General features: G+C 34.6%; 6 protein-coding genes across 6 annotated transcripts in view; 1 reads left to right on the top strand and 5 right to left on the bottom strand.

Annotated features, from left to right (window-relative positions):
- Positions 1-6,521, bottom strand: part of LOC113497035 — a 6,748-nt gene extending 227 nt beyond the window's left edge. Inside the window, exons 1-2 of the mRNA XM_026876471.1 lie at positions 6,311-6,521; positions 1-283 (exon numbers count right to left, since the gene is read on the bottom strand). The exon at positions 1-283 is cut by the window's left edge and continues 227 nt beyond it. Of these exons, the coding sequence (XP_026732272.1) occupies positions 1-283; positions 6,311-6,359 (332 nt within the window). The 5' untranslated portion in view covers positions 6,360-6,521. The remainder of the gene's footprint in view (positions 284-6,310) is intronic.
- A 15,200-nt stretch (positions 6,522-21,721) lies between these two features.
- LOC113496710 (glycine-rich protein DOT1-like) lies at positions 21,722-25,222 on the bottom strand. The gene is made up of 4 exons (XM_026876017.1): positions 24,925-25,222; positions 23,605-23,956; positions 22,731-23,130; positions 21,722-22,307 (listed from the first exon to the last, which is right to left on the bottom strand). The coding sequence occupies exons 1-4, from the start codon at positions 25,198-25,200 to the stop codon at positions 22,298-22,300; spliced, it is 1,038 nt and encodes a 345-aa protein (XP_026731818.1). The 5' UTR covers positions 25,201-25,222; the 3' UTR covers positions 21,722-22,297.
- Positions 25,223-27,724: 2,502 nt separating this feature from the next.
- Positions 27,725-31,993, bottom strand: LOC113496869. Its single transcript, XM_026876239.1, has 7 exons — positions 31,869-31,993; positions 31,449-31,697; positions 31,030-31,081; positions 30,863-30,913; positions 29,505-29,621; positions 29,026-29,079; positions 27,725-27,867 (listed from the first exon to the last, which is right to left on the bottom strand). The coding sequence occupies exons 2-6, from the start codon at positions 31,578-31,580 to the stop codon at positions 29,030-29,032; spliced, it is 402 nt and encodes a 133-aa protein (XP_026732040.1). The 5' UTR covers positions 31,581-31,697; positions 31,869-31,993; the 3' UTR covers positions 27,725-27,867; positions 29,026-29,029.
- A 1,565-nt stretch (positions 31,994-33,558) lies between these two features.
- Positions 33,559-34,226, bottom strand: LOC113496870. The gene is made up of 2 exons (XM_026876240.1): positions 33,870-34,226; positions 33,559-33,798 (listed from the first exon to the last, which is right to left on the bottom strand). Exons 1-2 carry the CDS (start codon positions 34,113-34,115, stop codon positions 33,721-33,723), a joined length of 324 nt encoding a protein of 107 aa, XP_026732041.1. The 5' UTR covers positions 34,116-34,226; the 3' UTR covers positions 33,559-33,720.
- A 3,002-nt stretch (positions 34,227-37,228) lies between these two features.
- LOC113496675 (keratin, type I cytoskeletal 9-like) lies at positions 37,229-48,280 on the bottom strand. The gene is made up of 4 exons (XM_026875964.1): positions 47,408-48,280; positions 44,857-45,046; positions 39,642-43,919; positions 37,229-37,509 (listed from the first exon to the last, which is right to left on the bottom strand). The coding sequence occupies exons 1-3, from the start codon at positions 47,821-47,823 to the stop codon at positions 43,752-43,754; spliced, it is 774 nt and encodes a 257-aa protein (XP_026731765.1). The 5' UTR covers positions 47,824-48,280; the 3' UTR covers positions 37,229-37,509; positions 39,642-43,751.
- A 12,579-nt stretch (positions 48,281-60,859) lies between these two features.
- LOC113496914 (seroin-like) lies at positions 60,860-65,341 on the top strand. Its single transcript, XM_026876305.1, has 7 exons — positions 60,860-60,920; positions 61,020-61,252; positions 61,700-61,739; positions 61,874-61,889; positions 61,978-62,257; positions 62,384-62,420; positions 64,579-65,341. The coding sequence occupies exons 2-7, from the start codon at positions 61,201-61,203 to the stop codon at positions 64,853-64,855; spliced, it is 702 nt and encodes a 233-aa protein (XP_026732106.1). The 5' UTR covers positions 60,860-60,920; positions 61,020-61,200; the 3' UTR covers positions 64,856-65,341.
- The last annotated feature ends 6,748 nt before the right edge of the window (positions 65,342-72,089 follow it).

The raw sequence follows: 72,089 nt of genomic DNA, 5'->3' as shown, positions 1-72,089 counted from the left end.
GAAGACGCTTTCTTTTTCTTCTCGAGGAGTTTTTTCTCGTATGGACGGCGGTCGATGTTGTCGTCGACTGGGGCGGGAATCTCGTCAGGTTGGGGCTGGTCAGCTTGTTCGGGGATGTCTGGTGAAGCTTCCACCTGCTTGCCGGCACTCCTGCCAGCGGGCAGTTCGTGGAAGGCCTCAGCTAACTCGAGGTTGATCTCTTCCAGCGGTGTGTCTCCAGTTCTGATGTAGACGGGCACGAAGCCAGGCACCGGCTGCAGGTGCTGCCATTTTGGGCGGGCTTCTGGAAAATAAGTATTGATTAATAGCAGAAAATGAGCCTTAAAGATCCTACAGTAAAAATCAATAATTGAAGTAATCAACAATTCAGACATAATTGTTAAACACTACGAGATTAATGTTTATAAATATCTCTCCTTCATTCACATTAAAGTTGAAAGATCAAAAGTCATTGTATTCATATCTATTGAGACCCAAATGTCTCATAAATCTAGCTGGAATGGCGCTACATTTCGCTTTTTTTTTTTAAGTTCTGGCACGAGCCGCTTTGTAGTGCTTCCTGGTAGTTAACAGAAATGATTGGATAATGGTAAAATAGCCGGCACATGCTGTCGAGAGCTGAGATTGCGAGTATTGCGACGCAGTGTGGACCCCTTACCGTCTTCAAATAACTGACTTCCTTTAGATGACTCTACCTAACCCGATGCAGAAACACGTGAGGGATAATAGCATCGTTTACGTACATATACGGTCAAGTATGGTCTATCATATTGCAGGTACAAGCCTAGTCGGGTAGACTAAGGTTCCATAACCGTATCTATATAAAATGAGAATTTTATTTGCGATGAAAACGTGTATTTATATTTTTCCATTCATTTTCGTATTTCCCTTTTCTCCTTAACCTTTATAGAGGCTCCTACTTATATTTTATTGTTTCCACCTACAAGTGATCCGTAATTTATCTAACTGTGCGACGGATTCCAGTTCTAGAGGCGAGAAATCTTAACGGTTTCTGTAATGATAGTCATGATACATATCTAGGTATTACAGTATCTATAATTTATTATTATTAGCCTCTCCTTCTGGGAAATACTAATCTAAGTTTGAGTTTATGATACTTGTAATTACATTACAGAAATTACCAATTACTGAAGCAATAAAATTCTAGAAATGGAAAGGAGGTTCGCGATGGTAACCTAAGCCTTATTAGTATTTTCGAACGTTAAACATCGTCGTTAAATCTACGGACAGGTAGTATTTTGTAAGGCTGTCTTAATTTGGTTTATAGTCGCAATAAAAACTATTTGAATACCGAAAGAATACAAATACCAAAGCTAACCGAGTTGCTGGTGTATAAAGAACGCTACCGATAACATATAATGTCTATTTCTATTGCATCAGTAGTCTACGACTCGTCGGCAGATCTCGCTGCACGGCCAAACCGCATGCATCCGTGCGACGTAAATTTGCTAATACCTAGATAATAGCTAGACCAACGGCAGTGTTTAGGTCGCTTTCCTTGTTACTGCGGACATTGAACTTTGATATTTAACGAAAATGGGACTACCAGGTTAATGAAAGCTCATCCAAATATTCTGTAGAGTTGATAATTGTTTGCAAATCCCGAATTATATATCCATATGAAAAATATTGCGAGTGAAAGGTCTAAAGATATCTTCATTAACAATCGTTATTCAGTACAATAAGTCTTCCAACTAATTGATGTAAGTTTCGTTTACGTCCTAGCTTTCTAAAACCACGACGACATTAACAATTTCATGTGGAAGATAAATAGTGCAAAATGTCACATTTTATAGCCTTTATGCAACGAGGTCATGACCGACGTCTCGATCGTCTGACGCAGTCAAACGATTCTCTAGATAACTACGTACGGTAGACCACACTACACCAGTAAAACTTTCATAGGAACCAGTAAGGTCTAAGCCATAAGGTTGATTTCGGCAATTTGATTTGAGCAGTCATTTGAGGTGCTCTGTACATTGGGATCACGTTTGTACAATCTGGCTGGGCTATGATATAGACAATTGCCGTCATTCTGTGCAATAGATATGTTTTCTGCCAGTTTATTGCGTAGGTACCAGTATAATGGTAGGTTGAGAGTTCGTTAACTCTGCTTTCTGCAATGGTTTGATAAGGTCTAGTGCATCTAGTCATATGTGGTTGGGGTGATTCCGGCCGTTTCCCGGTGCCTCATTTGTAAAGTCAGTTATTATGTGTTGGCAATTTTATTTTTGTTTCTTTACGACTGTAATGACAGCTGCGAGACAGTCTTAGCGTAATCTTCCAAGTGTGCCCGACAAAATATTGAAATTATATTAAGAATATTGTTTATAGGTATTTATTGTGATAAGAAAGGGATATTTAAATGGAGCTGAAAAGTGGCTGTCATGGCTACAGCCATGTCTATGTCCGCATGCACCAACTTTATATATATTATTATTATAACACTTTACTACGTTTGAACTTGGCGCATGATAATGAGGGCGGGCGATCACTCTTAAAATCAATATTATCGGCTCAGTTGCAAAGCGTGAAATTGCACAAAACGTTACAGAGCCGCGCAGCACATCTGCAAATATTTCTTCAAAAGTGTAGGGGAGGTATCTTCGAGTAGTAGCCATCAAAACTGTTTACGGATGAAGGTGACCCAGTCTTCTCAAACTCTACATTTAATTAATTGCCGAAATACGAAAATACCCAAGTGTTAAAGATAACATTATTTTTGTTATAGATTTAGTTCATTGACCCAGTTCCGATAAAAGGATTTTTTTTCGATCTGTGTTTCTTATTTTAAGTCCATACGATATAAAACTGAAGCGAACTTAGAATGATGAAATAAAAAATCTAATTGAGTCGTTTCACGGAAAAGTTCTCAAGTTGATCTTGCATGTCTTTTTCGAGATTTCTCATTTTCGCCTTTTTATGCCTGATAGATTTCGCTGATAGATTACATCAGATAACGAAATGCATAAGTTTATGCTAGATTATGTCTGTTCACTTTTTCTGACATTGCGTGTAGTCGGTAGGAAAAAGCACCATCCATGGAGTGGCAAAAAATTCTTATTATTAAATTAATATCAGCAAAATTAAAAGATTAATAAAAACATATGTATGTTTCCTGTCTAAATATGAACCTCTTAATATGGCATGTAGCTGCCGGCAAAATTAAGTGAATGGAGAGTAATTTTGCCTGCCTTACTGCCCACTTAAAGAGCGGCGCTCTATAACCGTTAAAAATTAAAATACCTTTTTGATTACCTACATATGAAATTCTCTAACAACTTCCAGTTTGTACGTTAGCGTTGCGCTGATGTGAATGTTTGGCGCCGGCTTTCTAACGGTCGCGAGCCATCCAACGCAAGGCTGCGTTTTTGCTTGTCAAAACGATAACTGTACCTGCTTCATTTGTCCAGTAGGTACACTTCACCTAAATCATTAGTACAGTTCCTATCAATTTTGGTCTCAATCCCAATGGCGATAAGGCTCACATTGGCATAGTGACGGGAGACACAAGTGAAGGTGTCTACTCAATAATAGTCTTTAATTTTACTGTATGCCCCCGATTTGTTGGTGAGAACTCGGTAAAATGATTTGAGCAAACATCTTCCGGAACCTACATTTCGAGAGCAAATACTTGGTTCTACCGACCTCTTTGTAGATAGACTCCATAGCATACCTACGTGTGTTTGTTTATATGTAATTTTCCTTATTATTGTCGAGACAAATACCAGTTCAATATTATCTGTTTTGTCCAATAAGTAGACCGAAAACAACAGCTAATACCTACGCAGTTGTCTTGAACTTAGGTATAAGTCATTAAACGGTCAATACATGCTCGCAATGCGCAGATTTTTTTTGCAAAGATAGGGAAAGAAGTAATGCGTAGATATATTATACAAAATAATATAGAATGTAATTAAAATGTATTCTTATTACACTTTCAATATATGGAGTCACGCACGTCACGCAAAATATGTAAAGGAAAATGTTTTGTTGTTTTCGAAACTTTTGGCGATAGACTATACTTATAATTATAGTTATTGAAAGACATATGATATATACATACAGCGATATTTAAGATTTTGCAAAAATAAATTTCAACGTTTTTTTTTAAATGACCATAGTACAAAACAACATTAAATTGAATTAAGACGTTATAAGTGAAATGCAAATAGACCTGCTACATGATCACGAAAGTGGGTCAATGAAGAGTCAAGACGCGAGTTTCTTATCTATATAAGTCTAAACAACTTTGAATAAATGGCGACAATCCTGAGATTTATAAATACACTTAATTAATGCTAATAAATTATCGGGTAACGTAGCTTGTACCAAATTGAACCACCTACCGAAATTGTCTATCACAAATGACTCTATAAAAATTGTTTCCAGACATATCTTTCGGTTCAACAAACGTATGAAAGTCTACTAAGGATGTGTCTTTTAGTTTTCTATATAGTGTTTCCTAGAAATAGTGTAAAAGCCATTTAAAAGCTTTTTAATCGCGATGAGTACTCGAGTCATTGTCCTGTCCAGTGGAGTGTAACCCAAGACGGCTCGGACCGGCCCAATCGTGTTTGTTTTTGCATTATTATAAAATTCCTGACAAGCACTCCGTGTTCCACACTATCGCAAAACACCCCATCCAATGCTTCTTAAGTTCAACTGTTAAAAGATCCTTTCGAACTTTCCCAAGCATGGAAACTGAAATATATCATTTTTTTCGTTCGTACCTGTCTGCGGTCGGCAAATTATGTTTTTTATTACTTTCATTTGCAGAAGTTCTGTATCAACATGTTTTTTAGCAGATGTAGGTAACTCGTTTCCCAGAAAAGGATGTACCCATGATGATATCATTTTACAAAGGTTTGATGGTTAATAAAAACAGGCGTGCAAAAAGTCGTGCCGTGTAATGACTAATATTGATCGTTAATAAGATAAGTCTAAAATTAAATATGTGTAAGATGATCGGTGAGACTATTCCTAAAAGCATGTTTATGTGAAGTTTAGAGTTATATCTAAGTAATTTCATTGTTTTCTAAACCCAAACCGTTTTCGTTTCTGATCCCTATCCATTCTACAGCCTTAGAAGCACATACCTAATAGGTAGGTGGGTTCGAGTGAATCGTTAAATATCTAAAATCGGTCAGATGCTGCATTTTATTGCATTCCGCCAAGCCCGGTCAAATACAAGCTTTTTTCTCGTCTTCGATAATTTTGCGGACGGGAATAGTAGTATACCAGGTCATTAACATGAATTTAGGCATTAAATAATCTTGTCATCATCAATTAACAAAATAATAGTCTAAACACGCAAACTATTTTAGCACAATTATTATAGCACCTCTATACGATGGGAATATTATAGAGTTCATTCTATGTAGCTTTTAACTTGCGGTTTCTTCATGAAAACATGGTCACCTGCATCCGGTGAGACAGGTACCCGACAGCGTTTTAATAAAACGAAGCTGATCGTATTTTAATTGGTTTCTTTACAATACTTATTTATATCTCCTCAATGGTTTATGAGTAAATTAACATACACGAAACAACATCGGGCATACAAACAAGACCGTAAAAAAAAAAACGTTAATCAAAAATATTCCGTAAAACCACAAATTAATTACCCATATTATGTTTTATGATTGTTTAATTAAATAGTATACATACTGCGTAGTGAACGATTAACATTCAATTATTTCAATTCGATTATGCACATAGAATTGATGTTACGGTACAAATTAATTAAGCCCAATTAAAACCTTTAAACAGGTGTTGGACGCCTCTCAAAACCTCTTTAAATTACGAACTTGTTAAGGCGTTGTTCGGTAATATATTCTAAATTCGTGATGAATATTGAATAGCGATGCTTCGATGAGTAAATTGAAAATGTATTGTATTAAAAATAAGCTTTGGGATCACGATCGCGGAAAGGATTGTCGTGTCACGATCTGGCCCACAGCCGACATCTCCGTGACTTAAAACTATGAACATCTTGATAATATCTCGTAATTAATGTCGACTTTTTGTTCTTAAGATTTATGGGAGTCGAACTTTTTGTATCGCGTTTCTGACTTCATTATGAAATGAACGATGCGAGTACCTTAGCAGTAGAGTATTACGATTTAAATTGAGATTTATGTTTTTTTATTGGTGCATGACAAAGTTACGTTATAAATATTTAATAGCCTATTATAATAAATTGATTTCATTCTCTTACAATGCAACGCTATAATTTAAATATTTTACAATTTTATTTATATTTCACTTAATATTTAATAAAACTTACCGATTACTACACAGAAAACAACACAGAGAACTATTAATGATTTGTACATTTTGCTTGTTTGTAGTTGAAAATTGTTATAAAAATAAAAGTTTCAAACTTCGCGGGTTACGTCTTGCGCAGTTGGCGGGCTGCGCGAGCGACGGCGGGCTAGCGAGTGATGCGCGCGCGCACTCATAACCGGATTAAAAGGACTTAGGTCCAGCACACATCGCCATCAACAAGTAGTGCAAGTATTGTGCACTACTTGACACTAGATAACTAACAATTACTACGTTTATTGTTCATGAGAAAGTTTGACTAGCGGACTTTCTCGTGTACTTCGAGAGTTAAGCTTAGGTTTCATGATATTTGTAGATGAGTGTGTTGACTTCAATAATATTTTTCCTAAATTTAAGACTTAAAATAAACAAAAATAGGAATATACGTGTCCCATACAAGGTGGGCACAGTTTTCCCATCTCTATGTCCCATTGCATTTTTTAATTCCTAGTGGGTTAACTATTTTATTTTACAGTTAACTTGAGCGCCGACGTTTTCTCACCGAACCGTATTTTTGCGTCGTCCCCTATACTGTAGTAAATCCTCCTGATTTGTACTCTCTGCCATCCAAGTTCGGCAGGTAACTCCAAACTTTTTAAACACTCAAACTTGATTTTAAACAAGAAGTATTTAAATCAAAAATATTATTATTATTAAACACTTATAGACTCAAAAACATATTGAAAACATTTGGCGTAAATAACTTATTATTATTTTTACTTCCTAAGTATCAGAGATTCGCTAACCAAATAATAAAGTAATTAATCTCCAATCTTCCCAAATACCTTTTGCTAACAGGCTATATAGCAAAAGACGTTCTCTTCTTCTTGTTTTCAATATTTCACAAAATCAAAAATCAAAATCAAAAAGTTTCTATTTCAAATATTTCGTATCTCAGGCACTTTTAAAACGTTATATTACTGACTCTAGTTGCACGGTTCCAAAGTGTCATTCTTATGGAGAAGAACCGGCAAGAAACTCCACAATTAAACGTATATACAGACAATAGTGGTATTTTAACTTTCTGTCAGTACCATTACCTATGTTAACTTTAAGATATAAGAGTCATTGTTTGTGTTTTTGTAAATAGAAAAATTGTGGCACTTGAAAATAATAAATTCATGATAGGTACATAAATAATATTTATCATCAGGTTTCGTTAAGACTATAAGCATACTTCGGACGGTAATTAAAATATTACTGTAAAGGTTGTCTATAAAAGATTGCCATCATTATATATTTCTGTCCTCATGTAATACACTATAAAGAATATTCTATTAACCTATCTTTATAAATTAATTACAATAAACTCAAAGTCTAGTATTCCTCAGTCAAACGACAAAGCGAGGTATAAAACCCGCGGTACTTTCAGTGGTGGCACTAAATCAGGCAGTACAAGTTTTTAGTGCCATATTATAAGTTTCAATAGGCTTTTACATTCACTAGACGGACCTGAAAGCAATGTGAAAGTCGGCTTTCGAACATAACTTACGAACATAGCTTTCTGCTTTTCCCACATAAAATATTAGCATTTAGTCTGTTATGGATATGTTGTGTTTTTTATGTTTCCGTACATAAAAGGTAAATACGGAACCCTATTTCTGAGGCACCGCTGTATCTCATAATCAGTGCTAGATAGTGATTTTTTTTACAGATGATTGTGTATTTCAGTGGCCGCTGTAACGGCAAATCTATACTAATCTATACCTCTTAATATATAAAGCTGAAGAGTTTGTTAGTTTGTTTGTTTGAAGGCGCTAATCTCAGGAACAACTGGTCCAAATTGAAAAAATATTTTTGTGTTGAATAGACCATTCATCGAGAAAGGTTTTAGGATATATACCGTCACGCTGCGACTAATAGGAGCGAAGATACAATGGAAAATGTAAAAAAAAACAGGGCGGGTATAAATCATAACTTATATCTTCTACCCACGGAGACGAACTCGTGGGCAACAGCTAGTAGTTAATATAAAAATTGAGCATGAACAACGACTTTAATTTCATTAACTTGATAGGAGACCAGTTCTTTTTGTAATTTTCTTTCCTAAGCTTACTTGTACAGAACTCTCGGTATAGCTGGTCCGCTATAGACGTGGTCGATTATTTTTCTTAAAAAGGAGAATTTCATAAATACGAACTGATTATAAAATAACAAGGAAGTAAACATTTGTATCTCCTTTTGAAGACAGTTGTTAAAGCACTTCAGGTTATGTCTCAATTTCTATTAAAGCTTTGAGTTCCATTTGAGCATTTATATTGCTGTAAAAGGATTGGAATTGTGCCCGGTTTTGTGTAGAAACAGCAAATATATTATATAACTGTATATTTGTATTTATTTCCTTTAGACAGAGTCAAGTCAAGAGTAAATTGTTATCTGGGCGTGTTGCGAAGCTTAAAGCCATTTGCTAAGTACACCACAGAATATCCCACATGTGAATAGCTAAGGAACTTTATATGAAGCTCCGAAATTGTAACCGAAACTATCGGACATCCTCAATAAAAAACTTGTCTTGTATCGGGAATCAAGAAAGGATTTTCTAATAATTTCGAATATAGAGCACACAAAGAGCTCATCTTTTGACATTCTCCTTCACACCTACGAGGAAAAAAAATGGTACAGTCTTAAATTTTATTTATTATCTGTAATCGTAACTGAAATTCATACATCCGAATCTGAAATTTCATAAAATACTTGGTTTTCACCCACGAAAAGTATTTCTTGGATATCTTTGGATTTAAACGAAACATATGTATGCCCTAATATTTAAATTGATTTGTTTGTAACACTTATTAATAAAACAGCTATTAATAGTAAATTCAATCCCGGCTAAACATATGAGATAACTTGTTGACCTAAGGAAGATTTTGTTGAATATTTTTGGTCAAATGGATAAATATTATTCGGGAATTATTTATTCACAATTAATTTTAAGAGATTACAGTAATAATCGCATAACTATCCATAATGCCTATATTAATGTCCTTAAAATTTTGGTTGATATGAAAATAAAGCAATCAAAATTTTTTGTTTGCTCATTCGCGATTCCAATAAAAAAGTATGTATTTATAAAATATGTTATTTATAGATAAGTAACACTCCAAAACTTTGAAATATTTCCTGGGCGTTTATACGCTTATACACTATATACGCACGAATGAGTTAGATCACAAGTACATTTATATTTAGGCCATACCATGTTTATTATATACTAAAGTCATGCAACGAAGAAGAAAGAAAGTCAAAATTCACTAACTTCGATTAATTGAAGGTGCGTGTTTAAAAACAGACAACAAACGTGTGTCGTAACTATAAACTTTCCCGTTGATAGAAATGGAAGACTAATGAAAAAGCTTTAGATAAATATCTTCTTTGGAAATGGTTCAACTTTTTTCTTTAGATGTTTTAGGCTGTACTTGCGGAAGGGTCGCGTAGCGAGGGATGTGTTGTTCTAGGGAGCTATAGAAAGGCTGCGTATGATAATGATCTAACGTCTGGTGACAGATAGAAAGGTATAGAGAAAAAGATACGTGAAATGAATGACGACCCCAAATAAAAATGGAGTCTACTGCCCTTAGTGGAATGATGTTGTAATATCTGGTTTAGTTTGGTCTGGTTAAGTCAGGTACCTCAAAATGATAGCACTTGACTTTATACATGGCATACTCTTTATGCAAATACCTGTGAATCTCTGAATTAAGTCCTATCGTGTGCATATCATTTCGGTCAACCTCTGCATTCATCCCTATTTCTGTCTTTTTACTGTTTTTTCTTGCAATGAGGCCATAAAATGCAATCATTAGAAAGAAATAGAGTATTTATTCTCTAAAGGAAACAACCACTATCTGCTTTCGAGGTAATAACCGGTAGCATAAAAGTTAACTTAGATAAAATAAAATAAACATTACTAGCACCTGCTTGTGGTTTTGCCCGCATTTTACAAAACTTTTTGTTTACTTGATAGTTCCAACTCAACTACTACTCAACGTAAAAAGTCGTGTCTTTTAATTAAATTACAGTGTCGAAAATGTTTTTACGTATAAATAAATAACGTTTTTATCCTTTTTATCTTTGGCGAAAAGTGAAAAGCTCAGTAAAATAAATAAGTAACTACGAGTATGTTTTCTATTACAACTATTTTCTGCTATCTAAATACTAGCTGTTCCCTGGCGCCATGATTCCTGATTCATTTGCTTTATGAACCTGAATTCTAAGATATTATCTGAGAGGAAAGAAAGCTTGTTTAGCTGTTTCCATAGAAATCGCGTGAGAATAGTAATTTATTTAAATGTTTCTATTTATTCTGGTTCTACGCTAAGGTTTACAGATTTACTGCGCTAAGTAAACACGCACGATGCTGATAATTATGCATTTTGCCTATTGTCTATTGATGGCCAAGAATTTGCACGGAATTGTTTCCTAATTGTTCAACACAAGAACGCATTAATTATTACTTTCCGGATTTTTTAATACGTCTTATTTGGACAGGCAGGAAAGAAACAAACTCACGAAAAGTAATCATAACAAAACGCTTACCTAAAGTTTTAACATACTGAAACTTTGGCTCTGAGAAATAATTACTTAATAATGCGTAAGATATTTAGTTCGATGTTAATCTAGTAACTTGGTCTCAAGTTACATGACAAGACATCACACAAATGTAGCTCCTAAATAACCTCAAAAATATAGGCTTTAATCGAGCTTTCGCTCAAAACGGCTATCCAAATTTTCGCTATAGAAAACATACCTCGCTAACTCTTTCAAAAACCGTCTTCTCTATTACATTTACCTTAAAGTTCATAAAACAGCATCAAGCAAGTACAATGAATGATATCTTACCCATCGGGTGTTACAAACCGTTTCGGTCCGGTGTGGCAGCCGGACAGCCGCGGCCGGCGGTCAACGTTCGCGGCGCGGTCGACGCACCTGTGCCGGCCTTGCATCGGCCTTCGGCACTGATGGTCTATCGTCATCACTGCTCTATACAACCCTTAGAATTGTGATCGTCTTTTGTTTCTTGTAATTTTAAATTTAGAAGACAACTGAGTACTTTATCATCAACTCTTGTACCTTACTACTAGTCTTTTTTTAATATTGTCTTGTAGAGACTTCCTCGCGTAGTTATATTATAACAGAGATAGAAACTCTTTGCTTGTTTAAAAAAATACCTCAGTTCTTATAAAAATATATAAAGATATTATGTAGTAAATATTATTGAAATGTTTTGCAATCAAAGGATTGATTATGACAAATTCTGAAAACAGTTTGATAACTCTTGTTTACTTGTAGCTTAGGTCTTTACATATTCATAAATACTTGTTTTTCTTCGAATTGTATCTACATTCTGAACACTAACAATACCCAGAAAACGAAAACGTTTAAGATCAAACATGAGTGGATCAATTAACATTCATCGATTGTAACTGTCAGTCCTGGCTTAGTCAGAACTTCCTAAAAAGTAAATCGGATAAGTCTAACTGTGTGCACGAGTAGTTATAGCAAGACACCCAGACTCAGAACAAGCTCGTGTAACACACAAACGCTTGTCCTACGCGGGGATCGAGCCCGCGACACGCTGCGCACAGTGGATTTGGCGTGGTGACCTCAACCATTCGGCTATCCATGCAGTCTTTGTAATAAATAAATGCATAAAATAATAATGAAACAGAACTCCATTTTATTGCGGACACTTATTAACCATAGTCAATATCTTAGTGGTTTTATTTTCGTGTAGACAAATTGCAATTCGTAGATAAATGTGTTTAAAGGATATTCATTTATCATGTAAAACTTGTCTGAAATAAGTAATAGTTTCCATGTTTTACTGACATTCAAGGTTTCATAATCAAATAACTCTTTGTCGGATTTTTGCAAAACACATCAAATCAAATCTTTTTTTTTTGCTTTTTCTAGACAGACCGCAGACTTACATATATTTAGTTTTTTTTTATTGTAGACAATGCAGACAGTTTATGTATATTATTGACGAATACAACACAATATTACATTTTAAGGAGTTTATTTTTCTTGTCCATTTTTAAGATATTACAAAATATTTTACAGTTTTAGAAATATTTACACAAAATTGTACTACAAAAGCTTCACAAAGTGACATGCCAATAGGTATCTTCACTCTAATGATTCAAATTGCAAGTGTCCTATAGGTCACGGAAAGAAATGTAATTCTATAGGTACACAGCAAAATTAAGACACAAAAAGTCTCTACTCTGGAGAGGCAAAGACGATATCCAGTCAATTTTGCTAATACATAAATGTAAGAAAAAGATATAAATACTGTGTATTCATGTTTATAATACATCAAATCTATTGATTTGATTAACAATATCTCGTTTGATTGACCAGGATTCTTTGCATGTATAAGGTCGTGATGCTGGCCGGTCAATGGACACCATTGTGTAAAACCATTATAATGTTTGAAAACCTTGATTAATTTAAACCTTATTTACATCGTAGTCTGTTGTGGGTAATATGTTTTAATAACAGAAATATGCAAGCAAGTTTATATAATAGTAATATTTAAAATAAAATAAGCAAATTAGATAACACCCGTTATTTTACCGTCGTCAATCACCATGCTACTTTCTGATCATTATATCAGTAAAAAGAATTATCATTTCACATAAATTAAGCAAGCCATCATTTTGTACAAATAAACGGTGATGAGAAAACACGAGCATTGAGTGAAAAAATAGCATCATTTATTTCTTAAAACTTTATATACAGATAATATAAAATTTAACTGTTCCTATATTAGTCCTACTTAGTATGATAAGGTGCTGAAAAAGAAAATTTTCGAGAATATGATCTATTGAATATAATAATAATTATTATCAGCTATTACTGTTCCACTGTAGGGCAAATGCATCCTTTCATTTAGAGGCTAGTTTCGTGCGGAAAAGTCTCACGAAAAATAATTGCCGATGTTTTATTCCTATTAGAAATGGAGATTTATCTGTCTGAGATGCGACTTGTATACGCAACAAAGCAGACATCTCTTAGATAGCAATGAGCTAAAAGGTGAAGGATCATAGTGTTGAGTACATTAGGTACAATGTCACTACAAAATGAAATTGATAAAGACTCGTCAATATATCTCTTGATGTGTATGGAATTAATTATTCATTTTCTCTACACGTAACTTTTTTATTTATTTAATTATCACACTAATCTACCATTACAGGTTACTTAACCTAATGCGGTAGCTAGGACTAAACAAAGGTCTAAGTATTTATGTGAACTAGGGTTTCAAAGATTGAATGATTAAACACATAGTTGCAGGTCTAAATTCCAGCAACTGTTTTAATATGTAATTTTCTGATAATTCTAAAACGTCTAAACTACCATGTGAGTTAACCCTATTTGAAAGACTGGTGCTTACCATAGGTACAAAAGAGGTAACCTCAAGTTACAGGTCACACAGTCACACCTTCAGTTATTCGCCTCAGTATCACAGTTGGCAGTTCAAAATAAATTGAATAGGCGTTAATCAGCACAAGAATAATCGATAAGAATAGAGAATAATTCTCTTTTTTTTTAAATAAAAGTTTCATTGAATGTTACCTGAGTTGAAACTACGTTCGATCGACAGCTAAAACTGCTCGCTGCTCCATCTTGGTTAAGTTCCATAGTACCATTTCAGGATCGAATCAAAATCAATAATAGAAAAAATAAAGTTTTCAGAGTAGGCTTGCAGTTCTAGGTTTATAGGGAAGCTTGACAATACCAGCTAACATTTTTTTGCACTGGATAAATAACCTTGTTTTACTCACTTTATTATTATTAATTTATTACCTTTATCTGTGATAGAACTTGGGATTACCAGAATTGTAGAGCGTAGAAACCGCTTCGAGGAAATGATAATTGATAACGTGCGAAAGTTTGTTTATCTGACCTTACTGTGTCTGCGTCAAGGAATTGCTACATCTGTCTCTTATACTATTACGTAAGATCATTTTTTTCCTAATTTGTTATTCTTTGGAACAAGTATGTTTCAAAAGAAGTTCATAAAACTACATTATTTTACTTGATGAGCGTAAAAATTGCATCCTAAATTGTGAAGTTCGCTGTCCCGCTTCCACAAGAATAACAATATAACGTTGTCGATTGAAATTTAATTAATAATAGTAGCTAGGTATCAGGTTGATTCTGTACAGTATTTCCATGATTTTATATTTTCGTAAATAACAGTGTCGTGTTTTTGTACTTGTGGGCTACACCCCATATTATTATGTTAGCTTTAAATTAATATTTTCTATAATTAACACGTTCAGTGCCACCGACTCTCCCGGAGAGTCCACGTAAATTTTATTCCAGTGCCGTAGACTCGCCTGGCGAGTTCAATGAGTTTGCTGTTTTTTTCCAAAATGCATGTGTATTTTTTGCTTAAAATAATACTGAAGACCAAATATACCCTAATCTAAAGAATTACGTGGTGGGCCGGGTGTTTAAACCCAGTTTATAATCGAAAGAAAATAAACTATTCTGCAATGCCTTGAACTCGCTAGGCGAGTTCACTAACATAGAATCTCAAACTTTTATTAATGAAACATATATAATTATGGTAGATACTTTTATTTTCATTTTACCAAGTCACATTCACTTGCAAAACAACGGCGGATTGTGTTCTACATCTTGTAGGGCTCGAATTTCGTGTTATAGGCAAGGGAATGGACTACTGGAATACTTCCTTCATATTCAATTCATGTATGTATGTATGTTATGTAATTGGTTTGTATTATATTGTGGCAGCGTGCTGCTGGGGAGTTTGTTGCGCCTTTTCTTCATCACAGCTAAATCACTTAGGAAGCGGTGAAGGGTGGGCGATAGCGCGGGAGCTGTCTTATGTTCTAAATAAATTTCGAACGTATTCAAAATGTAATTTTACTTAAAACATAACAAATTGAATAATCATAACATATATAAACGTTCTTCGAAACTTCACAATAAACATTTTAAAACTTTACTGTCTTTTAAACTATATTTAAAAACAACCTGTTTATAAAACAATATTAAATATTCAAAATATAACCTAAGCAGTTACCACTATTTATAAGATTGACAACCACAGCATAAATTACGAAACAAACATACCTTTTCTTTTATCTGCAGTGTTTCTTGCCATTTTTATATGTTAAATTACATCGTATATAAGTTAAACACTTTTTAATTGCGTTAAACAGGCAACGTAGACTGTCACGGCCACAAAAATAACAAAAAATTGTTTTTACCCTAACCCAATGCCACTGAACTCGCGTGGCGAGTCGATGCAATTCATGTTGCAGTGCCGGCGACTCGCCTAGCGAGTCCAACGTAAAATGTAGGCGGCATCTGAGTAAACATCGTGAAAATCGTAGTGGTAATGAAAGTGTCTATTTACATTTACGTGTTCTTAAAATAAATTGTACTCTATAGAATTAACATAATAACCATATCTATTTACCTACACATACTTTGTGTATTTTTTTTTTCATTACTTCTACTACATACCCAAAATGTATGATTATGACGACTGTGACAGTCAGACAGTTTACAAGTGAATCTTAAATCAAGCATTACTTTTACATCATTATTTTTACAATGTTGATTGTAAGAACATTGCAATGACATATCATTTAGATGAAAAATAAATGTTAGTCCACTCTATTGTGGTAGCTCCTACATAAAACGTACCTATAGTTGTGTATTGTATTACTTTAAATTGTATGGTGAACAAACTTGCTTTAGAATGGCAACCTTGGCAAGGTCTTTAAAAACACAATATTGCTCTAAACTTTTGCATAAATCATCCTTATCTTCACAAAGAATGGTAATTTTGTTGCAAAAATCCATCCATAAATGCAACCTCTATAGTACCGTAAAACGGGGTGAATAGAGGTTTTTTTGGGGTGGATAGAAACAGAGTTTTATTAATTAGTTTTATTTAATTTGGACGTTTAACTAGACAAAACATAAAGATTATACGCAAACTCACAAGTATTTCATAAAGTAACTGTGTCTAAGCATTTGAATTTAAGAAAATATTCATGTAACCCCCTAAAAAACACTATTCTCTATTCACCCCTTGAAACTCTATTCACCCCGTTTTACCGTTAGCTAAAGTTTTTAAAAAAATAAACGGTTTCTTTTAAAAGCCCGAGAATGACCGAAAATCCCAAAATACTTCTTTTTCAATTTTCTGGCTTCCTACTATCGTAGCCAGTTAGTCGTAACCTTTTGTTTAGAAATATTCGATGACTAATCCCACAATTAAAATTCGAAACCATTCATGAATTAACACAAATCCAATCAATATAAGATACTACAAAAGTTGTCTAAAACACTTAGATACGGAAAAAAATAACTGTGAACAGTCGATTATAAAACAGAAGAATTTTACGGTAATAAAAAATTACTAATAGAAATACTCGGCCATGATATTTGACTACCTACCAAGATATCTTAAAGCTATTCTGATGCAATTTTGTGAGAGAGATAGCACTACATTTTGTAGAGCGGCGTCTCTCTTACTCACCTTCAAAAGTGTTACTTTAAGCGATCGTGGTAGGTTCCCAGGCAGTGAATCAAAATAAAATGTCCATTATGAGTCATATCGTGACCCCAACCTGAACAAAACATTAATGTCTTGACTTATTATTGCTTATCATCGGGACCTGAGAAGTTCTGGTCACGACTGGCAATGAACAAATAAACTGAGCGTAGTCTATCAAAATAGCTTTGATTGGCACCATTTACCGGTGATTGAGATGAGTCAATAAAAATATTACATATAGAATAAATACAGCATGTAAACATACTATCAAGATGTTTTGTATTTAGTCAATACACAGTAACAAGCTTGATGTTTGATACTTGTACCGATGTCTGCGTCGACTTATATCATGAAATTATTAATTAATTTGTTTAATATCATAATATAATTCGTATTGTATCAGGCGCTCTACAATTTTAAGTGACGACTTCCTCTCTTGGATATTAATCCAAGGAGCTTTCACACTTACTTAATTCACATATGTGAAGAGCATCTTCGGATCATAATACTTCGGGCCTACTCAGTAAGGTCCGTTATTGACCATGCCGACGCCGAATTGGCAAACGAAATTTTCAAAAGGCAAAGGGAGGATCGTGGTTAGGTTTTGTTAAAAGTCTGAAACTCGCCTCTGCTGAACCCGAAGCGGGAGACATTTGATGATTTGCCATTCGAAAAAGAGCACAATTACACTTGAAACTAGCATTTGTTAATCTCTTACATGAAGTGCGTGATAAAGCCCGCAACACCTCGCGGTCATTAGACTTGTCTTTCCCGCTCTTTGCAGTTAATATTAATTAGAGCAGCATTAGAGCAGGTTCATTTGGCTATTATGGTAATAAAAAGAATAAAAAATTATAACAATCTTGCGTGTTCCAGTTACATTACAAGCATAACTTTCATTTATTACTTTTCGCCTATAAAAATTAATAAAATTATCAATAAAAAGAGATCTTACACAAGTTGGGTTTATTCGGATTGCATTTCTTGATACTTTTGTTAAGATTGTAATTATTGATTATATCATTTTCAACTGACTTCAGAAAAGGGGAGGTTCTTAATTCGTTTGTATTTCCTTTTATATTTTGTTGCTGCCTTAGAATTTTGAACTTTATGAACCGAGATTGTTGATTCTTTTTTTCATTATACATGAAATAGATTTCATTTGTTCCCATCAAATTTGGTTCAGTAGTTACTATTTGAAGTCAGTTATAAGTTTTTCCATGTGAATATTCGTGTAAATATTTGAATATTTATTTCCTTTGCGACGCTGTAACTCCGATTTATTTAAGTGATGTAATTTTAAATTCAAAACAAAATCTACATTTATTAATAAAGATGATTTTACTTTTCAAATGTTGCAATCATACTTCCTGATGATCTTAGATGTAAACAGAAAAATCTATAAAGTATTTTGTTAACATTCAGATTCAATTCTTAGATGAAGTAACTGTACAGTCCAATTGATCTAAGTGAGTCTAGACCTATTCGTATTGCTAAAGACCCGGCATTATTTGAGTAATTTGATGTATAGAGTGCAAATACGAGCTTTAAAGTAAGATCAAGTGATTACATTACGGGACTTTTTCAATTGACTGATTTCTTATATGGATAGGAAAGGTAAAATAGAGTTTAGATAGTTAAGAAATTCTAAGTCGTATACGTTAAGACATCCAAGTCCACTTGATCGGTCAAGTACGTTGTATTTCACACCATGTAGCTTTCGGTCACTTAGGGTATTAAGTACTTAAATTGTTCACTCTGGTTGAAGTTTTATTAGATTTGGCAAATAGGTTGAATATGAGACAAGCACAATTTATGTTACCTTATTTACGATTTTATTTGCACAATCAAAATAGAGTGCCAGTCCTTACTTATGTACACTTATGTATTGTGAACTTAGATCTTGACACAACTCTGGCACTGGACTTCCGGTGGGTATTCTCTAAATACTTGAAACCGCAACTAGCTGTTCAATTTCAAAGCAGCTTGGTGTAAAAAGGACAATAACAAGAAAGATTATCCCTTCTTCCATTCATACAACTGTGTTTTAAAAGCGGGACACCACTCTAGATCATAAATTGCTCCAACTCTCTTTTACTCAACAGCCCTCTTAACACCATCCCTTTACAAGTCACTTTTGACTCGAATGCCTGTTTTAAGGTTTATTGACACTAGATTCTCAGAACATCACAATGAAATCCTTAACATCGATATCGTTAATTCAAACACATTATTATAAACGTTAATGTCTGAGTGTCTACTCGACGATAACCTTACGTTTGCCTTTGATGTCCCGCCGTGATTATAATAATTAAACTAATTTATTGTTGTAAGTAAATGCTTGAATAATGCAGCTATTATTAGATTAAATGTAAGAGATAAGAAGATATTTGCATGCGTATTGTATTAGGTATCACGTTAAAACTTGGTTTTATATATGAGATAATTAAATTATGGAAATGAAATACTTACCTAGAACGTTGGCACGATGTTAGATTGAGCTAAAATTATATTAATTTATTAAAAGTTAAAATATGTCATTCTATATTATCTAGGACTGAAACTTGAAGCATTTTCTTAACAAAAAATCACATTTTTATTTGGTTGATTCTGTCCAAAGTTAAAGGTATTTTTGTTTCATTCAAGCATTTGAGTGAAAGAATGCAAAAGGAATTCAAAAATACTTTCCCTCTCCTGGGGGAGACGTTCGAGACCTACATATTTTAATAATTTTTGGTTTCTTTGTTTTCCTTTTTTTATTATTTTGGTTGCTAGCCTTGTAAACGAAAAGAAGAGGTTAGGAACTAAAAGTTACCACGATTGTACCAAGCTTTCAATCGACTCCTTATGTTTTTGTAAGAGCAATATTTAAAGTCAAGAACTGTTACTTAAAATGCCTGATATACCAACTCTTTGAGTAACATAGCGAAGTTGGAGCTCGCATTTTTCCTACAGGCGCCTTTTTATTCAAATATTGTCTATTTCTAAAGTAAACAAATAATTCAAAATAAAAAAATAATTTAAATATCACATGACAATGTCATCATTATGTTGATTCAGATTGTGAATTTGTGAAGATTGTAATATCTGTGGCATTCAATTTGCTAAGATGACCAACCAATTTGACCAGCCTTAGCTTTCAATTAAACATAAGCTTTGACTCTACCAGTCTATCAACAAAATTTTATTTATTCAGTACTAGCTGGTGCCAGTTGCTCTGCACTCTTCACATCAAAAATAAGCCCACCTTTGTGTTAATCTAACTATCTGGGTACCAAAGTTCGTCTAAATACGTTCATAAGTTTCTGCGAAAAAGGGTAACAATCATCCATACTAAAAAACTTTTGCGTTTGTAATATAAGTAGGATTTATACAAAAATCTCCTACGAATACATTCAAATCCGTTTCACTAGCATCTAAATTGACTTCTGTGTATTAACATCAACTGCAAAGAAACAGATTTTCCATCAGATGGCTCTACATTTAACATTCTTATGCACAAACAAGGATTTCCCCATAACTTTGCGGTTTTACCACAATACCCATGCAAGTTGTTTACATAACTATAATTTTACTAAGAAATAATCAATACATAGGTATCAGGTGTAGTAATTACCGATGAGATCAGGGTTAACGGCTTGTAAGCTTCACATACTCTACCATGTGCAGTGTGTAAATGTAGGTCTGTTTGTAGGAGCAGGATTATTATTAGACTAGTATTTTTCCTGGCCGTTGAACTCTTGCCAGCCCTTTTGTAAGTCAAGTAGTGGATCCACTTAGTTTAAGTATTGTTAAGGCAGTAATATGCGTATGTTTACCTGGCAGGCAAACGAATAAAATATGCCTAAAAGTGATTCTGTCTATTAATTTTGTTACTACTTTTAGTTGTATGCTATGATGAAAAACGACGGAAAAGTTTACGAGATCATTTTTTTTTTGTTTGGAAGGGAAATCCCCGAAGATATGGCCAGAAATTGCAAAAAGTTGAGAGGTTATTCTCTATCACCATACGTTTCCATCATTGGATTTATTGGCAGTAAAGGTTTTGTTGTTTATGATCCTTATAAAACGATCATCTTAATTGTTGGAATATGTAATTGAAGAAGATCTCAGAACCATTATCAAGAAGGGTGCTACAAAAACTAATAACGATATATTATTTTAATGTACTTATTGTTAATGCGCAACATTCGAGTTTTTGTAAAGTAATTAACCAAAACTTGAGACGAAAACATGTTTTTCATTAATTCTGTTTTTAAATAGAATTGTATTGAAAAAATGAGAAGTATATACAAACATCAGATAAACTGATGTATCCATTAATTTTTTTAGCATTTTTTTATCAATTGATGATCTATTCGTATTTACATAAAAAACGGTTACCGTCTATTAATTTAATTATGTGATCCATGCACGTGTCTTAACTCCTTCAAAGATCAATACACGAAACGGATGAATAATGTCAACCTTTACTTACGTCTTCCTTTGATCTAGATTAGCGGTAGCGTGTCAAGCCAAGTTCAAGGAAGAGTACTGGCGAGCAGCACTGAGAAGTTGTCACTGGACACGGCACACTTACACGAACTATATGTTCTTCAAATTAAACTCAATGTGAAAAGTTAGATCAAGCATTCCTTTTTTCAGACATTTCTAAAATGCCAACATTAACTAATGATTCAAGTTGCGCGCTTCTAAAATGTAATTCGTATGAAGAACAAGAAACGCCATAATATACTATTAAATAAAAACGTGTATTCGTGTGTTATGGAAATATACCACAACAACACAAAATAGGTATACTGGTGTAGAGAAAAAAGAACAAAATAATAAAGAAACCTGTATTTCAATCCTTATATCAAAATTACAAGTAAGCATAACAATAGGTAATTAGTTTTATTGAATGCTACTAGCTATACATATCATGGATTTCGTTTCAAAGGCTGTCTCACTCCGCAATAGACAAGTGTAAAAAATACACACGGCTATGCGTGAGCAAAACAGCTGCAATCTTTAATTCCGCGTCAAACTCGGTGCTACTCAAAATACATATATTTTGACCCACACATCCCGCTTGACGCTAAGCATTTATGAGTATGGCAGTTTTATCAACCTGAATTTCTTTGCCATTTAAACATGCCACTTTTCTTGCCTCTATAAAAGACTACGTACGTACTTTTTTTATTTTATTTTTTTGGCATCCTGGCTAAGAAGTTTCTGCACAGTTTTATTTTTTACCCCGCTTCGTACATCCATACTTTTTTCTCAACAACGATAAGTATAGCCAGTAACAATTTAGTAGTTAAAGCTATTTGGTGTGTAGCGAGTATCGTCCAGTCACCATTAATCACAGGTTGTCCACGCACTTCGAAACACTCTGTAATCTCACTGAGCAAGATGGGGTTAACGTTTTCTGCAAAAAAAGAAAAAACATTTGAATCTTTGAATACAGACCTTGTTTTTAAATATAGAGTACAAGATTTCTCTTGTCTATTTATGGGATTAAAGGTTAATGATATTTACTATAGAGGATTTGTTTTTCTGTTATACACTTAATTGAATGCTTAATTCCTAATGACAAAAACAAAACCAAGCTTCACAGCTAAGGGTAAGCATTAAGAACGACTAGCTTCTAGAAAATGTCAGTCATTATATTTTGTCGGTCAAAATCATAAAGTGGCTTTGACTCATCAAAACATCAAATTGTGTTATGATGATAAATTGCCAAATTTAAAAATATCTAAATATTTTAGCTTATAATACTAAGAAAACATATTCAAAAAGATCTTAAAAAGGTATGTATTTGGGAGTAACGAATTATAGAACAATGATTTACCCGTAGCCGCCGCCTCCGGAATGAGCGGTAGCGGTAGCAGTAGCAGTGGCAGTGGCTGTAGCACTACCTCCTCCGTAGTTGCCACCACCACCGCAGCCGCCGCCGCATCCACCGCTGTTGTGGTATCCGTTGTTGCCTCCGCCGTAGCCATTGTTGCCGCCGCCATAGCCACCGCCTTGGCCTCCGCCGAAGCCACCGCCGTAGCCACCGCCGTAGCCTCCGCCGCCTCCACCGCCGCCGCCTCCGCCGCCACCGCCGCCGCCGCCACCGCCGTAGCCACCGCCGAAGCCGCCGCCGAAGCCACCTCCGTTGCCATAGCCTCCGTTGCCGTAACCCCCATTGTTATGACCTCCGCCATAGCCGCCGTCACCTCCGTAACCACCATGGTGATGGCCGCGTCCTAAAAAGTAAAAAAAAAATGATAAACTCTGAAAAAAAATACATGTTAGTCCTATGCTATAAGTTTATTGTAATAATGATTGTAGCTTAAATTGTTGAGTACTTTTTACTGCTTAATACTGCAGCTAATCTACTTAGTGCAATGTTTGTTTCCTCTTAGACTTAATCTTGAATGTTAGACAACACGATGGAGATTCTTTTTCGGTAAACGATTCTTAAAATAAGGCAAGTCTTGAGAAAACAAATCAGGTTATGTGTGCGTTAATAACAGAGTTACATGTAGTTACTCATCAGCGGATTTTGTTATGTGCAAGTGTTATTAAATTATCAATATATAACGTTTTCTAAAATCTACAACATTCAATAAATATTTAGTCTACTTAAACGAAGTGCTTTATGTTAACTACTTTTAGCGTTAAAATAGCATTTTAAATATAAGTTTGTGTGCGTAAAGCTGTGTGCAGTGCGATCGTACCATGCTCTTTCACCACTTTAACAATTATTGTTTTAGATGGTTCTTCGTAGCCGCCACCATAGCCGCCTTGGCCTCCGCCATAGCCTGCGCCTTGGCCTCCGCCATAGCCGCCGCCGAAGCCTCCGCCGTAGCCCCCCCCGCCTCCGCCGCCACCGCCGCCGCCATAGCCCCCGCCCCCGCCTCCGCCGTAGCCGCCGCCGTGGCCTCCCCCATTGCCGTATTCAACTCCGCCGCCGCTAATATCAATGCCCCCACCAAAGGAAATGCCTCCCCCTCCAATACCTAGGAACTTCTTCAGCAAGTGACGCTTCTGTCTGTTCCCGTGTCCATTCTGCTCTTGGTCCTCGAGTTTCTGCGTGGAATAAATTAAAATCATATTTAAATTAGTTTAATTATGCAATAATGCGTTCGTAGGAAAGCTTCGGAATTAGACTTAAGTGTAACTAATAAATATGGTAAACGGTGCTATTATTGTTTTGTTTTATGCATAAGTTATGGCGAAATTACTATAGTTTAAAATAGATGCACTATCAACAGTTGAACTTTAGTTACAGCCAGAATTATTTTTCAGGCCCAGTTTTAGTGTATTAGTGAGGAGTTATAATAAAAATAATTCCGGATTTATTCACGATAAAAAGGCGAAAAATAGTTTTAATTCGTATATTTATTAAAACTGAAATTAGTAATGGTCTCTCTAAACTTTAGGTAGTGTAGACTGATCGATATTCAGATGACATTTAAAAAAATGATTATCAGTTGTTATGTATAATTTGAAACTGTCTAGAGGTAGGTAATGATTAGATAGAGCCTGCTATTATAGATACATACTCATTTACGATCACGTTTGTATACATCTGCTAGTTACGAATCCAGAAATATGGAAACTATGAAGTATAAAGTCTAACATTAACTTTAGGTATTCATGAAATGTTCTAATAAATGTAATTATTATATTACTAAACTTGTTTTAAAGATTTTAATAATTCATATCAATAAATTTAAACAAGTTTATCTAATGTACTCGTCAACTTGATATGTGACTCTCAGTTAATAAACTCTCTGTCTTAATAAATTAGACTTCAAAATGAATAAATTTTAGACAATTTAAACATTAATTAATTTACAAATATATTTCGGAAAAACGTTATGCAATGTTCTGGTTTTTAAATTGTCATAATGATTTTGGAATAAGTTCAAGTAATAACACCCTTTGTTTTAATTTGCATAGCATGCAACAACATTGTAATATTGTGATTATATTTATATTCTTTATTATAACCATGATTTGGATATAAAGTAGATCTATTTGAATATATTCACCTTAACGTAGATTGGCTGAGGGTCTTCCTTCAGGGACTTAGCAGCAGGCTCCTGGCGCACGTACTCCGGTATATCGGGCTGTGCGAGCAGCACCAGTATGGGGAACTGTCGCGAGCGCGTGGTGGCGTACGGGCGCGAGTCCCGCGGCGGGGCCAGCACCGGCGCCACCAGCACCACTCGGTCACCCCCATCCAAGGTATTGTCTCTGACGGACGGCAACGCCGCCGCTAGCGCGCACAGCGCCACCACGCTTAGCACCACACCACCGTATCCCATCGCGATCACTGACGCAGGACCAACAAAGACAACCTATTTATATGACGCGGTTTTCCTGCGGACGCTACTACGTCATAGACCGCCTACTATTCTGAGCTGCCGGCTGGAGAACTTCGCGGAACGAACGATTCCCATGATGACGTCGCAGACTATGGATAAGTCCGATTGTTTTCAATATGACGTGAATAATTAACGATCACGCATCAGATATCATACGCCTTATAGAAAAAAAAAACAAAAGATGATAAGTAAGTACCAGTGGCCGAACGAGAAAAACGTGATGTTACACGCCTGCCAATTTGCGGAGTCCATGCACGTATTTAGCTGGTTATTCCCATAAACCGGATGCTTGTCGGTGTGCGTTTGGATACATTGGTACCTAACAACACTGAACAGGTTCTATATTGTTTTTGTGGATGATTGCGAAGATAGCTCTGTTGTTAAATACAAACACGTGAATAAAACGTTGATATTAAAAACAAGTTTAATAACTCGGAATTCGTTGGAAATTAATTCAATTGGACGCTAGGTTTACGACTTAAAAAAAAATACAGGAAAACAGGATTCCTTTTAAAATCCGCATCTATTAGCCAACTTAAGTAATTGTTCTCAGACATGAAGATAGCAACTACGTTATCATTATTTTCGCAGAATTGTACGATGCTTCAATAAAATCTTAAACATGCGTTTTTTCTTTAAATCTGCGTCAATAATAACACAGCAGTTTCCTTACAATGTAACTATTTAATAATGTAACTTTTTACTTAGAAAACTCGAGTTTTAATTTCTTTCGGATGAAGGGAGCTCACATTAATAACGATTACATCTTAATAAAGTTCTGCGAATGAAAATGTCTCCTTGGCGACAAGACAAAGGGATTCTTTGGGCATTAATTGAGTGATAGTGACACAATTGTATCAGACAGGTAACAAATTACGTGTCAATCAATGACAGCAATTACAACCAACACTTTTACTAAGAGTTCATTAAGTAGCCACTGAGAAAGCGAGACTTAACAATGCAACATATATCAGCAACTCGCTTACACTTCAGCAATACTCTTGCCTGCTCATAGAACAGCCATTTAGGCCGACTGACATTTGTACAATTGTTTATTTGAACAGAAACCGCTCAAATGTATGAAAATTACATTACGTTTCCATTCATCACGTGATTTAGACCTGTTAATTCCATGTTTTCGAGTGTTTTCTATTAACGTAGAAGTGTTGGCTAGACGGCCAAGGTCCTGCTGGTCTTCACCTGTGCTAAAATTACGACTTACGTCATAAGACACAAACCAACTTTACCTAAAATATAGGTTGCTATACCCAAAAGGTAGAACGGAACTTTCGCCAATCACCAAACTGTATCTCATACACCGTGCTAGCTAGACCCACTTTATTTGTCATACAACCAATTTGTTCATCTTTAGCCAATTTGCTCGGACCCTTAGTGTCGATAGTCCGACTTGCACTTAACCAGCTATTAGTCATTTCGCTTCAAAATGTTTATAACGTATTCTATATAATTTTTCTTCTAAAATCTGCATCCATGGATGAGATGAGTAGAAATCTAGTCACACAGTGTAGTAAATAATATCTTACAACATTACATAATAGTAGTATCCACGTGTATCATGGAGTTCATGTGTAGGTATTACAATAGTACGGTATTTTGGTTTAATGGTACTTTTAAAACAAAACAAACATGATGTGAAAGGATAATATTCTCAAAATAGAAGGAGAATGGAAAAAAGTACGTACCCTAAGAAATAAAACTAAAGTTAGGTAGGTACGTAGATAAAGAATAGATATAGGCACACATGTCTAGGAACACTCACACATAATATTCATCTTTAATAAAAAACAAACTAAATTGAAATCGCTCAACACTTTCGGGAACTATGATGCCATAAACAGACTAACAGATAGATAAGTGAAACTTATAACCTTTTTCTTGCGTCCGGAGAAAGCTTCATAATTTATTGTATAATTGACTGCAGTCATACTTGTTGTTTCTTTTATTATCGAATATGTATGCCTGTAACTATTCCATTTATTTTCGTGTTGATAAATAACCTAGTGGTAAAGTTCCATCCGTCCGGTAGAGCTCTGACGTCGCTTAAGTCCTCGAAAATCCTCCAATTTCTGAGTTTTTTTAAAGCGATAAATGCTTTGTAATGTACGCATATGAAAAAGAATATTGATGCATGGCACGATTCTGCGACTTTTGACTTGATAGTTTGTCAAGCAGTCCAATAGGTTAATGCTAGTTTTTTCTTTAAATTGTCGATTGCTATTTAAAATTTTATTTTCAATTAAATTGTCCATTTCCATTGCTTTGGCAACAAAAGCGGAACTTATATGTATCAATTGCGTGTAATTTGTTGCATGAGCGAGCATCATTATTTAAGCCACATCGCCTACATCGTTGCGATTCATAATTATACATACAGATAACCAATTACTAAGGAAAAGGTAAATTACCCGACGTCAAGAACTATGGAAACAATGGAAAAATTAACTTCTAACTATGTGAATAAAGTTTATTTTTGAACAAGTTGTTTCTTAATACATTATAAGTACAGGAATGTTTTTGTAAACATTGTCTATATTATTCTTGTTGGGACGTAGTACGGGGCTATTACAGGCTGTATGTAGTTGTCATCTGAAAACATCACAAAAAACATGTTAGTTGAAAGTTAAGTCAGATGTAGATCAGTACTAAGTTACTAACCAGTGTATTCGACTTTTATAGTTCTCCGAAACTAGATCGGTCTTTGCGTTTTACCATTGTGCCCGCATCGGTCTAAACCTCCAAAAACTATTTGTGATGAAAGTAGAGACGTATTTCAAGAAATCAAAATGTAGGTATTTATGTATTTCGGATTTATCGGGCGTGTTATTAAAGTTAGCGAAGAGACAAATTAAATATTCACGGATGATATGAAGACTCTAAAACCAAATAGGTTCGAAAACCAAAAGGTCATTGATATAGTAATAACGACAGATTTTGTAACTACCGTTGTTGCTAACCAAAGTCACCATCCAAAATTCAAAATGGCCATGAATATTCATGGAAAGATTTAAGTTAATGGTATTTCAAGGGATCGCAATAAAATAAAACGTTTAGAGTATAGGTTTATCTTGTGTAGGCAGCTTATGCAAATGTTTGACGCTGTTTAACTACATTTTCTAACTTATTTTAAATAAAATATACATAATATTAAAGTTGTTTTATAATTAATGCAAACGTTTTAATTGATTGACGTAAACTTGTATTTCTTGTATTCGATCTATGTGAAGTGGTGTTTATTTACAAAACATATTTCAAAATACGTCAGTGTGTATAAAAATTGTTTTATAAATGTTTCTAGCCTCTACTTAAAGACATGAGCGAAAGATAAATGAATGTTGAGATGATTATGACCACAGTTGACCAACTGGTCTTACACTATGGGAAACTGCGTTACTAGGCAAAATTTGTTGTGGAGGTTAGATAGGCTACAAATGCTACAATGCTGATGGCTTTCCAGGTAAAATATCCGGTCTAAGTAAAATACGGTATGTAGCTGAATCTATAAGACTACGCCATGCAATTAAATTAATAGTATTGTTTTTCTTCCTGGCATGTAACATTTCTACAAAATTCTCCACTTCCTCCGAGGAATCAAGTGGAAAAAAGGTTCTATGGACGACAGCATGGTATGGAAAAAGGTGGACTAATATTACATATTAAGGAAAGAATACTTTAATACTTATGGGTTTTTAGCGTCATGATAATAATCCAAATTTACTGACAGTTTAAATAAAAACATATACGCACATTTTTAAAATAGCGATTTTTTCTTATTTTTCTTTTTTTTACAGGATCCGGATTCTGTAGCAAATATTATAGAAATTAACTTTACATATGCTGTGAAATGAAAAAATGAAGAGTTCTCTAAATAGTGTCTACAATATACCTATAAAGTTTCAATAATAAAAATCTGTTATTATTTTTTCATTTCTACATGTTTGCTAAACAGTAGGAAGATAACCATCCTAGGTATGTTTGCCAGTAGACCAAGGGTTGTGTAGGTATACATGGCTTCGTAATATTCGAAATCGAAATCACCAACTCCTAGATGAAATATTTAAGAGGTAGGTCAGGTTAGGTAGGTAGTGGTTTATTCCATTCAAATCTAGAAATGCTCTTCTTCAAGTAAGCGTTTTTTTTGCAAAATTTTAAGTCTATTTAGATACGGAACTTTTTGTAAAGTTATACTTGTGTATTCATCTTTTGAAATGGGAAGTTTTCCTTACCTGGCATATTGACAATCACGGCAGGACCTTTGTTGGAGCCGGAGCCATAAGCAGCGCCACTAACTCCGTACGAGCCCCCCCCGCCATTGTAAGAACCTCGGTACATTGAGTTGGGGACTGAAAAAGAAAAAAGAAAATCTGAAGGTGACGTCAACATCAATAACTTTCAAAGTAATATTTTTTGGCAGCTGTTGAAAAGAGATGCAACTATAGACCGCACTTTCTCGCTTGCACAGTTTGTTTTACGTCACAACCTGCGTCAGCCTAACTGCAAGGATCTTTTACAAAAAAAGTAAATTAAAAATGTCAATGACGCAGTAACCTTTAGTATATTAATAATTATGTTGTAAAAAGACATGTTATTGATTAACATCAAGTCATCAATCTTAAGTTTTATTTAATGCTATTTATAAGCAACACTTCTCAAGATTCTCATACACTCGTTTATTCTACGAATCTTATAAAACACGGATCGCTTTATTTTTCACTTGGTGGATATCTATCTTCTGTCTACTGTATGCAGGTAATAAGATGTTTAAGCAAACCCAGTAAGCGTAGTCATACGTGAGACCAAGAACTTTTTCTCTTGCCCACTGTGTCTCACAGCTGGGCAAAGGCCTCCCCCAAATCCTTCCACGATTCTCTATTCTGGGCCGCATGAAACCAGCTTGCGCGGTAAGCTTTAAAAACTTTTGTAATTACGAATTAATAACGATGGTGGTTTCAGAGAGGGCAGAGCATTCTTTACTCCCACTGGCCAAAGCCTTTGAAATATTTATCCTCCCTTTTAACCAGGTATCTATCATGGTAACCGAAAATTACCACAACGAGTCTTAAACCTACCCAAACACCTACCTACCCTTAAATATGGTGTCGACAAAAAAATATCTGTGTATCATGTAACAATATATTCTTATGCAACGGGAAATGTTCACGAAACTAAATACCGGCGATATTTTGTGTTAATTGCAGTCTGCGTTTGATGTTAGAAGATTCAGATAGCGACCAACAAAAAAAAACAATTAAATTCCAAATAAAATAAAGATTGTTATTCAAATTTGGGGGAAACCACAACAATATTCTGTTTTTATGTGCACATAATTTAAATAGGAAAACGTGCATTTAATTAACAAGATTTTAGTTAAGATGTTTAAATTAGGGGAATAATAAAAATGAAGTATGCAGTGTTATTTAAATAATTAAAAATAAGTTCTAAAGTCGATTATTACGGTGAAATGTACACTGTCGGTCCTTCCTCCACATTTCTTACTACCGCTTACGGGATGGAGATAAAAAAGCGAAAAATGGAGACGGACAGAGTTTCTTTCACATTATTAATATGAGAATGGATAGCTTACCTCCATGTCTGCTTCCACTGGACATGACCACCACGTTAGGTTGCGCTGGAGCTGAAATATTAAGTACTTTATGAATAAAATGTAATTTTTCAGGTTTGCTTCAATATAATCCGGTAGCATACAGCCTAGATTTACATCTTCAATATAAGTATTGAGCTAAAATTTACCTGAAAATGGACTATCTCTCCTGACACGGTCATGTTGTTTCTCAGGTGCCTGCTGAAATAAATGATTTCATTTTTATTGTTATTTTTCACAAATATTAATTATCTTGCTTGAGAGGCGCAAATGATTGTAAAAGATTTGACGCAACTCTATGTAAGTTTGCTATTTTTTGTTTATTGAGCCAAATGTTTCCAAAGAAGAAATAGACTGTGCATGATCGACACGAAGCCGGATCTCTCTTCCACAACTAATATTTCTGCTTTTACGTGGTGATGATTCCCAGCCATGAATGAAGAAATAACTGGGTAGCTTGACACTACCTTTGCCATGATTTATCTCGACGACTCTGATGATGCCCTGGCGTCCAGTGATGGGCATTACTTATTAAATTGCAATAATATTAATTAATAACCATACTAACTTGAACTTTCGGCGCTAGCAGCAATTTTTCGACAAGACAATTGACACTTAACAGTGTCCCCAGAAATATCAGCACTATTTTGGAATCCATTTTAAACAAACCGAAATAAAGTGGCGGCTTGCGACAAAGCATGAAATTTGACTTTTATGTGCTACAACGCCTACTGAGATTTCAGTAGCGTTTTTTTTTCAAACTGTTGTCTCATGGGGTTTCACGAACATTTATATAGATTGTCAACGTTGATGTTATCTGAAAAATAATTATCCTGTTAATTACATCCTCGTACGCAATAAAACACCATAACTCAGCGAAATTATGGAATGTTTCAAGACGTCATCACAAGAAACTGGAAAATTAAAAATTGAGTTAATAATGGCCTTTAATTTTATACGTTTAAGTTTATTACGTAAGTGTACGTACCATTTTTAGTTAGAAGTTTCTTTTTAAAGAAACATTTACGGACGAAACACACTATGTTTGATACTTTGGTAGGTTAGAAGTAATATGTCATATTTTTAAGCGTTGCTAGGTGCCTGTAAATTTTGGTGACGTTTTAAAACAATGTCACAAAACTTAAAATCTCAGACAGCCGAGAGCATCACGTTGTTCTAAAAAGTTTTTTTATAAAACATTGTGCAATAAGCATCAAGATCCAACTAGTAGCTTTTAGAGTAGATTGCTGCAGTCGTGAAAGGGAGATGTCTCTTTATCATGTATAGCACTGTTACACCTGTACAAATGCGATGGTCTTACTTTGACAGATAGCGCTGCCCCTTTCTTCCTACATCCAGTCGAAAATTTATTATCACTGGTTGAAGACTCAGTCATGATGTGTCTTGATGACTTACATGAAAGGCTGGAACATCTGACGAATTCAAAAGGTCAGGGTCACGCGCATGTCTAGTGGTGGCCAATGTCAGGTCATTGAGGTCTATGTATAAACGTTGCGAACAATGCGGACGCATGCGTCAACTCACGACCACATCGAACATCTATAATGAAGGCGTATTTAGACGAGGTGAGAAATATCGGGCTAATTGTAAGAGTTGTTTGTTTGAACTTGTTAATCTCATCAACAACTGGTCCGTTTATTAAGGAAGGTTATAGGATATACACCATCACGCTATGATTAATGGGATCAGTGCAGTAAATTAATGTATTACGAAACCCCTCTGGAGATCGTCTGGGGGAGGCAACGAGACTTATTGACTAAACCTGAACCGCCGTGCTACGTCATCGGCGTTTTATGCGACGATGTATGGCAATGCTTTACACAACGGTAGTGGGCCATTATTATCAAAGCAATGTATATGTATACCTTGCACGGTATTTTCCCCTCGTCTATGCTTGCCTTAAGACTAGTTTCTAGACTCAAGATCCATTAACTATTTCTGACTAAGGTAGTAAACGCTATAGCACGTTTTATGCGACGTTCGTATCTTCTTTTAATTGACTTTATATGATCACTTTACTTAGTTTTATTGTGGTCTTATTATACGATGTATACAGTAATAATACTTACAATAACCATTTAGCATGATTTAATATCCGTAAATACTATAATTCTAACATGCGTCGCGGGTCTGTTGGTAGAGATTGCATATGGAATAAAGAGCTTAAGAACGTTTGTTATGTATTTTTCCTATTTTGTATGTAGCCTATACACGTCCCACTTTTCTCTTATAGGGAAGGATTCAGTATTTATCACCACGCTAGCTCACAAATAACACCACCTTCACCAATTCGTTTTATCGATTTCAGATTTCACGCTTAGGAGCCCAGGTCTCTCCTTCCGATGTTTTCCTTCACCGCTTGTCAGCTTTTGAATATTTAAGAAAGTACATTATATATAACTTTGAATAAGTCATTGTTACTATGGCTATGGGATCTTAACTGCAATTTTTGCATATAAGTTCATAGAACCGTAAGCCACCATAACTATTTTCCACATCAATTATGAAATAAAGACGAGAGCATTGAGTTTTGTAGAGTCAGAACCTGTGGTACAAGAATGATAAATGAAGTATTGTAAGTCTGCATGGGTTGTTGGCAGTTGCATTATTGCAGATTATATAATAAGGATTTTAGTGGGGAAAATAATTACAATAAATGATTTATGCAATGATTTATTTCAATAAAACAAAAAATATTTATAAATCTTTATTTAGATACTTGAGAACACAGACATGCCTTAGATTGCAATGACTATAGATCTTTAATTATTCGGGCCATTTTATTCAGTTTTCTTAGATGTGGATGTAGATTTTCAAATCTAGTGATATCTTTGGACGAAATAGATCTTGCTTATCCTTCTGCGGCGGCGTACAACATCCTTTTGGTCTGGCAATTTCTAGAACAAAACAAGAAAGTAACAATACACAATATTAAAGTTATCCAAATTCAAATTTCAAGACAACTTACTTGTACATATACCGGCTTATTATTCAAAGGTTCGTTCATTGTAGCTTGATCACCTTCAGGAGTTTTGTCTCCAGCTAAAAGCATCAATAAGGGAAAATCTTTCGCTGTTTCCGCTGTCTTTGCTCTCGAATTCCTAAACGGAGCTAGGACAGGTGCAACAAGAACCACTCCATCTTTGCTGAATTCACTTTTTGCGGTCGTAATGATAACGAGCAGAATGATCATGAGATAGCGAGTAAAGCTCATCGTGTGCGGAATTAAATGTGTGCATAGTGGAACATCCGAGCTTTATATACGATCCCAGTTCAATAACATCACGATTTATAAATTTATGGACACCATCGCATACTCGTTTGATTATATTACAGAGCAATGCGTGCGATTTGAACGTATCTTTTTGTAGGCTTGGAAAAAAGGCAAGTGATGTAGGTCTGTTCGTATGTTTTTTGCTCTACATTGGAAAGTTTTTTGTTCGTATTATAGGCATATAAATCTTACCTTCGTTTTTCATGTTACAATGATTTTAATTTACATTGATGACGAAATTGAAACCTGAGGTAAGTTAATTTCCAGCGCATTTACCCATAATTACTTGTCAATGCTCTTAGTAATGACAAATTGTTGTTCTCATAAGAACAATAACGCCATTACTTAGTTCCTTGCCCAATCCTTTTAAGAGTACTAATAGTTTGTTGGAAATCTCAAAGAGACTACGTAATTCATAGCTAGACAGGGAATTAGTCTTATTATTCACGTTATGCGATAAGATCTCTGCCTTGTATTTCTGTAGGTATATTGTAACAATCATTGTGCTTGATGAGCTCATCTTTAAGCTTTTTATAAACCGTCTGGGAACATACACTTCTGTTCCGGCAAACTATTCATCACGAAACTTAACATTTTTAGAACTTCCTGTACTTCAACATTTAAGAAAATCACTCTACCTTTTTTCGGATTTGAAAAGTTAGATGTCAATTACAAGGTTATGCTTCTATTGGTTAAACGCCATTGATCTTTACATGGGATAGTACCTATGATCTCCGAAGCGCTTATCTATACTATTGGAATTTCTTGAAATAAATTATAGTGGTTTAAACTTTTAAATTAAAAAATAGTCAATAATATTTTAATATTCAGTAAGGAAGAGAGTCCTTTCTTTACCCCATTCTGTCCTTAATTCTTCGGAGTCTTAGAATCCGTTGTTTTAAAAGTAATCAATTACTCGTCTGACCTTTTATTATTCTCGTGATCGCGGTTCGAAATAAAAATGCTCGCACATATTATTATGTTTATTGATTGACCATTTAACACTTACGATCAAAACACACCTGATTGCTGATCGTGACTCACTGTTTTTGTCTGAACTTGTTTTTCTTGATGACCCTAGAATGATAAGGAAAAAATTGATTGAAAACAATACATTTTATGATTTATGAGATGTATATACTGAATGGACTTGTAATACTTATTTGTATTAAAGTATCGAAAAGAAGTTTTAAATTCAATAATCAGTGATGGAATAGGCAATATGTATAAGTAACGTAACGTAACGTAATTCAAGTTATCATATTGAAGCCATATTTATGATAGTAAACGAAATGTAGAGACAGATGTCAAAAAACAAAAGAAGAGACAAATGAACATGACTCCGTTGTGTAATATAACAATAAAAGTTGTCTTTCATATACTTGACAAACATACGTAAAAAAAATAATTAAGGAATACGGTATACTACTTGCTTACAATTGAGTTTTTGATTTCACAAATATCGTTTTCTCTTTCACATATTATATCGTTAAGATAAATGTGTTAAGGTTACCATAAAGGTTTTACATGAAAATAATATAACAAACTCTTACATTCAGATGTAGATACTCCGTGTCTCCTGTCAGAGCTTCATCTTCAGGCTGGTAATACACCCCATCAGGTAGGTTCGTTTTATCTCCATTCACTTTTGTCAGTTTCAACATGTTTTCTTTAGGTTTAAACCCGCGTAGTAAGTCAATCAATTCGACACCTGTTACTTGGTATAGAGCGGTATCTTTGCTTATATTAAATTGTATTAATAGAATCATTGATATAAATGATAGCCACTGCATCTTTAATGTGTTGTGTGACCACGATAATGTAGAGTCAAATGTTTTTTAGTAATTCGTACACTGGTATTTATAGGTTTCTCCTCATAAGCTATAGTTTTTATTGCTGTATCTACTTATTACAACTTTTATGGTTACGTAGTTGAAGGGTGTAGGTATGTTGTAGCTTAAATCATTAAATATGATTGACTGCTCTCAATTTATCTCATCTTGATTGTCTTTTTTTTTCTTCACTCTACTTACCTTACTTTACTAAGAGCTCTCAGTGCACACCACTAGCTGCCAAAGTGATATAATTGCTGTTGGGGAAGAGTGCCCGCGCTCTACAATGTATAGAGCGCCACATTTCGAAACTGCTACAGGGCTCGAAAAAAGAGGCCTAATAGAAGTGGCTGAAAGGATTTACCTAGTCATACGGATAGCTGAGTGGGGGCTTGCAAGCCAAACCCATTGTCCCCAAAGTGTAGCCCGCCTAAAACGAAACCCGCGAAACAAGGAATTAATTTCATAGAGTGGGTGTCGTTTTTTTAAATGTTGATTTATATGACAAATAAAAAAGTTCTTTTTTTGAATAGTGGGTTTCCCCAAAACTAACAATAAACAAACTAAAACAAGTTGGTAGGTATAAAAATATTTCTATAAGGGAAATTACGTGACACCCAATACTCATATTTAATTACGTTACCATTGTATTTGCTTTAAGAATTAAGTTCATGACATTACTCATCTAAAGAAGATGATTCGATTTGTGATATAACAATTGCGGAAAATCGTCTCAAACTTATAACGCTTATTGCAACGTGATAAAGTTGATTTTTGCATGTCATGTAAACAATGATGGGAAATAAAACTCTATAGTTTCAGTGTTTATTATGTACGCCATATAACATGTTTGGCCGGTCACCGGGGAATTCTGTATGATCAACATGCGAAGCAAAGACGTGGTCATAGAGCCAACGTACAAATTCAATAGGGTTGGTAGAATGAACAGAATAAATAATTATGTAAGATACTAAAATGTTCCACTTGTGAAAATGGTAGATATCATATGCATACTGAGGGATCTATGAATGATATAAAATACTTTATTATAAAGTATTTTTGCCCTTATTAACAACTGTACAGCGCTTGCCTCGGAATCATTAAAGTATGTAATTAAATGACAGTATGTGGCTTTTACTTAAATGTTTAGATTTATATTTGCAATAAGAAAACAGGCATTACAATAAAAACTGTAGAGCAACTAAAAAAAACTCGCAAAAATTCGTATCAGATAACAGAATTTAATAAATCGTAACTATAAAAACTGTGGCAACCCTAAGTAATGAGTAATTAATAATACACTTCTGGCCACTAACCGTGCAATTTAATTTGTCAGATAACTTAGGAATACAATTAACTAACAACAGTTGACTATTTGATGATTTAATTTTACATTTTGGGGGGAATTCCCGAGATTTTGGAAATAATCATGCATTTTGTATTTTAGTTAGTTTTTATTACAAAGAAGATGCTTGTCATTGTTCGTACTCGACGTATTCGACCTGCAACAAAAATACACATTTTTTAATCGTTTTTTATCAACAAACTCAGTAGGTAACGGGGAAAAATATTGGTAAGATAAGTTGCAAAATGTAGTATACAGCCAGGATTCCAATAAGGCATATTATAAACTAGGAGTACCACGTAAAACTTTTAGTAGAGTCAAAATTTGTATGTTGTCATCGTAATTGTTTTTAATTCTGACATAGAGCTGATGTCAATTGTAACTTACTGGACGAAGCGTTTTCTCAAACACAAACGTAAAGCAGAGTTTTTGGCAAAATGCAGGATATATAAAATATTTGAATGTAAATGATGAATGTGTATAAAAAATAAGCAACCTTTGACAAACGTCACAACAGAATAAGGCCTCATAAGGAAGCTTATCAAAGACGGATGCGACTGAACTGAATACATATGAAATGATGAGTATCATTGTAATAATATTGTAATAAATGCAAGGTTGATGTCATCGCGGTTCGTCGCTAAACATCACTCTAAATAACTTACCGGAATATTGCATCATTATAATGATGAAATATTATAAGTTCTGGGGATTTGTTCGGTGGGAAAATTTTAAACAGAATTGGGGAATCTGTTATTTAAATAGCCGAAGAATTAATGGAAATAGGATTAAATTAACACTATTCGTATTCTGATTAACATTTTTTCAATACAATAATTGGGAATTCAGGAAGGGGCGGAAGACTCACGGTCAAAACCATGGATTTCTAATTACCAAAATGCTTAGGAGGAATAGGAATAGTTTCAAATTTAGTCCAATTGCCATTCATTCATCAGCCATTGTAAAATAGCAGAATCGGGGCCCTGTTGTGTAAAATTGTTATCCCATAGAAATACTTTAGAGAAGAATGACACGCCCGAAGACAGATTTGGTTTGGACAAAAATTGCATAGAAATGATAAATCATTTCAGTCTAGGCACTGAAATTCTAGCTAAACTTCTATATTTTTAGGAGGAAGATTTTGGAAGTATTTAAAATAAATGTGTTCGATACAGCTAAAACTCATAGACTCCAAATAAAACTAGCACATTTGGCAATAAAAACAACTAATAAGAATATTTCTCGAAACAGTTCCAGAACAAGTTTAAGTATTTAGTGTTCTATTTTTTTTCAATTTCGTATTAAGCACAGACGTCCAAATAACATACATTCATTCAGATAATATAGAGCTTAACATAAAATAAAAATTATATATTCAGTCATTATATAATATGTCATTATTATAACAATATTTTTTACTATGATGGCACCTAACCTCTTACGTAGATAGGTACAATAAATGTAGACGACCTTGAGGATGTAACTTTGCATACTATGATTTATGACAGTAAAGATGATTGCTATATTTATTAATTCTCATACATGAGTGGATTTGTTTATTACGAGTTTAATAGAACTAGGTACTTATTCGGTTAGGCATCAAGCCTTTCGAAAAAATTTAGAGTTCTTCTTTTTAAGTTATTTGGGAAGTTGTGACGTAACATGGATTGTATATGCTTATCAGCTTTCCACAAATAATAGTATCGGAAGCACAGTAGGAATAATTTTAAAAGATCTTTGCATGTTTTCAATTATTTAATCATCGGAATTAAAGTATGGTGAAAAGAGATGAGCTTCGTGTGTGCAGGTGCAGGGCCAAAAACAAAAACAGTCTGGTAGACAATATAAATAATTATTCTTGAGCTTAGCCAAGATGAAGCCCAGAGCTTATATTACCTAATTAGGGATGCATTTGGGCATACGACACTAATTTCATTCTAATTAATTCTACCCGTACTTTTCCTTGGAAGGCTTATAAATTAACGTTTAAGAATTGCAAATTTGGCAAACTATGATTGACATTAAAAACCAATAAAGTAATCGATTGCGTAACAATTTCTTGACATTCAAAGCGACCGGTATTACGAAGATGTTTCATTTGTAATGTCACATCAAACTTGGCTGTAAAATTATTAACAATTTCTTGTATAGTCGAGTGCTCTTACGTAATACGACGTGTAAAGTGTTTGCAAATCAAACAACAGTTATCTTTTCTACTGCAAGTTACGTTAATATTCGTTGGAAGATCTCCAGAATTATCTGCGTGTCAACTACTAATTAGCTTCTTACCTTAGGCGGGAGCAAATCAATGGCAGGAACACCATATTCTTGAGTTGACAATATAGGTTTGACAGCCGACGGCTTAATGTTATAAGGCTTCGGCAAGGAGTTTACGCCTGTAGAACCAATCGCCGAGTATGATGAGAGCACTGGAGTAGGCTTCAAGGTGACAGGGCTGCGGGCTGGCTGTGCCGGCGCAGGAAGGGTAGGCAGAGGAAACACGACCCAGCCATTCACAACACACACCACACAAACAAAAACCACCAACAAATTCTTCAACATTTTTATATTTTTAGCTCACACGAACAGGTCGGCCGATAAAACTTGAATGTCGCGTTTTTAATGTATTAGTGTGTACTATGAGAATCTCTACTGAAGTGTTTAATTAACATAAATTCTTAACTTAAGTAAGAGTGGCTCACCCTGAAACAAGATCGACGCAAGACCTATACGCCTACGCGGCGATGGACGGCGAAGATGTGTACGAATCATTTATTACCGTACAACTATGCTCAAAAAAGTGTGGTGGTAACTGTATAATCATCAAGTGTGAAAAACGAAATGTCAAAAATGTTTAAAAATTTTGTTTTTTATTTTTGTATATTTTTTCCTACTGATAATGACATTACTAATGGAGATGATACTACAGAGACTACTTTAGGGATGTGAAAAATCAATAATAGTTAATATCAATATATAGAGTCATTTATGGAGTGGATGTCAAAGTCATGCGACTTCTCGAAGCGAAATGTCATTTCCATATATTAAAATTTTAGGTACTGACATTAACTGACTGTTTCAAAGGTCAATCAATTATTAACTGATATTGTAATGTTTATGAAATTAATGGCTAATTGATTTGTTACAACCATTTCTATTAAGATAGATCTTGAATAGATTGTAAGTTATTATCAGATAGCCGAGCAAGGTTGACCAGTGTTGATGACCTCAATCATGACGCCAAACCCTCTATGCGTGTCGTATCGCAGGTTCGATCCCCACGTAGAACAAGCTTGGGTGTAATCTACGAATGCCAGTTCTGAGTAATGTTTGTGAAACCCCCCGCGACACAAGGATCAAAGTGATTATAAATGTGATGGATTAGCAACTTTTACTTGCCGTGAGATGTCACATAAGACCAGTTTTATTCACAACAAGATTTTATACTAAACCTCATTGCGAATTTGCAGTCAGCTTCAACTAGTTAAACGGTAGTCCTACATTGACCGCAAAATGACAAAAATTTACAAGTATGACGTAGAATGCGTTTTGGTATTCAGGAGAGACTCTTTTAAAGCCATTTATAACCAGAAGGCAGCAGGAACAGAGTTATGAATCATGGTCTTGCCTGACTATTGTTTCTCTTTGTCTGTGGTCAAATTACGTAATACGGCATGGAGATATTTGTAGTCATTTCAATTCAATAGAACATTAGGAAAACCCTTTGCTGATTCCGTTACTGTTCGACAAACTACTGGTTTTTTGTACCAATTAGCTTTTGCACGTGAAATGAATGTCGATAGTGCCATTTCATTGTCATTTCTTACATGACAAGTTTATTTAAATCGATTTAGCAGTTAATGCATGAGACGTTGAATAAAGGATAAAAAGGTATATTTCGTAATCGTAAGTTGACGTAGTCGCTCTGTAACACCGAAATACTGAAAAATAATTTGAGAGGTTGTGCTTCTCCTGGTAAAGCACTTGAACTGTGCTGTACCGGGACTGCCGTCACCGAGCAACCAAACCAATTAAATTTTATAAAATAGATTGCCGCTATTCTACTATGACATTTATAATTTTTCCATCCCAAAAGAGACCACGGCAAGTATTGAGTGCAATCTGTAAATAACTTGATTATGCGATTCCATTTGCTCGGGTGGTCAAAAATCTAAAAGCGTTAATTCTATTTAATACCTTAATTATTATGGATTTGCAATAAGTAAACAAGAACCGGACGAACCGACATCGGACGTAAAACCCAAGTATAGTACAGAGCAAAAAAGCTTTAGGTATTTTTAACCGTGAAGAAGCTAAACCGGTCCAATGGGTCCTTGCTGACACAACATTAACCTGTAACTGCCTTTGTTCGTAATCCAAACAAATAAAATGAGTTGGAACTGCTTTTGCAACCTCTTTTTTGTGAAAAAACAACAGACAGATGGCCAGATGAGTGGAAATGGGGATTAACGTCTCGAAAAGAGTGTTTTATTTTTAATTTACAATATGGTGATACTCATACTGGTCTAGACTCATATCAATATACGCTCAGCTGAAGAAATTAAATATAAGTATTAAAATACATGTATTTTTGGAAAATTGACATAAAATTAACAATTTTATATGGATTTGCTGCAGAATTCGAATCGATCCACAATATTGTCGAAAATAATATAGAATAATTGTTTATGAAATTTTGTTAACTGATTCTTATTCAAAGTTAAAACTGTTCTTTACAATCGCCGACAAGTTTGGTAAACGCCTGATGGTTAAGAAACAGCAATCTTCTGACCCGAGTGTATGTGAAGTGCAGGCACTATTGACTTTGCAAATCAATGTATATATTCTATATAGACTATATCAAAAGATTAAGAATTGATATTTATTATTTATTTAACAGACATTTAATTGTTGCCTTTTCATTAATTTTGTGTCTTAACGCTAGATATATAATCATAACAATAATAAAGCTAAAGCTGCTAGCATGTCACAAACACACAATTTTATAACTGTAATACTTTTTATCCTGGATTAACTTCCCTGGCAAATCTAGAACCTATTTCTTATAGTCCAAGTCAATGGTATAGTTACAAGTTGTTGCATTTTATTATAATTTTGAAAAAGTTGAAAGGGCTCCTTTGTCTAGTACAAGGAAGCCCTTGTTCTTAAAAATACATATTCAGCATTGTTTTATATGGAGGCCACATTATTCGCGTTGATGTCTTTCAACTGCTCAAAAATGTTCACTCTGTATATAGAGCTGATTATTTTTTTTTCAATTGTATTTTTGAAATCCCACTTAAAAGGATAATTAATGTGTCAACAAAAACAACGCAACAATTTTTCACATGGGTATTTTAATAAAAACATTCTTAAAAAATAATTAATAAATAAGTTGCTTACTTAACTCTATGCACGAAAAATGCTCGATAACAAAAAAAGCAAAATTAACCCAAATTTGTCTTTGCACTGATTTGTCTTAAAACTCCTGCTGTTTCTGACTGCTTTCTAGTTAATCAGAATTTGTGCCAGTCGTTAACTATGCTTTATGAATATGGACTCTGGATCTTTGATATTGTTTCTATCAACATCCAAATAAAACCTAATAACAGATTTAGGCCTAAAAACATCATTAAATTTTAAGCATCTAAAATCATTGATAAACACATAAAAATTTCTTCTTGCATCTGTTTCTCAAAATAACGGAATTTCTCAAGCAAGAACTATAAACATACACTTTGTGTGTTTTAAGTAAATGTTACACCGTTTTTCATACAAATTATGACACATCAATACGCAAACTTTTTTGATAAGTTTCACATTAGAATACCAGTTAAAAAAATCGTTGGTATAAACTTAAAGATAGCAGCAACGCTATATTGATAATAATTGTCAATAACGCGTGTATGAACAACCAGAAAAACGTTTACAAGCTCACAACTTACAACTAAAGAGCAAATAAATAATAGAGCATCACTTCGTCCACCGAGCATTATAACCTAATGTTTGAGTAACACACGAGCAGACTCGTCGAGGTCCGCTCGTGACCACGGCCGGTGTAACCTGGTCGAAACTTGGAGCTAATCAAGGTAAAATTCGCGTTAATCCCCGTATTCTTTTATGGTTAATACAAGCTGTCCCGGCGAACTACGTACCGCCTTACAGTCGATCATAGTGAAGACAAAATATTAAGGGTGGCCAACCCTTATCACTTAAGGCTCTGAAAAGTAGATAGTAGCCGATTCTCAGACCTACTGAATACGCATATAAAATTAGGTAAAAATCATTAAAGCCGTTTCGGAGGAGTACGGTAACTAACATCGTGACACGGGAATTTTATATATTAGAAGATAATTATGTAACGCGAAAGTTTCAATATAAGTAAAGTTTGAGTATTCCTTAATCGGAGACTAGGACAGCCAGGAAGTCGTCTCTATTCCTCGAAGGACCAGTCTTCCCGCTCCTGAAGGCAGCAGCACCGACACCCTTACTCCTGCCCCCGAAGGAGGGGAACGGGAAGGGCGGTACACCGCGGTGTCTGACGTCCAATAGTCCATCGCCGAAGTACTGGAAAATAGAGAAATTTATAAATAAGTATAATTAAAAATCATTCTTTGGTCTTTTTAATTTTCGGCGTGCTCTATCATCAGTTGTGGATAGTCTCATATTTTTTTTTTTTATTCTGAAACTGTGGCTTGAATAGTGTAATCAAAGTTTGTGGGATGCATCATAGGGTGAGACTGGTGGAAGGAATATAACCATTTTTTTCTGATTTAGTTATGCTTGCACATACGAACACCTAATATTATGTTGGACATTCTTTGCGAACTGCGTTGTAAATAGGATTGGATTCTTATTTCCATGTCAAATCGTTCATATACCTATATCATTCAGATACTGGTGACGATGAGTTTGTAGTTAATGCGGATATAGAAGTAATCATTCGTAGAGTAATGGTCACAAATTGCTGCATGATTGTTCATTTTCGATTAAGTAAAAACTTTTTGTTATTGTCAGGTCGTAAAACCCAGTGAACAGCCGATTATAAAGGTAAATCCGGTTGAGGATACACTCCTACTTGTTTTATTAATAAAGTCGGCTATTCTAAGAATTGTCAGTATCTACTTATACCGTGGACTCAATTCTATGAATTGATAATATTTTTTTATTAAATTTCTACAGATTTGTAAGTGCGACAGGAAAAAAGTTAAATGGATATAAAATACTTAATAATATATGTTCATGTGTCTTTAGTTTAATGATCTGACTGATGATGATTTTAGATCTGACTCAAAAGCTAGATCGAATGATTGAGGATCGATCGAGTGAGCCTAAATGATACACGATTCTCATATTGCAAATCTTTTACACAAAATAACTGTACAAAGTAGAAGTCAATTTTCATTTTAAGTAGCTATTAATCGGTCTCAATGATACCGAAATATTTTACACCAATATCGCATCATCTCAAACGGTCATTAAAATAAAATACAAAGGTACTTACATCAGGTTGCTGGAAGCCGTTTAGAGAGTTGAATCCAAAAGCTGATGAAGCACTCTGGCTCTGACTTCCTCCGAAGCCTCCGCCGAAGTTCCCTCCGAGGGCCGCGGCTGAGGACGATGCACCTGATCCAGACTGACCAGAACCTCCGAATGACGCCGCCTGACTGCTAGACTGACTACCGCTGAAGCCGCTGAAAAGAACAAATAAATATACATATTAGTGATTAAAAATAATAAAGTTTTATTTCCAGATTCATTAATTTCACATTTCAGGTTCCTTTGAAATCTGAAATTAATGAATCTTGTTGGGTGCCTACAAAATTATATTTTAAGGATATTCATTGGAATAGCGATAAAATATGGAAAATATGCGGCAAAGATAACAAAATTCTACGCGGGAAACAGCTAGTGTCAAATAATTTGAAATAGTTACTTTTAAGCTTCTTTGCCAATAGGCCAAAAAACGGTTTTTATCAATTTAAATAATAATTAAAGCTGTTAGCTAACTTATGGCTTGAAAACATAATTTGTCTTGGATTCATAAATCAATTAATGGATCAAAGTTTCTAATGCCAACAAAATCCAGTTTGCATACGTATTATAAAATAATCCTCCACTGGACCGTACTGAGCGGTCAAAAATTTACATAAATAAATATGTATAATACAGTACTTAGTTAATATTCTCATGAAAAATGCTATCATGACCTTGAAGGTTCAAGGTTGGGGTTATGGCTACGAAGACTCATGATTATGAATGTAAGTATAGAGAAGACACCAAACTAAATTGAAAAAGCTAGAAATCGAAGAACAGAATTTAATATTTTTGAGGATGATATAAATTCTTTGATTTAATTTGACAAGCATCACCAATACCACTACCACCGCGGTCACCAAAATGGTATGTATGTTTTTTCGTAGTGGTTTAAAGTATGAATTTGTATGCAAGAGGTGCAGGTTCGATCCCAACGAGGAAAATAGTCAACCCGCTGTTAGAACTTTGCCCATATGGGAGGAGGCCTGAGCCCAGCCGTGGGACATCTATATACTGACATTATATTATCTTATAAACGTATATTTTACGTGATACGAGAAAGCTATTAACTATTAACACTTAATTCATTGACCAAACATGTCAAACCCCGAACTCAGTTCTGGGTTGCCCGGTTTAGTTAATTTCACAATAATTTTAAATTTAAGGTGGTGATGTCACATTGAAAAATTGCATATTTTGCATATTACATAACTAAACTTGTTATTAAGGAGATCAAACAAACTTCTGTTTTATGTAACATCTTGAGTCATATTGTTGCGAGTTGTTTTCGACGCATACATTTACACACCTCGCTTAGATTTACAATTGAACGCAAATGCGCTGAACGATATTTGCATTGTTAGCTGTTTGTTAACTAATGGTTAGTATTTATGCGGTTAAATGCATATCATATGCAATATTAAAACAATTATACTTAATAGTAACATTTAAGTGTGAACAGGTTGTGGCAAAACTAAAACTGCTTAAATAGATCGTTACAGTTAATACGGTTGATCCGTGGATGAGTGGCCACCTATGTCATAACGAGGTCCTTTGTGTTTCGGCAGACACGTTAAATTGTGGGCTGTTATTTACACATCTTTGACAGTTCTTAGAAAGAAGCTAGAAAGCCTGACAATCAGTCTGACTAAGGGATATCGTGTTGCCCAGGTAACTGGGTTGAGGAGGTCAGATAAGCAGTCGCTCCTTATAAACACTGGTACTTAGCTGCATGCGTTCAGACTGGGAGCCAAACTCAACGTAGTTGGGAAAAGGCTAGGATGACGATGATGATTAGGTAGTAGTCTACTTATTATGACCGTCATTTGTTGATGTTAAAATAGGACGTCTTTGAAATGATTTTGCCCTATTATTATGTCAATCAATGTAATAATATACAATTAAAAGCACAACTGGCTGTAATTAGCCTTTGAAACGAGTAGCTTTTATACAAGCATTAACATCGAACGATGTCAACCTATCGATACCATTTTTAATTCGCTTAAAAATATACGTGTGTAACTGTGTATAAATACCTAAGCCACCTATTTAAAAGAGATTATGAACATCAATTCTTAAATGACATTTGAGTATTATGAATTACTATATTAATTTTAAGACCTCTGCTTATTTACGACAGTCCCTTAAGTATAATGATGTCGTAACTAATAAAGGCCCTTACAAGGTTTGATGTGGTATTCATTCGGGGGTTTCCGAATTTGCCCAACATGTGTGACATACTTTTACTTGGGTATATCCGCTATGAGAATATTACAAACACTTATTAATTTAACATTCTTTAAATTAGTAGCAAATTGTGGCAAAATTTTTCGCAAATTAATCTACTGATATAAGTGAAACATTCAATTGAAGAAAATAGTATTTCGATAAAAACTAGAACAATGTGGATAATAACAGTCTCTAATGGTTCAGTTACACAGTTAAATAATAACAATACATTATTAAGTCTGGGTTGTTACTAATATTACAAATGTTATGTCAACAATAAGGTGACTGACCTTCCAAAACCGTTGAACGATGATGCCTGACTGGCGGAGTGCGATGCGCTGAATCCTTCGTTGAATCCGAAAGAGAACGACTGCGAGGCGGAGTGGCTCGCGCCGGCTCCACTAGCACTGCTGCTCACACTCGCGGTTATCCCTCCATTCCCAGAAGGAGCCACATTGAAGCCTCCGCCAAATCCTCCGAACCTCGGCTTCACAGGACTCGGCTTAGCGGACCTGCGCTCGTGAGGCAACAACGTACTCGGATCACGTTCCAAATGTTCCAAAACAGGCAGAACTGGTGGAGTGATCACTGGCTCCAATTTCTTCTCCTGTCTACGATCGTCCGGGAACACGAAGCCATTCGCCGGCGCCGGCGCCGCGAGCTTCAGCGCGGAGGCGAGGCATACACACGCGTAGATGAACCTCATGGTTGTGTCTTCTGGTGACTACGAGAGATGGACTGTGTATCTTGTTTTAATAGGGTCGTACGAGGTCAGGCGCGGTGTTGGCATGCGGCACGCGCCGCAGCCTTCAGAAAACCCACTGCGCTGCGCCCGAGACGTCATCCTGACGAGTCTAGCCCCCCTCTACGCGTGCCCATAACAGACTTATTCCTTTTAAATTTAACGACTTTATTGTTCAACTAGTTTAGTGGCGACGGGAAAATTATATGGTAAAGGTGCAGCTCGTGATTGGGAAATCCAAGTGTCCTACTTTATTGGTACAGTTAAATACTCTAGGCACGTTGCTATTGTGTGCCGCGGAAGCGATCGAGAGAGGATTTATTCAAATGACAAGTCGCGCTTGATGATATTTTTGTAGAGTCACATTAATAAAACTGTCAAACGTAAATGTTATGAGCCAACAACTTTTATATTAATCCGAGGAAGATTATTTATTTTAATTTACGAGGACCTCTGACAGGTCTTTTTTTTTAAATCCAGTCTTTGATTCAGCAAATCAACAATGTAAATACAATTGACGCATTTTTGCCTGTCTTAGCGGTTAAATAAAAAGATACTGTACTCGGTTCCTCTTTCATGACAATAACATGATAATACATATTTACAAGATCTTCATTCTCACAGCCCGTTTTCCGGGCCTTGTGAAAAACATAATTTACGCCAAGACCTTACTCAGGTCGGCATAAAGTATTTACTGAACTTACTATTAACTTGTCATAAGCAGCAGTTAGTAAGCAGATTGCCCTATCATTATGCTAGGGTTGACAAAACAAAATGTCCTCCCCTTATATGACTTTATGCAGCAATTGAACATTAAAGTAAAATTATCTCACACACTCAAAAATACTCTTCTTTTTACATTGTATGATTATTAAAATTTGATTTTATTTAAATATCACTAAAGAACATTTTTGTAATCATGTCTAATCTAGTGTATAACATTCAAAGCTCATATGATTTCTATTTTTATTTGCAAATAAAATAACGGTGAACAATTTCGCATCCATTCGTGACTTTATCATCAAATAACTGGTATAATATTCTTTAAATGCTCAAGATTAACACCAAATGTAATACCTATTGAGATCTGATCATTACCTATTACTAAAGATACTAAAGGAGTATCATATTGTGAAAACAGGATAAAACAAAAACTAATACAAGTAGGTTTTTGTCTCAACAAGACTAGAGGAAAAAAAGTGTTTGCGGTATGTATTTTCTTTCTAGAATTTATGACACTTAGAAGTATTTTAATAAAGGGAAAAAAACTGGCCATATTTTAATACGTTTCTTGCAGTCTGATAACAACCTCTATATAAGAAAAAAGGAATAAACTCAATTTAAAAAAGAACCATCCACATAATCCTTAATGACCACCAGCTGACGGCAATTTTGTATTACGTAACTTTTTTCTTCTGTGAATTTACTGCAGCATTTAATATACCTGGACTATTTTCGAATCAAGTGGAACTTGGAAGTATATCAGACGTAACTCGGATAGCCCTAGTCGTGTGTAAGGTGAGTGTGAACAGTGTGAGGTCACACGTCGCGTGTCACGGTCACCGATCGATGCATTATCACAGCGATACCATTAACATTGTATCGTCGTATCGTTTACACAGCCCATTCAATTGTTTTTGTTGATGTCCGAGTTGTTATGGGATTTTATGTGGCTACCAGTTTGGATAACAACAGGTCATATAAGTTTTTGTTTTATGATGCGTTTTGTGTTCATGTTCTATAAATACGGTAATGGATTTTAAAAGCATTTAGAATTTAGTTCCGACTAGATTGTTTTATTTATTTATTTTTATTGATTGCAATTAATATAAAATTTGCATTTCTGAATTCGTTTTATCGCCTATTAATTGGTAATGAACTAGGTTTCTAGGCTTTTAGCGAAAGCTTCAATCTGTTAAAACTAGATTTTTTAGGCAGGTTATTACGCGTTCTGTGTTGCCTAAGAACGAAAAAAAATAAACTTTATGTTTTGAAGGATTTGACGTTTTAAAGGAGGACAGTGATTCTTAACAAATATACACGGACTACACGTGCACCTATAGACAGTGAAAGTCATTGAACAAATTCAAAATTGTTCACACCACTGTGTTAAATGTGTTGAGTAAATTTCGTTACAGCCTGGGTATTGTGCTAACCTTATAAAGACTTAGGCATCGTGCCAACTGCTGGGTTGATGATGTGGCTGTGTTTTCCCTTATCGCCTATTTAAGTTGGCATTGTCATTTGTATGCACCATTTAATTTAATGAATCATATATACTCTTTTTTAAGTAGAACGAGAATGAATAGAATTTCTTCTATGAATTGTATTGATGAACAAAATCGTCAAACTCGTTTTGTTTTGCTTGAAATTCTTCGTCTACAGGTGCCTCTCCAACTAGTGAAGGTTAGCTATCAGCTTTTTGTAGTCCTCCTCATCAGTTGCTGGCTGGAATAGCTCTTCTAAGCTAATTAAACGGGTCCGTTCCCTGTTGCTATTTTAACCAATACTTTTTCTTTTAGTCAACTTTTCTTTTTGAAAGCAAGCAGAAGTATTTGTGGTATTTTAAAGAACATGACGTAAAAGCGACTGCTAGTCAAATGTGACTTCTCAAGACAATGCAAAGTTATATTGTCTAGAAATGGTGTTGAAAGTCCAGTCTGACCTATTGTTAAAATACTTTTAGAGTAAGGACAATTGCAAAACATTGGTAGAGAGTTTTTGAATGAGGCAGTATCTGTAAAAAGTATTGCTATTTGATAACAGATATACAATGTAGTCATAACTTTAGAAATTACTTGAAAAATATTCCACTTGACCTTATTAACAACCAACCAAAAAATTAACAATCTGAGTTAATTTTTTGGTTATACAGTTAAATGTTCTAACTGGTTAATTTTTTACATAAGTAATGTATGTATAGGTTATCAAGAATTAAAGTCACGGACGTTTTAAATTACTTCAAACATCAATTCTTATGCATTTTGCATGAATAATCAAAGCCACCTGACCGAAACTCTGGTACCAAGTAGTAGTGAGATGACACATATTTTCTATCGGTCGGATTTTACACATATGTGTCTTCATGCAAAGTTCTAGTGCAATTATTGTAGACTTGATACTGTTTCATCGTACTCCAGAAACAGGGGGTCAACTAGTTTTTTGCGTGTATGACTGCACGGATAGCCAAGTGGTTGAGGTCATCACGCCAAACCCACTGTGCGCGACGTGTCGCGGGTTCGATCATTGCGTAGAACAAGCATTTGTCTGATCTAGAATGCTTATTCTGAGTCTGGGTGTCTTTGTACATGTGTGAAGTGAATTGTAGGTTTGTGAAACCCCCCGCGACACAAGGATTAAGTTTCTTAGTGCGGGAGTCGTTTTTTAAAAAAGAACAAAGAATTATCAATATGTCAATACGTTGTCATGTCAACTAGTTTCAGGTTGGCGTGGTTTTAGCGACGGTAAACCTAGATGTGAAAAAGATACTACGAGCCACTTTCCGTATAGTGGCATGTTGTTTCAACATAAGGAGCTCACTTTAAGAGGTGTTGACTTCATCTATGTATTTAAATGGTAGGCAATAAAAAATATTCTGCTCTATTCAATGGTAGTTCCCCAAGTGTCATGACTCCTCAGAGCGACCCCGTAGCTCCGTTTCAGGCATTTGAAGGGGCTCGCGGTGTTTTTAGTCGGTGAGACTCTGACATTTCTCTAATCCGTGCATTCGGCGTTTGTCAAAGTCATTAGCGTTTTACCCAGGAGAAAAAGAAACAAACATAAGTGTTATGACCCTATCTACATGAAATAATAATTTGTAACAAAAATAACTGTATCGTCACAATTCAAAATCAAAACGTATTCGACGTCCATTAATTCGCATACCTAACTGTGAAATAACAGCTTTTCGCAGAGATATGATTAATATGCAAATGCGCACTCTTAATAATCTAGTATATATGAAAGGAATTTTATATACGTAGGTATCTAAATTATATGGATTTTTTACTGTATTATCGATATGAATAATACCTATGACGCGGCAATGTTATGAAATTGCGTGTTAACGGGTACCTCTCGTCCAGTGTACGTATCTGGCATAACTGCGTAAAAAAATATTTTTTGCGTCTTAAAAAATAGTGTAAACTTGATAATATTTGTATTTGTTACGTAAAGTCTAACTTCGCGTTCTTTGAGAGTTTCTCCCAAAAAATTTAGTCTTAATCACATATGTAATTCATAATTGCGAGATATTTACATATACGGGCGTATTAACATCAAGAAGTTACCCGTTGTTCCCGTTTCTCAAGGAAAAGGATAAATTTGTAAAAGATAAATTATTATCATTTTTTTTCCGGCCAAATTGAGAACCTTCTCCATTTTGAAGTCGGCATTTTACCTCTGGCAGCCTACCCTACGTCTTAAAGTTATACTATTTCAGATGTCAAAGAGAAATATTACTTTCACAACCATACTTATATATTTCTTTACCAACCAAGCGCTTTGCAACTTCTTTAAGAAAAAAATATTTACAATTATTTTTTTAATTCGTCAAAAACTAACTTCACGAAGAAATGAAAGAACGTATTTGCGAAGCAGTGTAACATTCACTGATAAATATCACATTTAAACACACAGGCCTATATCTGTATTAACCAATCGGTTTTGTCATTTGTTTACATCGCAAGTACACACAACACACATTACACTAGTTACTTGGGAAACCACAGAGCATAAACAACGTTGGTAAACCTGATAAAGATGCAACGCAAGGCATTTTAAGTACACGACATTTCCCAATTTACTTAAAAAGCGAAAATTTTAGCCTTGATACGATTGGATTAATCGTTTAACGAGATTGTGGTAAGTTAAAGTAGGTAATCAAAGAGTCTTTTAAAGAGTTCAAGTACTAATAAATTGATAATACTAAACATTAATTAAGTACTTCATATTAGCTTTTTGGAATAAAATACATAAAGTAACACGAATATTTATGAGGATGAGCAAATTTATTCCATGACACCCGATGTCACGATGATAAAACCCATAGAAGTGTAAAATAAATCGATATAAATAGACGAGAATAATAATCGAGGTGCGGCAAAAACAGACCTATAATAGCTCCAAAAACACGATCAGTGACGCATAAAATCAATACGAAAACAAGTTCGTAAAAACAAAGTATGATAATACAATAGAATTGATTAGATGACTCTTCATAGTTCACATTTGAGCTATTATTCAAACAATGATAACTTGAGCCTGTACCACGAAGACTTAAAATGTATCGGATATCGTTGGATAAGTGAGACGGCGATACGAATTGTAGAGCGCTATCTCACTCCCACAATGTTCAAAGACAAGCTTTATGAGTTCATAGTACAGGGACTGCGTCTATATTCTAGTCTCCACAATATAATCGTTTAAACAAAATAAGCATAACTAGGACTAATACGTCACGGCCGTGTAAGTAAATTAATTAAATTCTTACTGCGTTTATTATTAAATTGCTACGCATTACTATTAAAGGCACGCTCGAACACTTATTCGCTTCATTCATGTATGTTTTAGCGTACAAATGTTTGTATAGTGTTTCGTATGCACTACACAACGTTATTAAGTGTTTGGGGGCCTACCACGATGTCGAAAAGTAATATTATTGGTGTTGTGGAAGCGGGACAGCGCTATACAGGGTGTAGAGCGGCATCTCTTTTCCGCACCTGTATAATATACTAAGAGTTGGCAGAAGGCTCTCTGATAATGTATTCGATCATCGTCCAACATATTGAGCAACAGTTTCAATGTCATTGCTAGTTGATGGACACTGACAGTTGTGTAACACAAACATAATCAACATATTTAAGAATAGTGACAAATTCGTCGTCTCATTTTCTGGTAGTGGTATTTTATAAAAGTTTCATCTTGTACCAAAATGTGCCAAATTGTGTGTTTCGATAAATTATTATGTATTTCATCATTCCCTGCCGTTTTCCTAATTTTTTCATTTCGAGTCGTCGCTGGTTGTCTTCTTATATACATACCTTTATATCTGACTCCATCTCACAAGAAACGCTCTTGAATAGATATATGTAAGCTCTTGTTTTCTTTAAATTCCCAAGTTTTTGATAAAATTGGGATATCATAAAAGTGGATTCAAGTGTTCACATTCGTAGATCACAAAGGCTTAGCTTACCGGTAATCCAACCCGCAACAAACGGTGCAGTAGGCTCGGCGGTGACCTTTACCATCTATACTTGCAATAACAAAAGTATGGTAATCATATTTATTATGGCTATAACATACAATGTAATACAGGTCCAGGTTAAATACAGGATACATAAGGTACAGGGACAAAGAGAGACAAGTCATGAATTTTTCATATATCCAGCACTAGAATAAAAAAATCTGTCGAAGAGGAAAATGACGTAGATCATGCCATTTCATTACCAGTCTTCGACGTATCAATAACAAATAATTTATTCATAAGGGTAATTAAAAAGGAATATTAAGGCTCCTTCATTATGAGATCCGCATACTCGGTAATAAATACCTATCTCGGACATATTATGAGCATGTCTCACCTCTGACGTCATAAACAAGCGGAGACAGAGACGCGAAACGTTAAGCAGGTCAATGAACTTTGAAACAGGAGTCGGTAGCGGATATAGATTTAATCTGATGTTAAACAATATCGTTTAACTCAAGTTTAGAGGCCCTGGCATGACAAATTGTCGATAGTATTTTGTTCATAGTGGTCGAAGCAGGTTAATGTTGTCAGCAATAGGGATGATGACCATTTTTCTTCCTATATTTTGTCCCGTAAACAAAAATCGATTAAATTACAGAAAATTTAACATACGTGACGTCATTCCTGTGTATAATTTTCGACGAATTTACGTCATCAGTCCATACTCCTAAACGCCAAAATAGTGTGTGAATCAATACGCTGTTTTTTTTTCATTCATACCTAGTCATCACCCTGTTGCAATGTAACCGCAATGATACAATTAGTATGAGTACACCTGCAGTGTCTGATTTTTTTCGGAACCAACCGCGACACCAGTAATACAATCCTTAAGCGGGAGTCGTTTGTAATGAAAATAAACGGAACTCCTTTGACCATAGAAATTATAATACATCATTGAGAATACTTTTTGTTGTGCCTTATTAGGGGTCATATCCAATGTGTGAATGCAGTCTGCACAGTGCGTAGATCATCACCGGATATTTCAGTCATCGAATAAATTTTATATAGTTAAAAATATTTACAATAAAATTCATCTGATGTGAGTCACAATCACAACATAATTACGTCTCACACTATTAAAGAAGATTGTTTTACTGCTTTTCAAAGTAAATTTAATTTTAACTAATGACTCAATGAAAGGTTTTTTTCAGTGAGTCATTGACAATAATGTTGCTTGAATTATCAATAATGAATCACTGATAAGTACCAATATATTGCATCGAATTACAAATCAAGGGGCTTATTACCGCATCTTAAAGTAATACACGGATTAGGGAGGCATCTCTCTATAACACCCTCAATATAACTTTAAGATGTGATGGTAGGCAAAGTTTTCTCTTAAATATACAAATATTATATAAGGAGAATTTTATTATATAGGAGGAGCTCGTGGCTAAGCTATAACCGCATAAGTGAATCGATCACAGGTTAAGCTATGCTTGACGCGGTTGGTCCGTAGATGGGTGACCATCTTTGTCATAACGAGTTCATCAGTGTTTCGGAAGGCACGTTAAATTGTGGGTCCTGACTGTTATTCCTACATCTTCGACAGTCGTTACAGGTAGACAGAAGCTTGGAAAGTCTGACAACCAGTTTTACCAAGGGGTATCGTGTTGCCCCAGGTAACTGGGTTGAGGAGGTCAGATAGGCGGTCGCTCCTTGTAAAACACTGGTACTTAGCTGAAACCGGTTTGACTGGTAGCCGACCCCAACATAGTTAGGAAAAGGCTAGGTCGATGGTGATATAAGAAGAATTTATTGTGTAAGGAATTTCTATTTATACGTTGTTTTTCTTCATGTTAATCACATGAATTTAGAGTTTAGGCTTAAATTACATTAGGTTACTAACGCGAGACGCTAGACCTTTTGTCATAAAATCAATTTCTTAAAAGTTTTTGTTATATTTCAAGGTATTCAGGATGCATATGAATCAACAACTCATACTATTCAATGCACCCGGAATCAGGTTTAAGATCAAGGCTGCCCTATTCTTTCTTTTAAAACTCATATTGAACGTTCTTCATTTAAAATGAAAACAAATAAAGCTTGACAGGACACTCTTTTTTCTGTTTCCATTGTTTTGTTTTTTTTTTTTTAATTTAGATTGTACACGGTATAACTTGGCTAAGGTATTCAAACATTAAAAAAAACATGTCAAAGCGCTGACGTGGGCCATAGATCTTGATTATCTAATCTCTCCCCCTTAATCTTTCTTTTTTTCTATTTTTGGACTTATACAAACAAAGGCATCCGATCTATTGGTCCACAAGTGTACAGTCTACCAGATATCAGTCTCCATGCGGACAACAGTACACCCTTTACTTTTTGAGAGTATAACAAAATTAGAAATGTTTTATTAAGTAAAGTATTTATTTATTATTACACTCAATTGTATAGTATGGACTAAGGATTTCAACTATGACGAGACGCGTGAAAGCTCGGGATGTAAGAGCTCAGATTTTATTTATTCTTATCGTCGCCCCTTAAACAATTACAAATCTGGGGAAAACCTGATATCAAATCTTGCATAGAAATATATTAGTAATTGTTGTTTGCGGTAACATGCTGACGCAACATACCTACAATGAACGCCATCGCCTGTTATCAGGGTGCCCCGGTGCTTTCTAATGCAGTTGCCAAACGCAGATAATGAAACCGAACTCTTTAGTAAGCTGGGACCAATTACATGTATTGTAATTGGTCCCATACTGGATATTAATTGTTCTACATAGAGTCCCCTTATGTAATAGTAGGAGCTTTAGTCAAAACGGCTATTTACTGTGAAGTTTCTGTCTTGTATTTTGTTTTCTTTTATTTAGTTTTACCTTCCCCTTCGCCTGTCTGCCTGGCCGTCTGTGATCAGGTCTTGCAAGTTGAACTTGGTTTCGGATTACTTGACCATTTGACAGCATATTATGTATTGGACATTGGACCTTTCTCTAGATTTGTTTGAACAATCTGAAAACTTATTTATAAAAAAGCTTTTTTTTGTATTAGGACAAAATATACACATTATCTTATTTAATTATTTACACGGTGATTTTTTAGTCGTCATACAAAAGCAGCCCAGTTCATGACGTATCCGACATTAAATACCCCTAGGCGCGATTATTTCTTTTTTATCATTAACTAAGGATAATAAGTACAAAGAAAAATTAAACAAGAGAAATCTGAAATATACTCTTAAAAATGATAAAAACGCCGCCGACCGCGCTCGCAACAGAGCTGTGTTTCTAAAAAACTACGAATTGCATCATAATATTGAATAAAAATTGCATTTTAAATTGATTCAAATCTCATAAATACATATTTTTTTTATCATGAACGTGTTCTAGTCATTGGATACATGAACTGGGCTGCTTTTGTAAGACGGCTAAAAAATCACGGTGTAGGTATATGTAGTTATAGATGTTACCTCAATTTGGAGTTTCAAACATTTTACAGCAATTTAGGCAAGTGATTCCCTTTACTACATTATGATTCAAGTAACGGATATATATTATGCAAATTTCTTCGTTTAAATCTTAAGCACAATAGATTGCCCTTTCTTATCTGACTCTAAACCGTCAAAGATTGATTAAAATCATCAATAAGAGAGAAACAGTTAAAATCTGTCGCTTTGCGTGTTAAGTGTAGTTAAAATTACGACTTAATCCGAGTAACATTGTGATAAGGACAAATTATTCTAGAAATAACTCTTATAGTACACTAACTAAATGATTGTTTCAATAAAACACCGAAAACAATACAACTTGGACATCGAATGGAAAAAGACGTAAGTCCAGTTTTTAAAGTTCGTAGTTTGAATAGAATTTCTCTTTTTAATTACGTATTAATGAAAAGGTCAGATATATAATTACGTATAATGCTTGAAGAATGTTAATTAAATTATATCAAGATCGCAATTTCGTTATTTTATGTGAAAATGATCTGATACCGTTATGGTGGTTACATTCTTTCGCGTGATGACATAACCATGTTTTTGTACAATGTAATATATCTGTAGTGTTTGTCTGTCTGTACTGTTAACGTGAAGGTTTTATTTACCCTTTGAAATATTTAACTCGAGAGCTTGCTTGTATTTCGAGATTACTGAAATACGGAACAATAATTGCGAGATGATTGAATTGACCATTTACGACGCACAAAGCACTTTATATGGTAAAATATTTGATACTAATCTTCAATAATATAAGGATATGACGTCACAGTTACATAACGTCTATGTTGCAACTTCGAAAGCGCAAGGATGCATCGATGACGTCAAAGTTAGAGCAGGCGCGTTAGCGCCACCTACGTGCTCGTAGGATGCTTAACGCGGATGTGTCTGGCAGACTGTACCAATACAAGTTTGGAAACAGTAGGCTGTGTTGCTTCATATCTATGTAAAGGCATTTCTATAGTGACCGAATAGCTTTCAAAATTCACAATGTATTCAAGAACTTTGTCGCTAGATCGTCTTATGGAAAAAAATATTTTATCTCCGCGTAGCTATTAAAGACTCGTATCCTAACTTATTAAATTTAAAAAAAGAACTTACCTAAACTAGATTAAAAATAAAACTATCTCTACATGAAATGTAAAAAAAATATCCTGCCCGATTTGATTCGACATTAAAGTTTAAGATATTACATAAAGAAGAAATAAAACAACTGTTGTGTTAGGAATGGAGCAAGGAGTTAATATGTCATATTTAAAACGCTGTTACGTCACACGTCTACTGGCTCTATTGAGGCAAACTTAAAGGATTCTAAATCGAGACTGCAAATTAGCATGCTGTATGACTAAATGTAGAGCGACCTTAAGACTCCTGCCATTTTTCACTGACCTCAAAGCAAGCGTCCGGATTCCATAGCGGGTGATCTCTAAACCAGCTTGGTTGCTTCATAAACAGTATAGTTAATACGTGCGGTGTAAATATAGGACCTGTTTTCCCTGAATCTCGAGTCGGTAGGTAATTTAAAGTAGAGCTGAATATGGTGAATGACTTTTATGAATACTTACTTTGTTCTTTTGTTTTATTAAGTTATTTTAAGATGATATCTTTGTGAAGTGTTTGTTACACCAACGTGTACGTGTATGTCACTGAACTCCTAAACGGCTGGAATGATTTAAATGATTTTTTTATATGCGTGTGCATTTGGCCGGCTATCTGAATCTTTTCGATCCACAAATCACCCCAGAACGGCACAGCATAACGAAGTTCTAGTTATGTCTATTTTTTTATTGTAATGCTTTCAATAAAGCGATTTCCTGCAATACCAGTTAAGAGATTTGTCTGTTTGTTGTTATAAAAACGTTTTTAATAAAAAAATTATCAACTTTCCACTCCAAAAAACTATTTAAATCAATAATATACTTACTTAACTAATGAACTTCATTCGTATGTGTACTTATAACGTAGGTACCTACGTAGTGACGTACATAATTTCCGTCGCAAATACACAAACGCGCAAAACCTCGAGTATATGACTTATCAGTGTTGTTTTCCATGAAAACTGTACGGTTAATGCAAAAACAAGTTGAATTTAATATGGTTATTAAAAGCCATGTTTGAATAACGAGAAGTATAGGAGGAATTCCTTACTTTAATATTTCTCATATAAGTATGACCCTGTTGTATTTTCAGCCGTTTGTGCACAGTTGCCTTTCCTGAGTCGGACTGCCAAGAATGTAAGTACATATGGAACATCCAGACACATGCGTAGGTAAAGGGAAACATTGTTAGGCACAGTCATGATGTATGATAATACTTTATTAGAAAACGCGCAGCAAATAAAATATGTAACGAGTCACGATTTGTGAAACAGTTTTTCTAAGAATTCAGTGTAGTGTTTGAAAAGAGAGCGAGCTTGCTTTTCGTAAATAGAATTTCTGGAAAAATATGGATTCTTTTAAAACTTTTCTTACAATTGCTTCTTTTATTTAACAATTCATATTAAACTCTCTTGTGGTCCTTCAACGGACGTGTTGAAATCTTGGATTGTGAGCCAGATGGAGGTTTAAATTTTATCAAAATAATTGTTAATATATATTGAAATTGAAGTGTCGTTTCAGTAGTGCTACAAGTAGAAAAGGTAATTTTCCTTTATTGATTTTAAGTGTTCTAAAAGTGATATTTGTATTTGAGATGAGTTTTAAAGTAGGAGACTTCATTATTTAGTTTTAAAATTGGTTTATTTTATTGCATAATTGTGCTGGCCATGGCAACTGTTTCATTACTGCACCTATAATTTGCTTCACTTTAATTATAAGTTATCATTCAATTTACTCTATTCTGTCAATCCAGAAGAAACTTGTCTCGTCAGACACCTGATTTTGATTACTCATCTTACATTTATAGAAACAATACAGTTAAAGACTCATTGTGAATCACCTCTTAGTATGCTATTGAGTTCCTGCACCAAAAATAACAATCAGTTATTGTAGAGCCTTTTAAACTCATATATTGTTGTAATTATATTGTAGTAAGCAACATAAGACCGAAAACACTGCATACAGAGTGCTAGCGTTACAAATCGGCGATTGGTATATTTTTCCGAGTAATGGTTATAAATTACAATAGCGACAACTTTCGTCACAGCCGCAAAACAACAGAAGATTTACAAGAAAAGAGGTGGTCGGTGACCACGTGTACAATGCGTGTGTATGTGTTACCGACAAATGACGATTTCAGGAAAAACGTGCTTGGACTTTTCCTAATTTTTCAGTTGTAATAATCGTTGAAAGTTTAGCTTGAAAAGTCTTAGCCCGAAATTTTTGTTGATCGGTAACCTACAGCATATGTAAAGACAATTGACGATCGCAACACATGGTATATTAGACACCTCACTCGTAGATATAAGTACCACTAATTGCTGGCCTTGGTGTACCTACACTCACACAAAATAAAAATACATTGTGTATGTTTCAGACGCAAACGAAAAAGTTTTACTGTAACGAAATTTATCAGTGTATGCACAGCTTGACTGACCAAGTATTAAATCAGTAATATAACACAAAATATATTAGAAAGAGCTCCAGTTTCGCATGAACGGTCTATAATATCGGATAGTTAATCACTTGCGATAAAACTATTGCCATATTGCCATATTATGGCGTTTACGACGGTACTTACGACCGCCTTGCTGGTCACCTGCGCAAGCGGTAAGTGTTGTGTGTAAATCTCTTAAAGTTTTTGTTTCCAGATAATGCAATGAATGAATCTAAGGAATCTATAAGACTATGTGTTGGTGTGTGTATAGTAAAAATGTGTGTATAACGTAAAGTCCGTGTGAAAACGTGTGCTTGTCATAAGTTGAACTAAAGTTTTTAAATGGATCGTTTATTGCGTATCAGATCAGAACCTGTTGAACGCTGTGAATATGGAAAAGCTGCAAAAGCTGTTATCAGCTCAATTTCCTATTGTTATTCTTTAAGTTTATACTTTGGACTTAAACTGATAATTGTTTGTTGTGCATTGTTGTTTAGTTTACAAGCAACGAAAACTAAAGGTTCCTAGAAGTTTGCTTGGTAGCATATTTTGTTAATTATATTATTTAATCACATTTGTTTCTACCTAAACAGGTTTTAATTATCGACGATTATTTTTAGCTGGCTTTCCAGCGTGGAACGAAGACTTCCCATTCCCAGGGTGAGTAGCATGCGACACGGACGATACCGCACTCGGCCAAGCACAATCACTCATCGACACACTTGTACTATATCGGTAATAAAATACTCTCCATGGAATACAGGTAGCGACTAATGTTACGTTCTTCATTTCAGATTTCCAGCACCGATGGTAAGAGTTTCGAATTTCATAAAACAAATGACGCTCGATAACGTATAGAGCAGCCATTAGTATGGATCCTGTTTGGTGTTGTTTTCAGGTGTCATTGCGATTCGCCACGCCTCAAGCCATGGCTGGTGTCCCGAAGTTCCCATTCCCATTCTTCGGCGGGTTTCCTTTCCCGACAATGCCTCCTATGGGCTTCCCTGCTATACCGTCGGTCCAGGATATAGCCGGTAGCATCCCAGCCGGCGGGACGTACAACGGTGTGATGGTCAGCACCCAGTCTGAGTCCAAGAGGAACGAGGATGGCACCGTCGTCAAGTCCGGTGGCTCCACCGTCATGATCAACGACAACGGCAAAGTTACCGTAGAAAAGAGTATGTATTATTCCTTTTCTAACACGACACCTCATTCTAGTTTGTTGTGATCGATCTTATACTCATGTTCATACTCTGTCCTTATCATCATGTGTTACCTAAGAATTCTAAAATTCCAATTTTCAGCAGGAGATTCACCGCCAGAAATTGTGCCTCCAACTAAGTAAGTCAAATAAATATCGTACTAGTATAGGTACCTACTGAGCGTAGTACCTCAAACTTATGAAGTTGAAATATCAATATAAAACCTTTATAGTAAATCTACTTCAAATATTTCTACATAAAAGTGTACATAACACGTCGACTGAGCAAGCACACGTATTTACTTAAATTTAAACATTGAACATATCAGTGAAACGAAATCTAACCTAACTTGATAACATTCAGTACATAACTTCGAATGTATCGATCAACGTTTACATTTCACTATTTTATACGACAATTTTTGTGAAGCGAAAACATAATTCTCAACACAAATAATTATATAATTGCACATTTATTTACAGCACACGTTCGTCTAGCAGTGAACAGCCACAGTAACTCACGGATAAGATAATTTAGTTCTTAGGTTATAATAAATACGTCAAATCATCTACATTACATAAATACATAATATAATAAATCGGAAATCTAATTAGTTACACAGGAACAGAACGTACGGTTCAGGTAAATAAAATAAATGGAACTAATAAACCTCTTTTTTAATGCTATTTGAACTCTTGCAAAACCGACACACCCGAGAATTATTCAAGGTTATGTAAAATCACGTAAAAGCTCTACGGGGTGGTCAAAAATATGACGCAAGTCCATGTTATATTTCTGCAGTCGCTAGAGTTAATAAAAACGATTAAATTGTATGGAAATGACATATATTTTTTCACCGGGTTTGGAGCTGTCATTTTCACACTATCTGACGAATATATTTGATGTTTTGATATTTATTCCTCGGATAGAAGTTAACTGATGATTGAAAAATCTGCCCGTTTTGTTTTTATCAATGCTAACTATTGTTGAAATAATATTTGGCTGTGGCGACTGGTTTCACATCAACCATACAAAAAGAAATAAAACTGTTACTTTACATACTATGCTCTACATTTATTCTAAAATACATTTTGCATAAAATTTTCGTTTCAATTTAAAAATAAATTCACGTTGCTCAAAACTTTCATTATATTTCAAATTTATTTACAGAGTTTATTGGCCGTTATTCATTAGGTGAATATATTGAGTATAGACTTTTTGGGTTGTTATTATTTGCGATCTTGCTTCAACATACTCAGATACTACGAGTATGTGAAAATAATCACGATAATATTAGATTAGCCAATGCAATCAATTAGGCGGGGACAACTTAAAATAATATCTAACTATTTTTAAGTATGCAAAAAATTACCTATACTTCTGCTAAGCTACATTTCTAACCGGGATAAAACAATCTCTTGTAAAAAAGAGTTTCTTAACCATTTCATTACGGCTGACATAGTTTTTTTATTCTCATTTATCGTACTTACATTTAATCACATTTTAGGTAGATAATTATTATTGTAATTCAGTAGGTACAACATTTCGGATATACATAATAATTGGTATAAGTAATTTGTTGGCAAAGTTTTTCTAAGAATTTAAACATTAAAACCCTTTTTCGTTGATGCGCTTTCGTAATTATTGTTTAAGCAGGTTTTAATCTCTGTTTTTTAGTAAGTGTTAGTTTTCAAAAATAAAGATACCAGCATGTTTAAGGGTATTAATCGGACGCAGTGACCAGCGGCTCACAAATCGAAAATTATCACACGGAATCAAAACATCGGATTAAAAAAAAAACATCCTATATGAACCAGGTTATTAACTATCTGTGTACAAAATTTCGTCCAAATCCGTCCGTGAATACTTACAAAATTTTGCGTTTATATCATTAACAGGACTATGGATCCTATAAACAAACAAACCGCCTGTTTGGTTCATTTTAAGTGAGAACAATAATTTAGACTCTTTTTTCGTCATTAAAAACTAGCGTGCTTTTTTTTCAGTAAATCCATTGACGAGAAGATGCTTCATTTCATGTCACCACACCATCCCATTGTCGATTGTGATTTCAACATTCAGAGTTAATTCAAATATCAGTCTCATAACTTCACCTTTAAATATTCATAATTTTTCATTCACATGGCGCTTCTGCTGCTAATTATCTAATTAAATTCTGCTTGTCTACTTGAACAAAGTCCTACCTCAGAATTGTTTATAAATTTCTTTGTTCATTATCAAAACCACATCCGTTATCAATGAAAGTACTCATTAATTTATTATTTCCACATCTACAGTATACCCGCTTTCAAAAAGATAGGGCCGAAACCGATGAAATTCTCAGATATGTTTGGCCCGTCTAGTGAAGAAATCAAGACAATATCTCCGGAGGAACTTGAAGATTATGTACCATCAAAAGGGGAAAAGTTTAAAGGACACGCCGTTGTAAGTAGCAGCTTCTCCACAAACGTCAATGGGCAGAAGAAAGAGGGCGCTGTCGTGACCAAAGTCAAGAATGACGACGGAACAGTTTCTACGCACAACTTTGTTTACCAATCGGATGATTCACAGTAATATTATTTCTCTGTATATTCGTAAACGGTTTCAACTCATTGTAATCACGACTAATCTCCACAACTCCACAAGAAAATAAGTATACTCGTAGTCTATGTCCAGATCAGCATGAGTGAAGACGAGTTACCTACCACACACGAGCTACCCATATGGAAAACAATAGAGTATTTATATAACTACTACCCCATTCTCCATCATTTCATTCTATTCTTTCTTCTTTTATCCCAAGCAACCGCTTAAACTGTTTACGAACATACGCGTATCACCCTAAGTAATACCGCCAAAAATCATTATTCATCATTTATCGTTAAAGTTCAGATTGAATATAGAATGACGTAGCTTAAGTTAATTTAAAACAAGGCTTGTGTTTCATAGTCATACTTAACTTCAATAAAATCGTTTGTATAAAGCAGTTAATTTTAAGTTTTGTATATGCAATTCTATTATTATTTGATTCTGTGCGATTAAATTGTCATAAACACTTTGTTAATGTTTTTTTATTTTTAATATATTCTTACACAAGAAAATTGATGTTTGTTTCCTCCAGAAGTAATTTTCACATGGCTTAGAAATACTCTAAAATACAGAATATTTCAGAAGCATTCTGGATAATTGTTAATTAAGACTTCTAATATTTTGATTCATTTTAAAATGATACATACCTCGTCTATGACATTGGTAATTAACACGTCTATTTTAGAGTTCTCTACGCATATTATGCAGTCGTCTACATTAACATCAATGGTATACTGGCAAACTGCATGCATATCAAAACCAAACAAGGACAGGTAACTGAAAGATATATAAACAGTTATTGACATCCAAACCTTTATGTCAGACCACAAAGAAAACGTCAAACGAGGTGACATGACTGACGTGTCAAAAGAAAACAATGTCTTACAAAAATAAGCTGCGATTTTTATTTTAATATCCGTTAAAGCATATTGTACCACAAAACTTTGGTATTTGGTGACTAGAAACTAATCTGTATGGAACTAATTCGTTTCATCTTAAACAAATAACTTAATCTGTTGTTTGTATCAAACATGCAATAGACTGAAGACTTAATTATTTGTATAATATCGTTCCAAAGGGATTTCATCAAATACTATAATATTCGTTATGACAGCAAAGTATGGGTGCTATCGCTATGCAAAGACGATGTGCCTTATATAAAGTTTATAGCAAGAACGATCGTAGATGCGGTTACATGTTTAAATCCTGTTTGTGGAAATACAAGGCATGAACTCGAATTGATAAATTATAACTTTTAAGAAACACCATACCTACCTACTTTCGTAAATAGAAACAGAACTCCTCTAGACGACAAGTATAGACAGTTAAACTGACTTGGCTGTTATTCTCGCCCGAAGAAGTAAGATATTGTTGACCCTAATATATTTCTCATAGCAACAAATTAACTTAGAAGGCACAATTGCTGACGGCCAAAACCTGTATAGACAGAAAATAGAAGTGACCTATTCAATGTACATGCCTGCTAATCAGGAAGAAAATTTGATTGGTTATTCAAAATAAACCCACCTACCACTTAGGGAGGATTGTTGCAGTAGTAACAGTGAGCACGATCGTCTTCCTATATTTTGTAGAGCTACTTCTTATCTGACTAACAGCAGTATTCTTACGAGAGTTAGCGTAATTCCCCCGCTTATAAATCCTGTTAGATCCGAGCTACATGTGATGACAAAACAACATAAGCATATTTTCTAAATTACCCGTGCAATGTTCAATTGAATAATACTTTTATCGGATAAACGGTTCAGATGTGACCTGTAATCGATTTATTTAATGAAACATGTTTAACATGTATGCAATAAATTAAATAATACTTAGTGATAACATGTACGTAAGTGAAACGTCACTTTAACGATGTACGCAATGTCTACCACATAATACGTACTATGTGTGGTAATCATGGTTATACTATGTAAGTAGGTACTGTTCTTGAAAGGTACCGTATTTCTTTCAGTGAAGTCTTGGTGTTTGGAATATTAGGAGGTTTTTGTAAAGTTCTTCACCTTTCTTACGCCGCAGCAGAAGTCCTGCGGCGTCAACACTCGATGGAGACTGCTTTTATAAGATTGTTAGTGATGCACTAATGACCCAGGATAACGTTAGAGGATGGGAGAGACGTGGGATCGCGCTTTCACTGCGCGGCTGCAGAGCGCCAAGGTCTTTGAGGTAACCCTTTCAGAGGAATGAATGTAAAATGTCCATTCCTCACTCCTCCGAAGACGTCACGTCCGTACCTTTCACGGCTAGTTATCAGTAGAATGGAGGGGGTATTGTTATTGGGCGATAATATGTCTCCGATACATACTTTTGAGGCGCATATAAAAGCAAAATTACCAATCTTTTGTCACTCGTTACGCACAATACGATTTTTCCTACATCAATTTCACGATTCATTTTTCTTTGAAATGTGTATTTAAATAACTCAAACAGAAGGTTTATCAGAATATTATTCACGTGTGTGTATTTAGTGACATCTGATTAAACTGTGGGCTGACTTTGATGCAGGTGAGACAATATTAGCCAAACACGCCGAGAGCGTAACAACAGGAGACTCTACAACCTTATATTTTAACCAAATTTATGTGTAGCACAAATATTACGACGATTATGATTATTTAAAACTACCGATCAAACTTCCTAACATTCCAAAAAAGTTCGTCAAGAAAAAGAAAAACCTTTTTCACCTTGAAAAGGTTTTTTTCATATCACGCTACTAAGAAGTAATTCCAGAGCTTCACAAAAACTAGACTTCTTACACATTTATCGCTTCACTTTTTCGAAATATATCTTTTTTAAGTACATAAGCGAATGCAGTATACGCACTATTGCTGCGGGAGAAGAAACGGTGCATCAAACTTCATACCTGTATCAGCGAGTACTCACTATCATCTCTTACATGTAACGTGTGTTGCAATGGTGCTGCTGCTCTACCGTTCGCACCATGACTCTTGTCGTTCGTCGTCAACTCTCGTTGAGATCATCGAGCCTCTATTCCACGACTGCAAAAGTAGCTTTAAAATGTCACGGCAGGCCCCCAGCTAAAAAATGTTTTTTTCGTTTTAGGCCATAATGGAATAACTTTTTATTTGTCGGAAGGAGGTGGATAGATTTTTACATGCAGGCGATATTTCTCTCTCCAAAAGCATATCGTTATTTGAATAAAAAGCATTAAGAACTTTAATCAAAGTTCGGAGTGTAAAACACCTTCATGGATAAATCGAAATTTTCTAGACCATTCTCTGGTTTTCCACAAAGAAAATACTTGCAAAATCAATACGTATCTGTTTTATTGTAGACTATTCAACACTACATACAAGGAAACAATATGATTAATGAGACAATGTACGATTTAATTATATTTTATTACAAAAGCTGTTTTGATGACCAATGGTTTATTGATCGGCTTTGAATGTGGTGCGTTCTAGAATACACGAGTACATAATAATATGCATATTCATCACATCAAACAAATTTTGTTTTTAAGAAAACAATAATAAAGAATTCGATGACATAATAAAGGTCTCGGGTCGAGTCTGCATGAAGCTAGCACAGGACCGTAGAAATTCTCACGAGAAAGGGGAGGCCTATGCCCAGCAGTGGGAGGATAGAGGCTGTGGATGATGATGATGATGAAATGTGAGAATATTAAGAAATTTCGTTTAACCGACCGCCACCACCTTTGACCAAACCACAACTTTTGAAGTATCGGGGGCTTACAGAAATTCTTGCGCAGACTATAGCGAAACGTAATTTTACTCCTGCTAGTTATTTCAACCCAAAAGCTTTTATAGACAAGAGACGCCCACTGATTAATTATAGAATCAAACTATTGATATCGGCTTATAATTAAGCTCCGTCTTTAATATTCAGATTATACAAATTTTCTCCGGTATTAAATAAAACGATGCCGATGGTACGTACACCTTTAAGAAAATACTTTCACAATCTAGAACCTAGACTGCACTTACGTTTAGAGTTCAGTCACTTCATGTCAGTAAACTTGAAACAACAAAGAAAATTCTAGCACAGTTCAATGAATGTATTATCTAGAAAACAAACAAGCGAGTTTCAAACAAGTATGCTAGAATTTTATTTTTCACATTCACAGCGTGTTTTGTTCCTTGAGACATATTTTTCCTAACGAGCCGTTACGATAACATTCTGAGATTTTGAAGATATAACAAAAGAGCATCGTTCGTCATTCAAACATTCGACAGAATCGTTTACTCTTTGAATGAGAGCATTGTATTTGGAAGAAGTGTCGTTCAAAATCTATTCTCTCAATGATAGACATTACACATTTTACAAACAGTGTTGTACGGTATGGGGTAAATTTAACCACAACATAAAAGCAATGATAAATATTTCGTTGAAAAACAAATGTTGACAACTGATGAACACTCATCTTTCTTCAATCAACTCAGGTGATTGGAGCCCACTGCTGGACTTAGACTTTCCCGAAGTTGTGCCACAACACCCATCCTCCGCCTTCCCCATACAGTTCGAACCATATTATATAGTTCTCCGATCTATCGGCTGGTATCAGCATCACTACAGTTACTAAGGATAAAGAAACATTATTATATTTCTCTTACGCTTAAAGACTGAACGAAAAATTAATGTACATTTTAACTGTGCACCTTCAGGTATAGCCACTGTAGTCCACAAATACACTCGTTAGCATTAAAACGATAATAACAACAAATTGCACCAGCCGTAATAAATGTATAACATGGAAATATATTTTTGTATTATAATTTTTAAATTAATCACGTGTATAAAATAAAAATCCAATTTATAAAACTTTGACATAATCAGATTTTTAAATATGGTATTTATGTATACAACCTTTTTTTCATTTTTATACCAAACTTAGTTTTGTTGCTTGCAGTGTCTAATATATTGTAAACATAGGTGTGCGTGTACTTGTGTATTTATGTTTACGTAGTGAAAAAGAAAAATAAGCAAATCGAAGAGAAAAGGCTGACTGGAAACGACAGTCATTTTTTATTTTAGAATTGTATGTAGCACGCGAAAAAGAGGCACACAAACTATGTATTTCACGAATATTATATTTGAAAAATAAGTTGAAATCAATAACATTTTGGAACAGTTATTGTATACTCCACTTTACCCCGGCCTCCTCTTGACATTCATTTTGAAAACAATGACCATTTGAAGGTCACACATGGTATATATAAGTACTGAAGTCTTCACATTTTTCATAACATTGTGAGATTTGCTACAAACGGTTACAGAAAAACTGTTTTCCCAAGACAAGTGTTACATTGAAAATGACGAAATTTTTAATTTTGTTCGCGATTGTCGCGTTTGCTTCTGTAAACGGTATGTCAATTTATCTTAATAATAGTGCTTAGTTTAGCCGAAAATTAATTTTAATTAGTGCGTAATTACCAAAAAGTATATAATTATAACTTGTTTGACTGGTTTTGCTATTACGATGAAAGTACTGCTATTAATGTTTATTTTACGTTAACAAACGTACTGAAAATACTGAAGAATATATTTGAAAAATGTGGTGTTCAGTGTATACGTCATTAAAATTATATTAGTCATGATTAACCAATTATATTTGTAGTACTCTATTAACGACTAAAGAGGAAATGTAGATTTTTTCAACGATGGAAATAAATACTTAGAATTCGTTTTTAAATAAAATTAAATGATCATTGACTTCACGGATAGCCAAGTGGTGTAGGCCACCAAACCAAACCCACAGAGCGCGACATGTCGTGGGTTCGATCCCCGCGCAGGACAAGCATTTGTGTTATCCAGTATAATAGTATAATACGCTTGTCCTGAGTCTTTGTGTCTTTATGTCTATGTGACTTGAATGTTAGAAAAGTAGTTATGCCCCCGTTATAATATATCTTGCGGGGGTGGCTCTAAAACTTCAATAACTGAATTTCTGGAGTTAATCATAATTATAAATAACTATTCGTCATTTCTAAATGATTCGTGTAGAAATTATTTTCAGTTGCGTCTAGTTTATTTACATTATAAAGAACTATTACACCTGAACAAATGTTACTTTACGTGCAATGTAAAACAATGGCGCAAATGACTGTATCTTTGTTATATTTTAATTTGTTCTAATTTTCTTCGCAAGCGATGACCGTTTAATGGTGATTAAGCGAACAATGTGTTTAATGATGTTTGTTAATTAAAAATACTTTGTTTTTGTTTACTATGATATTTTAATTCTCGCCTATGTAGAAGAGAGATGACGCAATACACTGCACGTAGTTGTGTCTCACTTTCACAATTGCTTTAAGAACTCAGTACAGTACCTACAAAGGAAATAATATTTTTCCAATTAAATCTTTATGATTTTTTTTTATTTGATGATTCTTGATAATTATATTTGTGTATATTTATTTTTCATCGTTAAAGATACCTAAGATTTTATTGATAATTTAATAATGAATACTTTCTTTTTCTATTTCAGCACAATTCAATAACAAGTAAGTATTTTTATAATATTTGTTAAGTAATCATATAGTACAAAAATAATTTAATAATATTTAAATATTTTCTTAAAATGTTTTTTTACAAACTCTTGTGTGATAACAATAACATTTCATTTCCAGTATTTGGTATCAAGGATAGTATACTCAATACTCAATTATTTATTATGTTCCATAATGTACATTAAGGTCTTAAAATCTAATAATACAGAACCATTATGGACCCTGTCGGCTATTAAACCTTTATCGATAGTCAGTGATGTCATGAGTTATTAAGAAAGAAAAATAACTTTGGAAAAGTCCTACTTGTTGTGGTCGAACATGTACTTGGGTCTTTCAGATCCCTACGCAGTACGTGGAATTAATAATGACCACTTACTTAAAGTTAACCTTATTTGTTTTTGTTTTAGTTTCCCCCGCAATGGATTCTTCCCGGGATTCCCAGGATTCCCGTTCCCCCCACTCCCTATGTTTCCTGTAAGTTTTTTTTAGTTATAGTAATCCAACATTAACAATATCAAATTATATGTTATTTTTTAAACACATATTATAAGATTTTATTGAAAAAGGTTGAATAATCCAGTGTTTTGTGTTGGAAGTTTTAGTTTTCAATTGTCCTCTGCTATATAAGAATACATGCAACACACTCTCTTGACAAAAACGCGTAACAATACCTATGTATAATTTTATGTGATTAGCTATAAACAACAAAT

Source organism: Trichoplusia ni, chromosome 8 (assembly GCF_003590095.1).
Source record: "Trichoplusia ni isolate ovarian cell line Hi5 chromosome 8, tn1, whole genome shotgun sequence".
NCBI lineage: Eukaryota > Metazoa > Arthropoda > Insecta > Lepidoptera > Noctuidae > Trichoplusia > Trichoplusia ni.
Note: the sequence above shows the minus strand (reverse complement) of the source record. Positions and strands in the feature narration are given on the sequence as shown.

Bases quoted from the DNA above. Each gene is read 5' to 3' on its own strand.
- LOC113496710 (XM_026876017.1), bottom strand. From the start codon at position 25,200: ATGGGATACGGTGGTGTGGTGCTAAGCGTGGTGGCGCTGTGCGCGCTA. The intron at 23,957-24,924 runs GTGAATATATTC...TATTCCACGCAG, and splicing joins CTCAGCCAATCTACGTTAAG to AAACTCGAGGACCAAGAGCA. The intron at 23,131-23,604 runs GTACGATCGCAC...TTTACTTTTTAG, and splicing joins TAAAGTGGTGAAAGAGCATG to GACGCGGCCATCACCATGGT.
- LOC113496870 (XM_026876240.1), bottom strand. From the start codon at position 34,115: ATGAGCTTTACTCGCTATCTCATGATCATTCTGCTCGTTATCATTACG. The intron at 33,799-33,869 runs GTAAGTTGTCTT...GTTTTGTTCTAG, and splicing joins ATAAGCCGGTATATGTACAA to AAATTGCCAGACCAAAAGGA.
- LOC113496914 (XM_026876305.1), top strand. From the start codon at position 61,201: ATGGCGTTTACGACGGTACTTACGACCGCCTTGCTGGTCACCTGCGCA. The intron at 62,258-62,383 runs GTATGTATTATT...TCCAATTTTCAG, and splicing joins CAAAGTTACCGTAGAAAAGA to CAGGAGATTCACCGCCAGAA. The intron at 62,421-64,578 runs GTAAGTCAAATA...CCACATCTACAG, and splicing joins GAAATTGTGCCTCCAACTAA to TATACCCGCTTTCAAAAAGA.
- LOC113496675 (XM_026875964.1), bottom strand. From the start codon at position 47,823: ATGAGGTTCATCTACGCGTGTGTATGCCTCGCCTCCGCGCTGAAGCTC. The intron at 45,047-47,407 runs GTCAGTCACCTT...TGTTCTTTTCAG, and splicing joins TCGTTCAACGGTTTTGGAAG to CGGCTTCAGCGGTAGTCAGT. The intron at 43,920-44,856 runs GTAAGTACCTTT...TCTATTTTCCAG, and splicing joins ACGGCTTCCAGCAACCTGAT to TACTTCGGCGATGGACTATT.
- LOC113496869 (XM_026876239.1), bottom strand. From the start codon at position 31,580: ATGCTTTGTCGCAAGCCGCCACTTTATTTCGGTTTGTTTAAAATGGAT. The intron at 31,082-31,448 runs GTTAGTATGGTT...CATTTATTTCAG, and splicing joins TGCTAGCGCCGAAAGTTCAA to CAGGCACCTGAGAAACAACA. The intron at 30,914-31,029 runs GTAAATTTTAGC...TTAATATTTCAG, and splicing joins GAGAGATAGTCCATTTTCAG to CTCCAGCGCAACCTAACGTG.